The sequence below is a fragment of the Lactuca virosa genome, chromosome 5 (assembly GCF_052849685.1).
Source record: "Lactuca virosa cultivar CGN04683 chromosome 5, Lactuca_virosa_CGN04683_v6, whole genome shotgun sequence".
Taxonomy (NCBI): domain Eukaryota; kingdom Viridiplantae; phylum Streptophyta; class Magnoliopsida; order Asterales; family Asteraceae; genus Lactuca; species Lactuca virosa.
Genome location: NC_136430.1, coordinates 39,235,798 through 39,307,886, shown reverse-complemented (window position 1 = coordinate 39,307,886; position 72,089 = coordinate 39,235,798).

Genomic DNA, 72,089 nt, shown 5'->3' with positions numbered 1-72,089 from the left:
ATGACTCTTGAGGGTAACTAACTGTTGCGTTTGTTTTCATTTGGTCCCTTTCCTTTTTTTATACTCAATATACCATCGAACTTGTTGTTTGTGTTCACGATAACCCTTTTGACCGGCTTTTGACCTGTGATAGTCGGTGAAAGGGTTATGGTGAACACAAACAACAAGTTCGATGGTATATTGAGTAAAAAAAAGGAAATGGACCAAATGAGAACAAACTCAACAGTTGGTTACCCTCAATAGTTATTTTCCCTGAAAAGTTAAATGAAATTAAAGTTGAAAAATTATCAAAGACTGCATCTTCTTTGGCCATAACGTATATGAAGAGCGTTTCGGAGGGGTAAATTCGTTAAAACATGGTATATGTTATGCTTACTGTGGTTAGCTGTCAACACCTCTCTGCAAAATGATATGATTGTATATGAGAGGTATATTTATCAGTTTAAACGTTTACCTCAAGGTATATTATGGTGATGTGTTTGCAAAAGCTGCATGATATTGTATATATTGATGTTGTATCTTATCCTATGAATTCGATCTTAAAGCTAAGTAAACTAAAAAATCACAGCACTTGTGATTCCACTTGTTTGTAGACTTGTCTAGAATCCATGATACGATAAATCATTTGATTGGAAATGTAAATGTAGTCATGAAATGCACCTGCTTAGTCAAGATTCCCCTAATAAATATTCAAGTACATTACAAAGTTGCACATGTATGAATAATGTTCTTTTGTGGGTTATGTTTTGAAGAAAAGTAAGAATGAATCTCATAAAGTCATTAATATCAGTAGGAGATGACGTCGCATTTGCTGTAAATGAGTAAAGGGAAAATGAATCAGGAGGGTAACCAACTGTTGCATTTGTTCTCATTTGGTCAATATACCATCGAACTTGTTGTTTGTGTTCACCATAACCCTTTGACCGACTATCATAGGTCAAAAGTCGGTCAAAAGGGTTATGGCGAACACAAACAACAAGTTCGATGGTATATTGAGTACAAAAAAAAGACCAAATGAGAACAAACGCAACAGTTAGTTACCCTCAAGAATCATTTTCCCTAAGAAAAATGACAGCTATTATTTTGTACAGAAATTTCCATCATATTTTTCTTGCCCTCTCTTATTATTATTATTATTATTATTATTATTATTATTATTGTTGTTGTTGTTGTTGTTGTTGTTTTTGTAATCATTAGATTTAATTTTAATATATATTATTATTACATACTAAACCTATTAGATAATCGGTATCAGGTGGTGTCCTCCCTCTTTGAGGTCGAGGGTTCAAGTCCGTTCGTTGACATAGGTGGAATAGGTGTTGTTAGCTTAGGAGTAGATTAGATTTGCCGGTTAAAAAAAATTGATAACATCAATACGATTTATTAATATATACATTAATATACATTGTAAAACAGTTTTTTTTGGCTATTTAATATTTCGTTAAAGCTTAAATTATTGAAAATGAAATATAAAAGTGTAAATGTGTATTCCTAAATTAGTTAAAGGTGATGTCATTTATTTCTAAGTGCATTCTGAAAATCCACTAAATCAGTAATGCAAAAAAAACAACAAAGAAAAAAAAAACATATTTATTCTTAAAATACGTTAAAATGGTTTTTATTGAATTAGTTTCACAATTTAAATATATATAAAAAACCTTAATAGACAATGTTTTTATATATATTTTATTTTAAATTATTATTTTAAAATTTTCTATTAAATGTAAATGTCAAAATTGTTGTACATTTATTAATTTAAGCCAAAATGATGTGACTAAATATATTAAAATGCTTCCTATTTATAAATTTGTTAATTCTTTTTTAACATACTAACAATTCTAACATTGAAAATAATGTTAATATTGACGAGTAACCCAAAAACCGTAAAACAAATTTTTCATAGAAATTGACACATCGTAAATCTTATTGTTTTCCAAAACATATTATTTTTCGAGATAAAATCATGACACCAGATATGAAACTATTTTGCCTCTGGATCTACTTACCTAGCTAGAAACTATTCATCGAAATGAAGTATCTGAGACAAAACAATTAGCCAAAAGAATGAAATGAACTATCTGACACGAAAAAGAAACTAATCGACGCATGAAAACTATATGCCGAAAGGCACTAACTGGCGCCGCCGCATCGCGCGGGTACGCTATATATATATATATATATATATATATATATATATATATATATATATATATATATATATATATATATGAAGTTAAAAGTTAGGAATAGTAAACTTGCATGTTTTTTATCAAACTTTGTCTCTCATTCTTTAGCCATTTTGACACTTTTGGTCATTGCAATCAAAATTTTTACATTTTTTAAGAATCTTTTAATATTCAAAGTTTGGCCACGAAACTTTAAGGAATTGACAACTTTGATCCCTTTCTAAAAACTTGCTAATTCCAATCCCTTTAATCCTTTAGTCATTTTAACACTTTTTTTCCTTGCATTCAAAACTTTTACATTTTTTTGTAATAAACACAAAAAATTGCCCGTTGCAAAGCCCGGGTTTTTCCGCTAAAAGAGTCAACAACGAGTTAGGAATAGTGAAACTCACGTTTTTTTTACTGTTTCCATCTTTGCACTTTTTGTGTCTGTCATTTTGTTCTTTTGGTATATTGTTTCTATATCGGTCATCATATTTAACTTTTTTGTTTTTTTCCTGCCCTCTATATATCCGTCTCCGACTGTTTATCCGTATGAAAATAATCCAAAGTCAACTAAAAGAGTCAACAACGACCGCTATTAATCGATAAACAAAAACGATACTCAAATCAGACGCACACGACCCATGCGGAGCATGAGCAACATATCTAGTTAATACTAATAGAAATATATAAATGCAATGCACGTTCATATCAGAATCACCAAACTTGATATATATATATATATATATATATATATATATATATATATATATATATATATATATATAGGGTTAGAATATTGTGTGTTTGATAAGTACTGTGTGCATGTATGGTTGAGTGTGTACAAATCATTTTACTTATTTTAAGTAAGTGATTAATAAATATTATTAAATTAAACACAAATTAATACATATTCTTTTAAATCAAATTAATACATATAATCTTACAGAATAACAGCCTTATACATTTTAATATAATTACACATATTCTAACAAAATGCTATAAAAAATGAATAAATTCTTACAAAATTGCATTCTTAAATATACAATTATTGAATAAATGCACTTGATCTTCTTTAGTGGTCCAAATAATCGACTTGATTCCAACTCCATTCTAAGTCTTTGTCTTGTATGAACAATATTTGATTTCTTCTTGGAGGCATTCTAAAAGAATAACATGCATTACATGTTAGTATTACCAGTTAACCAAGTATATTTGTTGTTAACAAAGATTTTCAAAGACATTCTTATTGAATGAATTTATATAAATAAATTCTAGCAGAATACAAGCATTACTTATTTAATGGAAACGATATAATGGAGAATGATAACATATTCTACCATAATGTTTTTTAATTTTTATATCTTACAATGTTTTTTACTTTTCCTATCTTGACAAGTAAGAAGATTGAAATCGAATTCTGATAGAATAATATGCATTCTGAGAGTTTTGACATAATACATACAACATAGTCAAATTCTCTTTCAGGCATTTCCACAAACACCTTTTGTGCAACATATATAAATAATATAGAATCAAAAGCTCAAAGCATATAAAAACAAATATCCTCATTTTTCTTCGTTGAGCAACAATCTAATGCGAATTTAAGAAAATTTATGCAAATCAAGAGAAAAAGGGGTTTGGAAATTCTAACCGTGATCTCGATTACAACACGAGGGTCAACGTGATGGATATAATAAAGATTGATGTAATCAATATCAAGGCGTTTTCAAACTATCCTCACAACAAGCCCTTATATATACCAGATCTCCAAAGATTTCACCTTCTCCAACCAACGATTTGATCCCAAATTCTATTTCCATTTCAACACTTCCTCTTTCCAATCCCTTCAACGCCTGAATCAGAAACTAAATCGAAGCGGTGATGATAAAATAGTGGTGATAATTTTCGGCTTTATTTTAGTGGTTCAGATGCTTGTGGGGAAATATTCTAGTGTTGCAAGTTGTGGTGGAGAAGGATGGAGCTACACTGGTGAATGAAGATGGGGATCGTCGACAATATGGAGATGATGGCAGGTCGTTCTTCCTCCTTTTATTTTGGTGATTTTAAAATAAAATCCCCAATTTATCTCAATTACCATAATTTTAGAGTCATGATTTACTAATTTACCCTAATTACTTTATTTAATAATTAAATTATTGCTAAATTCTCATTGGTCCATACATGCATACAATACTTGTATGAAATATTTGAACCTACCGTGAAAACTGTTCCCCACCAATCATTTCGTCAAAGGCACAAACGTCAGACCTATTTACTTGGTCGTGACGTGTTCGCATGCGACACACGTCTATGGAACGTAATATGGCTCCGAGGAAATAATCATGTGCGACGAACGTCCATGAAACATCATTGAAACGGGTTTTATTATTTATTTTCTTTATTTTGACTTTTTTCTATTATTTTTATTTTTTTATTTTTAGTTAAAAATTAAAAAAAAAAAAAACAATTAAACAGATATATGTTCGGTTTTAACATTTTCAATTTTTTTTGTTTTTTTATTGTTTTGTTTTTTTTCATTTTTTTAAATGTTTTTTTTTCTTTTTTTGTTTTTTTAACATTTTTTCTATATACTTGAAGATACTACTGCTTTTCTTTATTTTTGTTTTTATTTTTTGAGTTTTTTTTCTTCTGTTTTGATTTTTTTGATTTTAATTTTTTTTAGAATTTTTTGATCAATATATACCCCGTCTTTCAGTTTTTCTATTTTTTTCGTTTCTTTTTTCTTTTTTTCTTTTGTTTTTAAATTTTTTGTTTCTTTTTATTTTTTGAATTAAATATCGGTTTAAGTTTGTGACGTTTAACCATTATAAAAAGTTTCGAATCATAATTATATTATACATCATATATTTTTGAATCATAATAATTTGGATCATCAAAATTTGGATAATATCATTTTGAATTATAAAATTTTGGATCATATCATTTTGAATCATAGTAATTTAGATCATATCATTTAGGAATCATATGCTTTTGGATCATAATATATTGAATTAAATTTTTTTTTGTTCAATACAAAATTTGGATCATTATATTTTTTGAATCTTTTAATTTTGAATCATAAAGAAATATAATAATTAAGAATCTTTAAATATTTGAATCAAAATATTATAAGATCATAACAAGTTAAGGATCATAAACATATTGAATCATAAATATTTTTGAATAACAAATATTTTGAAACATCTCTATTTGGACCATATTATGTTTAATATATTTTTTTAAAAACTTTTAATCTTTTAAAATCATGTTTGTTATCTAAAACACCTTATTTTTCAAAAATTCTTTTTAAAAGGTCATTAGAGTAGTGGGTAGAAGTATTCCTTCAATTTTATAATTTTTGGAGAATTTTTTTGTAGTGTTTTATTATATATATAAAAAAATTAAAATTTTTTTTTCAAATTTTCATGATTATGCTCATTTTATAGAAATTTAAATTTGAAGAACTTCGGTTTTTCATAATTTCTTTTTCAAGGAAAAAAAGATATTAGTTAAAAACAATGGTAAAAAAAAAAAGTCACTAGCCAACAGGCTGGTGACACATGGTAGTGGGAAAAAGATTGTGCGTGCATGCGCGTTCATGCCTCTGATGTTTGTGCTTGTCCACGTGAGGCTTAAATGCAATTACACAGATGTTCTTCAGATTTTTCCATTTCAGCGCAAAGTTTCAGATATCTATGTAAATACCCTTAATCTTTTATTATATAATCAATTATTTATGTTAAATCTAGACCATCCATTTTCACCTATTAACGATCAAGATCTGTCCTTACGGTTCTTACCAAATTTTAAGTTCTTACGTGATCATATATATATATATATATATATATATATATATATATATATATATATATATATATATATATATATATATGTTTGATATAACTTGTGACTAATAGAAATATATATACATACATACATACATATGTGTCTCTGTGTGTGTGTGTATATATATATATATATATATATATATATATATATATATATATATATATATATATATGACTATGTTTCAAATGTGGATGAACATCTATTGTGCGGACGTGTGAACCATGTTACTCTGTGAGAATGACTAAGATAATATATTGGTTGGTAATGTGAATACGTTCAACCTCACATAACTATTCTCATTATCATGCATTCCCATTAATTAAAATTGTCTATAAGGGTATTATAATTTTTTTTTTATGATTCTCATTCTGTTATAATGTGTTATTAATAATCATATTTGCAATAATGAAAATGAATGAAAAACGGTAAGTGAGAACAAAAATGAATAAAAATTAGTGAAAATGTACGATAATGACAATAATTGTATGAAGTTGAACGTATTAACATTACCAAATTACTTATTCTCTTTGTTATTCTTATAGAATAACATTGACCACACAATAGATGTCATCCACATTTTAATCTACCATATATATATATATATATATATATATATATATATATATATATATATATATATATATATATATATATATATATATTGTTATAAAAGCCATTAAATTATTGAGTTAGACATAGCATGTAGATGAACATTTTTCACCCTTTCAAATAGTTTCCTTTAACTATTTAGTTACTATTTTGATGATGTAAAAATAGGGTGATATGTAGTATAAAATACCCATCAAATGTGAAAGAAATACAGACGCCATCTTGAATATAATCTTATAAGTGTTCAAGAATCCTCTCAAATTTTCTTCTTTTATTTTATAATGTTCTATTTTAATTTTGCTAGTTTTAGTTTTAATTACATCAAATTTACAACACGTTATCAACACGAAAGCTCTAATCAAGGTTATTAAACAAGTGGAAATCACATCTATCTTAATCAAGGTATGTAGTACTTTGTAAAAACATTATTAATTATAAAAACATGTATCATATTAAAAAAAATACTAATGAATTAATAAAACTTATTCATTATGGACATTATGGACTACTAACGATTTTATTTCTTATACTAACATTTACTTTATGCAACTAACTTTTATTTATACATACTAACATTTACTTTATACAACTAGCCTTTATTTATGCATACTAACATTTACTTTATGAAACTAACTTTTATTTATGCATACTAACATTTAAATTATGCAACTGATTTTTATTTATGTATACTAACATTTATTTAGACATGTCAATGTTTATTTATTTATATTTCAAATATATTCTTCATAATTTTATTTAAACATTTACTAATATTTACTTATGTTTCTAATTAGTAAAACTATACCAAGTAAAATTATATACTAATTAAAGGTCTTATTAAATGATTTATAATATATATATATATATATATATATATATATATATATATATATATATATATATATATATATATACACACACAACGGCGATATATATGCAACGGTTATAAACAGCAAAAACAACGACTATTTTTCTACTATAAATAACATCACTACCATCTTTCTTTCTATCACAAAAGGAGTAAATTCTCTCAGTCTTCAAGGCTAGCAAGATCAAAATGATTCATCCGGTTGTGATTCTCGCAGCTATAATGACTATAGCACTTAGCTTCCTATTTTTTCAATCTCACACCGAATGTATTTTATCCTTTCTTAGTCTTATATGGGATGATTCTTCTCCCACTTCTATTTTGTGCAATATTGTAACGCCCGCAGATTCGGGCTAGTCAATTTAGAGACAATAAACGCGAAAATATGACTTTTTGATGGAAGATTGTTTAGAATGAATAATCTTAACCAAGTTATATTATATGTTACAAGGGTTCCATACATATAAATAACGCCGAAATCCGAGTTATAACGAAGAAGTTATGGCACGTCGAAGTTTTACGGCTAAACCGGCATGACACCGCGTAACGTAAAAAGTGAATTTTTGATAAATTATTTTTTAGCCTTAGAGATCTAAATGAAAGTTCTAGTATACGTTAAACCGAGAGTGTGCATAAAAAGAACGCCCAGATCTGACTTCGTATGAGGAAGTTATGATTTTTCTAAGATTTGGCATAACATTGCACAACCCGGTATTCGAATTTTAGATCGATCAATTTTTGGCCAACTCAACCTAAATGAGAATTGAATATCTCATTAATAGGAGTTCAACGATAAAAAGACAGACGAAAACGGAGTCTGTATGTAAAAGTTATGAATTTTACACGGTCGTTTAACAGTATAATCTTCTCACACTATTAAATTTAAAATCGGTCGAGAATTAGCCAACGGAGTCAAAAGGAGAGTTGTAGATATTGTTAATACCTACGTGTGGATATAAAGAACGTTGAAAACGGAGCTCGTATGCGAAAGTTACGGGGTTTAGAAGTCGGCAGGGTGCTGATGCGAATAGGGTGACGTGGCTGAATCTAGGTCATTGCTTTCTCCCTAAACCTTGCCCCCAGAGGGTGACATGTGGCACCAACGCGACGAGTTGGAGGCCCCAACTCGACGAGTTGAGCAGTATTTCAGCCTATAAATACCTTGCGAAGGTGCCTTCATTTCTCACACCTTCCACTCTTTCTTTCTCACTCTAAACTCTCTCAAAACCTCCCAAACCCCCCCCCCCCCTCAAGCCCTAGGAAACTCCCCTAGCTCTAGAAGAAAGCTCCAGAGCGCCTGACAGCTCCGAGAAAAAGATCTTTTCGGCTCAGAAGCTCTGCTCCAGCGCAGCCCGGTTTTTAGCAAAACCCGCTGTAAGTGAGATACGCCTACCCTACTTTAAATATAGCTTATGTTTAAATATAATATCGTTATTATGAACCTATGAATAAGATTTATCAATGATTCAAAGTCGTTATACAGATTGATCTACTTACGGGAATGATGTCTAGGCTGTGATTTAGTGAGGTGTTTAAAGTGAGATTTCCAAACAGTATACTTCGTATACCAAACGGACCCTACCTCCGATATGATCCTACCTGGTTGTTCCTTACTTGATAGATCATGAAAGTAGACTTTGAGTTAATGACGAATCTAGACTGATAATTAGTCGCAATAAATATTAGACTAAAATTTAGCAATAATAATGCTAGGTTTCGTCGAAGGAAATTAGAATCGTTAGAAGCGAAGCGCTGCCCGAGTTTGGAATCATCACTTTAACAAGTGAGTGCATAGTTACTTTCATCTTACACATAGATATGAAGTATTTTATATAAATTACGTGCTATGTGTGCATATAACCTGTATACTTGCTATCTATGCTGGATGAACGATTTTATACATGTTTTAAATAATTTAAACTTTATATGTATTTTATATCTACAAATATGTTGGGTAAAACATGGGTAGATGAATGATGAGAGATGAAAGATGATATGAGTGAACATTGGCAGCTATACACTTAGTGCCTAATAAATAACGTCGGCATCTATGGACTTAGTGTCTGTTAGATAAACGATGGTAGCTATGGACTTAGTACCTATTAGATAAACGTTGGTAGCTATGCACTTAGTACCCAATGAATGCAGCTATGGAATTAGTGCTTCACGAACGAGAATTGGCAGCTATGGATTTAGTGCCTGTTGTAAACCCTGGTTAGTTCCCAATGAATGCAGCTATGGAATTAGTGCTTTACGAACGAGGATTGGCAGCTATGGATTTAGTGTCTGCTGTATAAACCCTGGTGACTATGGACTTAGTGCCTATTGTGTAAACCCTGGCGACGATGGAATTCGGAATGAATGAACGAGGAATAGATGATGCTTAGGGTAGATCCATAAGAGTAAAGGAGATAATGGGGATGGGTAAATGGGTTGATTATTTGATGTTCAAACATAATAATTATATTATTATGGGTTGAAAACCCTGTGTACTCACCAGGTTTCCCAACCTGATCCACTCAAGCTTATTTGTATAACAGGTGTCGATATGAAGCTACTTTACACTGAGATATTTAAAAGAGATGTAGATCACTAGTGTAAATGAATGTAAGTTCTGTTTATGCTTATGTTTCTGTATTGACGACGACATCCCAAATGTTTTAAATGAATAAAATACATTTCTTCGGAAATGCTTTGATAAAGTATTTATCATGTATTTTATGGGAACAAATTCCACAACATTTTTAGTAAAAGGGTACTCTGATTTTTGTAAAGCATAAACAAAATCGGTCTTTTTTGGCCGTGAAAATGGGGATGTCACAGTTGGTATCATAGCATTAGTTTAAGCGAACTAGGAATAAGGATTTATTTCTAGACTTAAACTAAGAATTCTAAGCGATGATTGTGAGGAGTGTGTCTAATATATTTTAGGAAGTACACCTGAATAGACACAAGCAGTAGCTTAATTAGGGAAGATGCCTAAAATGCTTGTATGTGCTAAATGATTTGTGATGCTTTACGCTATCGTTTGATCGGATCTATGGTCTATTGCCGACCGGATCTTGAAATTTTATGTGTTCAGATTTCTAAACATTTAATTACGGTATTAGAACTGACATATAACTTTTCGTAGTAATTAGGAGGATTACACATCTAAACCTTCTCTATCTATATTCTTGTTTCGATACACAAACGCCTGCTTTGGTGTATGGAATGTCATGATAAGGACTCATAACAGACTGAGCAAATGGAGGAAATGAGAAGGCTTACGATAGTGAATGATACCTATCAGAAGATATTGTAAGTGTGACATCTTGCCTTTAGAATGCATCTAAATAGGTAATACCTCTAGTACCGGAGAAGTACACTTTCGATTGGCGGAAAGAATTTTTTTTGGGTACAATCCATGAAGTTATCCCATCGTCTGACATTTCCATCACCAACCGAGTTGAAGCAGAATTGATGATTGAAGAAACGCATGGAAGACGTCCTAGTAGAGTCTAGGGAAAATTATATGATTGTTTGGACACATTTGTATGTGTTAAAATTATTTTTGTGATAATAACTCGAAGAACTGCGAGATAATCCTTTGGACGAGTATGAGTAGGTGTGAATGGTAGTAGAGGCCTATACTACCGGAAGCACATGACTCTCACTTGGATCAGGGAAAGTCACAAGGTTACCAAGTAGCTAGTAATTAATTCCGTTTTGTTCAAGTATGTCATTACCATCGTTTCGGTAATGTCTAAGAAGCTGATTGTTATTCCGACCCTAGTGGTCATATCAAATTGAGTCTGACTAAAATGAGTATGTTACATGGTTCAGAGAACCAAGTTCGATGTAACATCCATAAAATTGAAGTGAAAGATAATCAAAGCAATCAATAGAAGTAGTGCGATCGTTATTAAAGTAAGAAGCTGATAGCAAGAGATGCTACATGCTAAAATGTGATTATATCACATTAGAACACGAAGTAAGGTATATTCCTTCCTGGAATTTGACTCTAAAAGACTTGAGTGTAAGCGTTGCATCATACGACGAGAGGTCATTAAAACATGACCCATCGGTCTGTTACGATAATCGAAGTAAAGTCTGTTTACGAAGGATCAGGAGTTTCCAATAAGGGTCAAGATTGTAACTCGAAGGTTACAATTATAAGTCCAGCAAAGTATGAAGAGCGAGTGCAAGATTGAGCACCGCCAGTAGTCAAGAAGTCCAAGAGTTAGATACTCGTTTGAAAGGATGTAATAATTATGATTATTACCTGGGATGAAAAGATAACGTATGGAGTCATTATACAAGCCCTGTTTCATTGATGATTCCGGGACGTAATCATCCTAAGGGGGAGATAATTGTAACGCCCGCAGATTCGTGCTAGTCAATTTAGAGATAATAAACGTGAAAATATGACTTTTTGATGGAAGATTATTTAGAATGAATAATCTTAACCAAGTTATAGTATATGTTACAATGGTTCCGTACATATAAAGAACGCCGAAATCCGAGTAATAACGAAGAAGTTATGGTCCGTCGAATATTTACGGCTAAACCGACACGATAAAGCGTAACGTAAAAAGTGAATTTTTGATAAATTACTTTTTAGCCTTAGATATCTAAATTAAAGTTGTAGTATACGTTAAACTGAGAGCGTGCATCAAAAGAACGCCCAGATCTGACTTCGTATGAGGAAGTTATGATTTTTCTAAGATTTGGCATAACAATGCACAGCCCGGAATTCGAATCTTAGATCGATCAATTTTTGGCCAACGCAACCTAAAAGAGAATTGGAGATCTCATTAATAGGAGCTCAACTATAAAAAGACAGACGAAAACGGAGTCCGTATGTAAAAGTTATGAATTTTACACGGTCGTTTAATAGTATAATCTTCTCATATTGTTAAATCTAAAATCGGTCGAGAATTAGCCGACGGAGTCAAAAGAAGAGTTGTACATCTTGTTAATACCTATGCGTGGATATAAAGAACGTCAAAAGTGGAGCTCGTATGCGAAAGTTAGGGGGTTTAGAAGTCGGCAGAGTGCTGCTGCGAACAGGGTGATGTGGCTGAATCTGAGTCATTGCTTTCTCCCCAAGCCTTGCCACCAGAGGGTGACATGTGGCACCAACTCGACGAGTTGGAGGACCCAACTCGACGATTTGAGCAGTATTTCAGCCTATAAATACCTTGCGAAGGTGCCTTCATTTCTCACACCTTCCACTCTTTCTTTCTCACTCTAAACTCTCTCTAAACCTCCCAAAACCCCCCCTAAAGCCCTAAGAAACTCCCCTAGCGCTAGAAGAAAGCTCCGGAGCGCCCGACGGCTCCGAGAAAAATATCTTTTCGGCTCAGGAGCTCTGCTCCAGCGGAGCCCGGTTTTTAGCAAAACCCGTTGTAAGTGAGATACGCCTACCCTGCTTTAAATATAGCTTATGTTTAAATATAATATCGTTATTATGAACCTATGAATAAGATTTATCAATGATTCAAAGTCATTATACTGATTGATCTACTTCCGGGATTGATGGCTAGGCAGTGATTTAGTGTTTCACATCCCAATTTTCAAGTCCAAAAATTTCTTTTTAATTAACTGTCTCATAAAAACATTCATAAGAAAATACTGTGAAAACACATCATCTCATAAAACAATGTACCATGTCTAAAAACCCAAGTCATAAAATAGTAACATATCAGAGTACAATCCCAGAAGACTCCATGCGAAAATCATGTGTGTGTGTGATGCGCTGCTACACTGCCGGCTCCTTCCCCTTAGACGAAGAGGTACCTGAAACCCAAAACTAAAACTGTAAGCACAAAGCTTAGTGAGATCCCCCATCATACCACATACCATACAGACATATCGCATTCATACTGCCGGGCAATTTCTGGGGTGCCCGACCTACCCAGTACGGCCATTTTGGGGTGCCGACCTACCCGTGTCAAGCCATTCTAGGGTGCTGACCTACCCATGTCAAGCCATTCTAGGGTGCTGACCTACCCGTCGGTCCTATTAACCGAACCTCGGGGACTATTCCACCCCCTACTGCTACTATCACATATATCATAACGTAAACATACTGTCAGACGTTTCTGGGGTGTCCGACTTACCCTTCGATCCTAACAACCGAACTTGAGGACTATTCCCTCCCTACTACCACTATCACAAATAACATAACATGCCAGCATACAATCATATCATCACATACTGTCAGACATATCTGGGGTGTCTCGCCTACCCTCCGGTCCTAACAACCGGACTCTGCTACTGTCACATATATATATCGTGCTAGTATATAACATATCAGGTGGTAGCAAACCTAGATGAATATCACAAAGACAATCATCCAATCATACAACTCCTACTAGTGGGCCGACATTGTGGCCGTAGACCCACCGCTACTGGAAGGTAACTCACCTCGAACGAGTAGCTGCTGATAATCTGTGCGGAAATTCTCTGTCTGCTGCTGCTCCGGAAATCCTCCGGCTATAATCCCCACAAAACACTTAATCAGAGTCTGATATCTATTCTTATGGTAAACTGACCATTTTACCCCTGACCAAGTCCAAGTCAAAGTCAAAGTCAACTTCCAGTTGACCCGACTCGCTGAGTTGGGCCGCCAACTCGTCGAGTCTCTATCTCTTCAACTGTCCTCATCCACGACCCTACTCGTCGAGTTTAGCGACGACTCGACGAGTTCCTCTTCGATATGAACATCAAATGAACCTTCATCCGACTCGCCGAGTTGTATGAACAACTCGTCGAGTTCACCTTCATCTGATGAACAAGTTCTGACCTTGACTCGCCGAGTTGTATGAACAACTCGTCGAGTTCATCTTCAATCATAAGGAGATTGCCTTGGACTCGCCGAGTCTGTTCTAGCACTCGTCAAGTCCCATGAACTCCAGGTCTAAGGCTAAGTCCAATACATTGGGTCACTCCTTCGGACCTTCTACAACCTTTCTAACACCCAACTGAGTTCTTTTGACCCTCAACAGACATGCGACTTTATGCCTTGGACTCGTCTAGTCCCAAGAACGGACTCGCCGAGTCGATAACGTCCACACCTTAAATCCTCGATTTCTGATGTACAACTTTTGACCAAAAGATAGATCCAAGCCCCTAAGCTCGATCTAGCATGTAAAGTTTCGAACTTTACGTGCATGCATGGGACTTTTGAGCCTAAAAGGCTCTAAAATGGCTCTTATGTTGCATGGGGCCTTCCTTGAGTGCAAAAGCAACCCAAAGCTACCTTGTGACCCCTCCCAAGACTTAGATCCGAAGTCTTGACCCCCAACCATGTTTGCAATCATGGTTGGCTACCTCATATGGCTTAAAAAGCCCTAATTCTTCCCCAAAAAGGGATCTAACAAACAAGCAAGCAAGGTACATACTTTATACCTTTCAAAGACTGCAAATGATGAACCAAACTCGAATCCTTCAGTCTCCTCTTGATCCTTCTATGTTCTTCATCCTTCCTTGAGGTCAAAACCCACAAAAATCACTCAAAAGCCTTAGATCTTGCACCAAAACACTTAGGGTTTGCTATGGAGGGTTTTTGGGAGCATAAAGGGGCGATGGAGGCTGTATAAGGTTGTTTAAATAGGGTGCAAACCCTCAGATTAGGGTTTTGTCCAGTCAGAGCCTACTCGTCGAGTCCGGGACCCAACTCGACGAGTCCATCACTTAAATCCCGCGTCTCATCCCGCTTCTACTCGGCGAGTTGGGCCTTCAACTCGCCGAGTCCCAGGCCAAAAATGCGAAATTACTTAAATAAAATACATACCAGGAACCAGGTGCTACAAATCTCCCCCACTTATTTTAGACTTCGTCCTCGAAGTCTGCTGCTCGTTCCTGGAAAAGCTCTGGGTAATGCTCCATCATCTCATCCACCGGCTCCCAGGTCCATTCCGAGCCCTTCCGGTGCTGCCATTGCACCTTCACTAGCTCCACCCTCTTGTTCCTCAGATCCTTCCGGTCGAGAATCGCTACAGGCCGCTCAATGTAATTCAGGCTGTCATCGACCTGAATATCCTCTAATGGTATCACTGCCGAGTCGTCCACCAAACATTTCCGTAACTGGGAGACGTGAAAAGTGCTATGAATCTGACTGAGTTCGGCTGGCAGATCCAACCTATACGCTACCTTGCCCACCCGGGCTATAACCCTGAAGGGTCCAATATACCTGGGACCCAACTTGCCCCGTTTCCTGAATCGGATGACGCCCTTCCATGACGACACCTTCAGGAGAACCATATCCCCGACCTGAAACTCCAGGTCCGATCGGCGCTTGTCGGCATAACTTTTCTGCCGACTCTGAGCAGTCTGAAGTCTGCTCCGAACCTGCTGAATCCTCTCTGTCGTCTTGAGCACCACTTCAGTGCTCCCCATTACCCTCTGGCCAACCTCACCCCAACATATCGGGGTTCTGCACTTCCTCCCGTATAACATCTCGAAGGGAGAATGGTCGATACTCGCATGATAGCTATTATTATACGAGAACTCCGCCAACGGAAGGTAGGTATCCCAGCTACCTCCGAAGTCTAAAACACATGCCCGCAACATATCCTCTAGCGTCTGGATGGTCCGCTCGCTCTCACCATCCGTCTGCGGGTGAAAGGCAAGGCTAAAATGCAGACGAGTACCCAGATCGTCATGGAACTTCTTCCAAAACCTGGAAGTGAACCGCACATCCCTGTCGGAAATCACTGAAACTGGCACTCCGTGCCGAGCTACCACCTCTCGGATATAGATGTCGGCCAACTTTTCGGCCGAAATGCTCTCCTAGATCGGTATAAAATGGGCACTCTTGGTCAACCGATCCACGATTACCCAAATCGAATCCACTCTCTGTGCAGTCTTGGGAAGCTTGGTAATGAAATCCATGGTAATATCTTCCCATTTCCACAAGGGAATATCTAACAGCTGCATCTTGTCGTGCGGCCTCTGGTGCTCGGCCTTGACCTTCCTGCAGGTCAAGCACCGCTCCACATACCATGCTACATCCCGCTTCATGCAGGGCCACCAATAATCAAGACGAAGATCTCTATACATCTTCGTCGCTCCGGGATGGATAGAAAATCTGGATTTGTGTGCCTCCTCCATCAGGATCTGGCGCACGCCTCCATGATAAACAAAATCGGTCTTTTCTGCCCGTGAAAATGGGGATGTCACAGTTGGTATCATAGCATTAGTTTAAGCGAACTAGGAATAAGGATTTATTTCTAGACTTAAACTTAGAATTCTAAGCGATGATTGTGAGGAGTGTGTCTAATATATTTTAGGAAGTACACCTGAATAGATGTAACAACATAATTTTCCAAAACAATTTTTCATTTTTAAAGCGTACTCTTATTCATAAGATAATGTCAAACATAATGTGTCCATTGTTATCATAACAAGAACATATCCCAGAATCTCAAAACATAAACTCCATGAGTGTGTACGGATCATGCCGGCGCCTTCCCGCGATCATCGCTAGTACCTGAAACACATAACACAACAACTGTAAGCATAAATGCTTAGTGAGTTCCCCAAAATACCACATACAACACATACGCCACTCGAGGCTACAGTACGAACCTCCGGTCGATGTGTCTCAGCGGGACCCTCCAGTCCCGTAGCTCGTTGGACCCTTCGGTCCGGTCTGTATCGTTGGACCCTTCGATCCGGTCTATATCGTCGGACCCTTCGGTCCGGTCTATATCTTTGCATGGCTGATAAGGTCTCAACACATAAAAACTCTTACTTTCTTAACTCAAAATGCTCATAGCTCATGCATGGGTCGATTCACACGATCAAGACCCCAGTTTTATGGTTCCTCACCATAAGAAACACTTAAAAGGACAGGTTATTAAGCTCTGGAGTGCATCAACTCATAAAGCCTCAATCTTTGGGACCAAAAATCCAAAATGGACCCTAACATGCACAAAACAAAAAGAATGGGAAAGCTTGGAGCTTTATACCTTCAAATGGTGCTCTAGCCCCAGGAAAGCTCAGATCCAAAGCCTGGACTTCAACTCCCTTCTCTTCCATGCTCCTTCTTAACTCCCAAGAGCCCAAAAGAATACATATAAGCTCAACATGGCCACACACAAGCTCAAGAACGGATATTAGGGTTTGGGAGGGTTCATTGACTGAGGAAGCTGGCTAGAAATGAGACCATCTCATTCTTTAAATAGGGGCACTACCCAAATTAGGGTTTTCCTTCTGTGCCTAGTACGCCCAGCGTACCCTTTGGTACGCCCAGCGTACTAGGTGGTCCTCGCGTCCAAACCACGCTCATAGGTACGCTAAATGTACCCGTACTTACACCCAACGTACCCGATTGTCACACATTTCTCAATAAGGACCAAACTTGCCATAACTTCCAAACCATCATAGTTTCTATGATATAACTTTGATTCCAAAGATCCTCACATCTATGGAAAGGTGATGAGATGCCCTATGCCTCTATCAACTCGCCATATCCCGAGACCTCCTCATGCATGGGTCATGGCCCACGAACCCTAATCATGGACAGTCCGAAACAGGATGTTACAATTCTCCCCCACTTAATTAGATTTCGCCCTCGAAATTGCTTCTTACCAACACTTAGATTGAAACCAAAAACCCAAGAAACATCACTAAAAGGACCTCATACCATGCAACCATCCTTTCCAAATTCACTTGATCCCAATCAGGGATTTTCAACCTCGAGGAAGGACAGGCCCAACTGCCATTGCGATACCTGATCTGACTCTCCAGAATGTTTGAAACCCAAGTGGGCTATCTCCTTGCCAGACCACCCTCGAAAAACATCATCCTGCTAATCGCCCGCCGACTAATAGACTCTACGAACACTCATCCAACTCTGATATCGAACACAAGAAAATGATCATGCTCGTCTAGAAATATCCTCTGACCTCTATAGACCCAATAGATGAACCCCAAGTTCACTCATTCCATAACCAGAAAATCTCGCTGACTTCCCCCTTACGGTAACCATCTCGACTCATAGTGACCCACCAGTCACGAAATCCGCTTTTCCTCAAGCGAGCATTATAATCCCGACTGAAAATCAACCCACCCCCGAGCTCTGTCGTTTACTGCTCATTAGATCCGTGCGTCTCGCGGTACCTCTCGAACCAAAGCACTGACCTACCCAGGTCTAAGACATCAGGTGACAACAATACTCCTCAACATGGAACCCATCTCAGAATCCAGAATCTCATCTTGCCAACCCAATGCACCATCAGTACCAAACTCAAACTCGAGAGTTTGGTCCAACCCAGAGTCGGAACCACTCATCCCAATGAGACACTCGACTCGTGACTCATGACACGCAACCCACGCGCATAGCACTACTCCAATTCCCTTATTGTTGCGACGACCACAACTCAATTCAGAATATAAAGATTCCCAACAAATATGGAGACCCCAATCTCGCCCCATGGTTCGACCACCAGGCTCCCATAACTCATAAATTAGGGCTACCCAAGCCTAACACTCTTCTGCGTCATGCTCTGATCAAAGAGTACTTTATCACAACACCCTCTAGCTGACTAGTGAGTACTACGGCTCCCCGTAGTATCACAACAACCTCTCACTTACTGGTGAGTACTACGGCTCCCCGCAGTATCACCACACCTTCTCACCACCTAGTGAGTACTACGACTTCCCACAGCATCACCAGAACCCCTCACTGACTGGTGAGTACTACGGCTCCCCGCAGTATCACCACACCTCCTCACTCACTAGTGAGTACTACGGCTCCCCGTAGCATCACAACAACCCTTCACTGACTGGTGAGTACTACGGCTCCCCGCAGTATCACCACACCTTCTCGCTTCCTCACAATCTCATTTTCACGTCGATACCACACTACCTTCACTACTCATACTCCGCGGACCAATCATGGATGGGTGCATGCACTTACCCAAATTATGCATCACTATATCTGACGACAATCGTCATAACAAAACACCTTTCCTTGTTGCAATCCATAATCTTAGACAATCCCCCCTTGCTGTCATTAACCGAAAGGGCTCCCACTGAAATCATAGATACTTGACACACCACTTGCCGTCTCTACTCAAGACTCAAAATTATCCGAAATCCAAGGCATTAAACTCGGATACCTCGATACACCACCATAGAACCTCACGATGTCCCGCCTCAGCCACTGATCTTCCTGTCCCATAACCTGAAATTGGTTGACTAATCAACTTCTGCCCTTTCCAAATTGCATAACAGCCCAATCATTGAACAGGAGTTCCTCAACCGTCGAAATCTTCCTACGAGCCAACCATCTCAAATTCACCATTATAACCTCGAAGAATTCCTATCCACCACAAGGTCTCCGACCAACGGCCACTTGCCGTGGAGGCACTCATCCTTTTTCAAACACATCACATGCATTATCTCACTCTGGACCTCGTCTCAATCACCAATAACCCTGGACTCATGAATCTGTACCGCAGGTCTCTATATCCAGATCTCTAACCGTTCTCAATCGAATCTCTGATCCCCTTAATAAAATACCCGGTTCTCCCCCACTTGGGGTTCGAACCATCACCAAATTGGCACACCAACAATCTATCCCACAGACTGTTTCCACCAGTAACATCGCACCTACTCTTGGAAGGTGTTACGAAACACTCGATGATCTCCCCGACCGAGATCAAGCAACTCCAAATACTCCGAAACTCAGATGAAATCCTCAGAACTTCCCATCATGACCGCCTCTAGTCATTCAGAATCTCATCCCATTCCATCACCGGACCTCCCAACTGTCCAGTATTAATCCTGACTCTTAGTCTAGAAGTAATGAACTGTCATCCCCTCATTATCGACTCCTCAACCAACGTTCCATCACATCACTTATCATAAGAGCAGAAACCACATTTTCACTCTTGATACCCATCATGAACAATAAGGGCCACCGCCCTGATATACTCCTCTTGATCGTCCGACGCTGCGGCTAACACATGCCCTACTATACTCAGATAGAGTGTATCATGGTCCTTGACCACCTCCGTCCCCCACTGACGACCTGCTCAAGCTATAACATAACCTCGCGGCAGACCTACTGCCGATTACTCTGACTGAAAACCACCATCAGTGCAATCCCACAGGGCTCACCCCCAATCTCAGAAACCGCAGTCTCAATACCTCTTACGCCTCCCACAGGAAACGGAAATATCGCCGCTCGGGTTACAAAATATAACATCTCTACTAGTGGCTGATTTCTCAACTCAGGTCGTAATCCTCCATAAACGCCATCTCTACTCATCTTTGAGTCTTGCGACTCCATCTGACTTTTCACCAAGATCCCTTCGAATTAGGTCGACTTCCCTCTCAAGGGATGCTTCGTTGAAACTCGTTCAACATGGCCCTCTGGCCCCATACTCTATCGCATCCGATCTCAGCCCCATCAATCGCTGAGAAACGCAAACATTATCTGTGACAACCGTCAAATTTCGGTCAAGGCAAAGTCAAACTAAGTCAACAAGTCAAACCGGTCAACTCCCTTAACCCTTGTATGTTAGGGTTTACGTTATGTAATAACTGTACAATTCGCTACTTTAATGAGAAAACATCATTTGGAAAATTCGTGTGTTTGATTTTCCTTAGCCTTTACAGTGCTAAACAACATTGGAAATTTAATAAACCCTACTCAAGATTACTTGACGCTAATAGGATCAAAACCCATACACTACGATATAAATTGACGTTAATAGCAACATAGTATAGTACAACGTTATAACTATAATCCAATTAAATTATGATACCATATTAAAATCAAATCAAAGTATAATGCTCTAATTAAATTAAAAGAATCAAACTTGAATGCTATAATTAAACTTCAAATCAAAGTAGATTGTTATAATCAAATAATAACCTATCTTTTATAAAACTCTATTTTTATAAACTTTACATTAAATTTTATAAAACTCTTATATTAATTATGTAAAAGATGCTTGTGTTAGTGGGAAATTATAAAGACCACCAAAAGCAAAAAGATTATTCCCATGGTCTCCCACTCACACCTCCCATCCACTTTCCTTTCCTTTTTCTCCCAACACATTATTCTCTTCACCACTTAAACCTTCTCTATTCTTTCTCTCACTCTCAATCTCGAAATTCATCCAAGAAATACTCATATTCCAGCCAAGAACAATCTATTATACTCCAATCTTCATCCCTCTTGAAGCATTCAACAAGGTATGTTGTTAAAAGTTTCAAATTCATACAAGAAACAAATTAAATCCACCAAACTATCTAAAACTCATTTTATGCATAAACCTGATTTTTCTCAGAATCCCATCAATAAAATAAGAAGTTCTGGAAATTTTCAGAAAATAACTTATTTTTATTGAAATACTATAATTATTTCAATAAAGTAGGGCAATAATTCACATAAAATACCTTTTGCATTCAATAAATTCTGAGAAAATTCTGGGATGACCAATATATTTATTAAACATAATTTATGAAGTTTCATGCATTTATATTACTGTTTACTATTATTTATGATTTTATTGATTAATTAATAATGAAATATATAAAAAATACTTCCCATAGTCACAAATATCCGAAACCTATACAATGGGCTCTATATCATGTTATAAAACTATGGTTAATTTTACAGAATTTTTGGGAATAATTTATTATTTTTCCCGGATTTTGTTGTTGTTTAATCATTAAAGTATTAAATAAATACTAAAACAGTTCAGAAAAATATAAAATTTTTACAGTAATTAATATTGTATGAAATCATGATTTCCTAATAATTTCATAATTTTTCAATACTGTTTACTATTTAAAACCATTTTCCTAAGTATTTAAGCATGTAAAAATGCATTTTAATGATTATTTCATATAAATAATTGTTAAAATCTGTAAATAATTATAATTGGGCAAGTTATTATTTTAATAAGAAATTATTAAAATCTGGCCTAAATTGAAAATATGAATTAATTATGCAAAGTAATTAATTCAATTTAAAATTCATTTAACAAATGAATATCTTAATATTCTAATCAAAATGAATTATTGTTAATTCATCTAATATAAGAATATGTGTCTAATTATTTGTATTAATACTCCATTCTCGTTTAGCAGTTCCTAAACCAAAACTATTAAGTATATTAGGTTCTACGCCATTTTGACCCGAACCGTCTATCGTACGACACACGCATTTCGTTTTGGGAATAATGTGAGTAATCTACCCCATATTTTATAATTTTCAATACTTTTGGGGTGTATCATGTGGTTCTAATATGTTCCAACTTCATTTTATTGTTTTATCACAATTGAGACATTGTTGAGACATTTATACGTGAGTCATTAATTGTATAACTATTGTTTGTTTACGCTACATGTACTTGTAGTGCATTATCATTTTTAGTCTAATCTCCATGACTATGCCCGTATTCTTGAGGTACGTTATGGACAATAATAGCGCTATTGGGTTGACCACCCCGCCTTGGGACGCTAAGGTAATTGATCGCACGTGGTTGAGTGTGTATGATGATTAGATGCTCCATCCTATATATATATATATATATATATATATATATATATATATATATATATATATATATATATATATATATATATATATATATATATATACACATATGTATATATAGGGTGAGGACTTGTTGTTGTCGTTATCATTTGTTAATCAATTTTTGATTTATAAACCGTTATCTCAAATACAATTGTTTGCCGACTTCAAAAGAAAACAAATTTCAAATTATAAATGTTTCAACTTCACAATTTTCTCTACTAAAATTAGATTACTCACCAACTCTCGTAGTTGACCTGTTTTTACCCATGATGCAGATTTGAAGAATGAAATTGATGAAAAATAGGTTGTGTCTTAGAAATCCACAAGACTATTTAAATTTGATGTAATAAATGTTGTTCGTATTTGGATTTGTATTTGTATGTTGTGGATCTTGTTTGCATACTTAGTACTTAATTGAATCTAATCATATTATAACATAGTTGTCATGAGACTTTGAACAATATATCACGCCTTGATCGATTCCGACAAGGATCGGGGTGTGACAGATTGGTATCAGAGCCCTTGACTATAGGGAATTAGGTTAATTGCCTTGACCTAGTCTATAGCCTCTAGGGTCCTCTCGTATGCTAGTTTATAAAATGCACACACAACTGCATGCAATTCACACTTAGAAAAGCCTAGGAATACCTTTGTGTGTTAATTGCTCCCTTAAGTGCATACGTATTACTCCTGACACTTATATGTGTGCATACACTGGTGAATATTCTCCTCTTTATCTGAAAAATCACACACATATTCAAGTGGTAAAAAAAATGTATATACATATATATTCCTTAAAGCTCATAGGAAATTCAAAGTCATCCACTCTAGTTGGGTAGGATCATAGTAATGGACGCGTAGTAACTGGAAGGGGGAGGTGCCGGTAGCCCGAAAGTCCTGACTAGGCAAGCATTCGTATACATCCCAATCAACCGAGGGACCAGTTTGCTTACCTGGGGACCAAAGGCGAGAGTTCCCAAACCTATAGGCCAAAGCGCGTCATTCACATTACTTTTGAGCCATCAAAATACCCGACCTTATCAAACGTATCCGAAAGGATACACTCCAAAATGGCCAACTCATTGGACTATTAAGTTCCCTAATGGGCCTAGAAGTGGGAAAGACATGTGAAAACTTAGTTTTGTGGGGGCCCACGCAAGTGCTACATGTTTCACATTTAGTAACCATGGAAAGCCCAAAAGGTGCCCAACACTCCTAACCATGGCCCAACAAGTGTTTTACAATTATTTTACCCAACAATGTCTAAAAACTTTATTTCCATAATCAATTTACAAATAACTCACAAGTCCATATGCGTGTTTCTCGTAGATGGCATTACGACCCCCATACGCTGCTCGCAACAACCGAAGGCTAGCTGCCCTTATCGCCAAGGAGGTAGCAAACGTCATCCCAACAATTGCAACCCAACTTCATTCTCTTCAGCCACAAGCTCCAGCAACCACTCCTCGTTGCTCGTTCAAGCACTTTCGTAACTGCAATCCGCCTTACTTCAAAGGCATCGATGGTGCCACTGCACTCCTCACATGGATTGAAGAAATGGAGAGTACTTTCATCCATAGCGAGTGTCCTGAGGACCTGATGGTCCGTCATACTACAGGGTGCCTCCAAGGTCATGCTCTCACATGGTGGAACCTAGAAAAACAGGCAAAGGGAGAGGCTGTTGCCTTGGGAATGACCTGGTCAAAACTAAAGGAACGCATGATGGAAAAGTTCTGCCCTGACAGCGAATTGCAAACTCTCGAGGATGAATTCTGGAATCTGAAACAGGTGGGAGGCGACAACGCGACCTACACCAATAGATTCCATGATCTCTCGAGACTCCTACCTCACATGGTTCAACCTATGAAAACTGCAATACGCCGCTACATCAAAGGGTTACCACGCCAGATCCGTGATTCGGTGACCAGCAGCAGGCCATCTACCCTAGAATCCGCCATTGAAATAGCAGGTCAACTCAACGAGGACAATATGAACGATGGTGTCCTCCCACGCAAAGGTTCAAAGATGTCAACTGAAAAGCCGACCCCTGAGACCCCCCTAATTGTCAAGTCCGAGTCCTCCCACCGACATGACAAAAAGAAGCGGAAAAGTCATCACCACAACCATGCTGTTATTACCCCTGCTACTCCTATCACCCAAGTCACCCCACAAGCCCAACCGAATAAAAAGTCGTATACCGGACCTCACCCCCTCTGTAACCACTGTAACTATCACCATATGACCACCAGCCCGTGTCTTCTCTATACGAATTGTGGTCGCTATGGCCACTTGGCGGACACCTGCCGTGCACCAAAAACTCAGCGACCACTCTATCTACCCTCAAATCAGCTAACACAAACCCGGTATCCAACTGGAACATGCTTCAACTGTGGTGACCCCACCCATTTCAGAAACGCATGTCCTAGGCTAGTCAATATCATCAACACCCAAGCCCAGGCAAATCCAACAATGCAGGTTCCAGCTCCCAAAGGCCGAGCCTTTTTCATTACCGCAACCCAAGAAAAGACCGATAATAAGGTCGTAAATGGTACGTTTCTCATAAATGACTGCTACACGTCAGTACTTTTTGATTCAGGTGCCGATAAAAGTTTTGTGTCTTTGGAAATTGAGCCCATACTTCACACATCTCGCACGATTCTTGATGAGTACTTTACCGTAGAAGTCGCCGATGGAAAATACGTTTCACTCAATGCAGTCATCCAAGATTGCACTTTCGATTTTTGCGGTCATAAATTTTCTGTCAATTTAGTTCCTATGGAACTTGGTAGCTTCGACATCATCGTATGAATGGATTGGCTATCCCAAAACCATACTGAAATAGTATGTTACGATAAGTTCATTCGTATTCCTCTCGCCGACGGTCAAAGTCTTCGTATTTATGGCGAGACTCATTCGAAAAAGCTTAGTCTTATGTCATGTACTCAAGCTCGATCATATCTACGAAAAGAATATGGCTAAATACATAATACAAACTATAATACCCAAATTATACAAAATTTTCTGCATTAAAAATCAATAGACTAACACAATGAAACTGAAAAGGGTATCAAACTATCAAGAGAAAAACACATACAATGTAGATTAAAATCCACTGATCATAACAAAATGACTAAAAAAAAACCCCTTGATTACATCCAAAAATACGTTAAAGAGAAAAGGTAAGGACTAAGGATTGTTAAGTCCTCTCTTCTTATAAATAGCTTTGAAGCAAGCTTGCCTAAGCTTCTTTGTTCTTTCTGTCAATTCCATACCTGGCAATTTCTCCATCATCTTCTTGTGCCCTTCTAACGTCTCTATCTCCTCCTTTAATCCCAACTCCTAGTTTTTTTTAAAAAAAAGGTAGATGCAATATATTTTTCGTGTGAGTTCACAAAATTTACAATGAGTTAAGTTTATATAAATATAAATCAGGAAATCGTAGTAAATCAATTGATTTGATGTGGAATATGCCTAGGGCCATTGTTTATGTTATAAAGAAACTAATACTTAAAATTTTAGAAAATACCAAAACTACTTTGGTTACCAAGTGCAGGCATGCATGCATGAGTAATGTATAGAAGGTTATTATCGTAATTTACCTTGGCATTTTGAATGAGGGATTGTAGGCTCGTAAGTATTCTATGAGGCCATCTGTTTATGTTTAGCTCTCTGCATCTTTTCTTCAACAGTGTTAACCATATCCCTAGTTCATTTGCTGCCATGATTATCGGCATCTCAAAGTACTTCGCTATCTCTTCAAACTCCAATGGTCTCAATATCTTTGCCACCTTCCGGCCACCGTGATCAGTGGTGGCAGCACTAGAACTACATGTAGCCTCACCACCGGATTTACAGTCTTCACTGAAACTAACCAATGGTAAATTACCATCCTCCCAACAATCCCATAAGCTTATGTCTTTAAGGGGATCTAAATCGTGAAACTCATTTCTAGAAATGATGTTTTGATCTTTGTTAAGTACTGTGGAAACGTTCTGATCGAGCACTTCATGCAATTTTTCCGACAACTCGTAATCATGATGGTCGAGCATGTCACCACTGCAAAAATCCAAAAAAAAAAAAAACTCAAGATAATCAAATCCAACACGATGAAAGACTCTTTTTGATCACTACAAATCCAAACCATGTTTTGATCAATGTCGACAAAATCACTTTTCTGTGCGAAAGATGGTGTAATGAGTAACGTTTATATATATACCTGAAAAGATCTTGATGATCAAAGTATTGAAACCAATCGAGGTCATCTATGGGGTTTTGGTGATCTGCAGGTGGATCCATTTGTGAGGGAGAAGTTAAAAGTCGCGATAAGAATGTGATGATTTATATAAGTGAAGTGGGAGAAGTAATTAATAGCAAGTTGTGGGAATGCAACAAAACAAGTTAAGCACTTCTGAAAAATTGATAAATGATTTCGGTAACACTCGCGGAATATAAACTAGTGAAAATTACAAACGAAATTGAATATATATAGTCTATGATGTTATGGTTATTGTGTATCTAACAAATGAAGAAGAAAATGAATATATATATATTCTTTGAGCCGTAACCTTCTTCTTCAATTCACACACATATACATATATGGTGCTGAAAATTATGACTTGTGTGCCTCATGCATTTAATACATCACATGCCTACTGCATATTCTTGACTTTGAAGCTACGTACCAGTTTCCAATTTCCCCAGTAGCACACTTTTCATTAGAAAGTACTCTAAGTCTTCACGCATGCAAATTATGACTTGTGTGTCGCTATAGGTATGTCGTTGGCCCTTGTTAAAAACCTATAGCGACAACAAGTCATCGTAATAGATTAAACCTGTGGTGACAACGAGTCGTCGCTATAGGTAACTAATAAAACTATATTTTAACCCCGAAGATATGATTGACAAAATCTATCCGACGAGACCCTCGTGATACCTCGTGACGAAATTGAAATCAACGAGAGTCTCCACTTCGTGGAAGAACTGGTAGAAATCATGGATCGAGAGATCAAAAGAACAAAGCAAAGTCGTATTCCCATTGTGAAGGTCCGCTGGAACGCTAAACGAGGACCCGAATTCACCTGGGAACGCGAGGATCAGATGAAACAAAAGTATCCACATCTCTTCCCAAACTCTCGAAATCCCAGTCAAAATGAAAATTTCGGGACGAAATTCCTTCTAACGGGGGGATGATGTGACAACCGTCAAATTTCGGTCAAGGCAAAGTCAAACTAAGTCAACAAGTCAAACCGGTCAACTCCCTTAACCCTTGTATGTTAGGGTTTACGTTATGTAATAACTGTACAATTCGCTACTTTAATGAGAAAACATCATTTGGAAAATTCGTGTGTTTGATTTTCCTTAGCCTTTACAGTGCTAAACAACATTGGAAATTTAATAAACCCTACTCAAGATTACTTGACGCTAATAGGATCAAAACCCATACACTACGATATAAATTGACGTTAATAGCAACATAGTATAGTACAACGTTATAACTATAATCCAATTAAATTATGATACCATATTAAAATCAAATCAAAGTATAATGCTCTAATTAAATTAAAAGAATCAAACTTGAATGCTATAATTAAACTTCAAATCAAAGTAGATTGTTATAATCAAATAATAACCTATCTTTTATAAAACTCTATTTTTATAAACTTTACATTAAATTTTATAAAACTCTTATATTAATTATGTAAAAGATGCTTGTGTTAGTGGGAAATTATGAAGACCACCAAAAGCAAAAAGATTATTCCCATGGTCTCCCACTCACACCTCCCATCCACTTTCCTTTCCTTTTTCTCCCAACACATTATTCTCTTCACCACTTAAACCTTCTCTATTCTTTCTCTCACTCTCAATCTCGAAATTCATCCAAGAAATACTCATATTCCAGCCAAGAACAATCTATTATACTCTAATCTTCATCCCTCTTGAAGCATTCAACAAGGTATGTTGTTAAAAGTTTCAAATTCATACAAGAAACAAATTAAATCCACCAAACTATCTAAAACTCATTTTATGCATAAACCTGATTTTGCTCAGAATCCCATCAATAAAATAAGAAGTTCTGGAAATTTTCAGAAAATAACTTATTTTTATTGAATTACTATAATTATTTCAATAAAGTAGGGCAATAATTCACATAAAATACTTTTTGCATTCAATAAATTCTGAGAAAATTCTGGGATGACCAATATATTGATTAAACATAATTTATGAAGTTTCATGCATTTATATTACTGTTTACTATTATTTATGATTTTATTGATTAATTAATAATGAAATATATAAAAAATACTTCCCATAGTCACAAATATCCGAAACCTATACAATGGGCTCTATATCATGTTATAAAACTATGGTTAATTTTACAGAATTTTTGGGAATAATTTCATAATTTTTCAATACTGTTTACTATTTAAAACCATTTTCCTAAGTATTTAAGCATGTAAAAATGCATTTTAATGATTATTTCATATAAATAATTGTTAAAATCTGTAAATAATTATAATTGGGCAAGTTATTATTTTAATAAGAAATTATTAAAATCTGGCCTAAATTGAAAATATAAATTAATTATGCAAAGTAATTAATTCAATTTAAAATTCATTTAACAAATGAATATCTTAATATTCTAATCAAAATGAATTATTGTTAATTCATCTAATATAAGAATATGTGTCTAATTATTTGTATTAATACTCCATTCTCGTTTAGCAGTTCCTAAACCAAAACTATTAATTATATTAGGTTCTACGCCATTTTGACCCGAACCGTCTATCGTACGACACACACATTTCGTTTTGGGAATAATGTGAGTAATCTACCCCATATTTTATAATTTTTAATACTTTTGGGGTGTATCATGTGGTTCTAATATGTTCCAACTTCATTTTATTGTTTTATCACAATTGAGACATTGTTGGGACATTTATACGTGAGTCATTAATTGTATAACTATTGTTTGTTTACGCTACATGTACTTGTAGTGCATTATCATTTTTAGTCTAATCTCCATGACTATGCCCGTATTCTTGAGGTATGTTATGGACAATAATAGCGCTATTGGGTTGACCACCCCGCCTTGGGACGCTAAGGTGATTGATCGCACGTGGTTGAGTGTGTATGATGATTAGATGCTCCATCATATATATATTTATATATATATACATATGTATATATAGGGTGAGGACTTATTGTTGTCGTTATCATTTGTTAATCAATTTTTGATTTATAAACCGTTATCTCAAATACAATTGTTTGCCGACTTCAAAAGAAAACAAATTTCAAATTATAAATGTTTCAACTTCACAATTTTCTCTACTAAAATTAGATTACTCACCAACTCTCGTAGTTGACCTGTTTTTACCCATGATGCAGATTTGAAGAATGAAGTTGATGAAAGATAGGTTGTGCCTTAGAAATCCACAAGACTATTTAAATTTGATGTAATAAATGTTGTTCGTATTTGGATTTGTATTTGTATGTTGTGGATCTTGTTTGCATACTTAGTACTTAATTGAATCTAATCATATTATAACATAGTTGTCATGAGACTTTGAACAATATATCACGCCTTGATCGATTCCGACAAGGATCGGGGTGTGACATTATCTGCTTCGAATCATGGTACCCGAACCATAACGTCACCTCTCAATCTGCCACCAATCATGGTACTCGAACCATGACATCACTTCTCAATCTGCCACCAATCATGGTACTCGAACCATGACATCACTTCTCAATCTGCTACCAATCATGGTACTCGAACCATGACATCACTTCTCAATCTGCTCCCAATCATGGTACTCGAACCATGACATCACTTCTCAATCTGCTACCAATCATGGTACTCGAACCATGACATCACTTCTCAATCTGCTACCAATTATGGTAATCGAACCATGACATCACTTCTCAATCTATTACCAATCATGGTACCCGAACCATGACATCACTTCTCAATCTGCTACTAATCATGGTACTCGAACCATGACATCACTTCTCAATCTGCTACCAATCATGGTACTCGAACCATGACATCACTTCTCAATCTGCTACCAATCATGGTACTCGAACCATGACATCACTTCTCAATCTGCTACCAATCATGGTAATCGAACCATGACATCACTTCTCAATCTGCTACCCATCATGGTACTCGAACCATGACATCACTTCTCAATCTGCTACCAATCATGGTACTCGAACCATGACATCACTTCTTAATCTGCTACTTAGAATCCTCCGGAATGCCCCCTGCATCGAGTATGGGTCCTATGCTTTCAGTAGTACGGGCCCATACTACCTGCCACATCTACCCATACTTTCCACACAAACCATCCCAGAGTTCCTAAGTAGCTGCTCAACCTTCTTGATTATCAATCTCTTTACGTGTGTTCGATTCCCAGCGAAATGCTCTACTCTGTCAGCGCACTCATCCGACCATGGTCACCCCATAAGCTCTTCTTAGGTCCTCACACTTCTCCGCCATCAGCTGCTGAAAAACTCCTAATGATGCCAGCTATCTACCTCCTGAATATCGTCATATTCACTTAGTAGCTGACTCCCATCATCGAGAGTTCCACAAAGCACAAAGCAAGCAGCATTCGGGCATCGAAAAGTCTCCACTAGCACAAAAAACCTCTCCAGGTTATGATCCCACTTGCTCTCCTCATACTCAGAGGATATCACCGAACTCATGCAACTCCGCCCCATGCGGCCATCTGTCTACTCTCTCTGTAGACTCCACACCTGCTCATCTAGGTATCCCTCCTAGATTACTCCTCCACTAAAATTCTTCTCTAAAAAGGATTCCTGCTGGATACTCTTACTCAGCACATAATCGAAAGCACATTACAGATAACAAAAACCCCTAGGCTAAGGCATCACAAATCAGGCGACTCTAGTCCTAAAATATAAAATATCTATCACATCTCTAGCATGCATAACATATCATAACTCATATCACATAATGTAAGGGTATTTTGGGAAATCACCGTTCGGGCGCTGGCTGATCGTACACACTGCTTCCTTCTGCATTCCTCAAATTCTTTTACTTCCTTAGAAAAATTGTTTATTTTGTGAAAAACTTCCTCAAACCCTCAGTTTGAGTTCAGATACGCCCGAAGGTGCATCCGAATCCCTCAAACCAAGGCTCTGATACCAACTTGTAACAACGTAATTTTCCAAAACAATTTTTCATTTTTAAAGCATACTCTTATTCATAAGATAATGTCAAACATAATGTGTCCATTTTTATCATAACAAAAACATATCCCAGAATCTCAAAACATAAACTCCATGAGTGTGTACGGATCATGCCGACGCCTTCCCGCGATCATCGCTCGTACCTGAAACACATAACAGAACAACTGTAAGCATAAATGCTTAGTGAGTTCCCCAAAATACCACATACAACACATACGCCACTCGAGGCTACAGTACGACCCTACGGTCGATGTGTCTCAGCGGGACCCTCCAGTCCCGTAGCTCGTTGGACCCTTCGGTCCGGTCTGTATCGTTGGACCCTTCGGTCCGGTCTATATCGTTGGACCCTTCTGTCCGGTCTATATTGTTAGACTCTCTGGTCCGGTCTATACAGCACATAACATGCACATATTACATAACACAAAATCTCATACATAAACATAGCACACAAGACCCTCCGGTCTACACATAGATACCACTCTAAGTAATGTATAGTGAGAAGACTCACCTCGGGTGATGATCAGCCCTTATAACCGTTGCTGCTCCGCCACGGCCACTAACTCTGTGCCAACCCATAATTATCTCAATTAGAAACTCATCCCAAACTCTCACTCATTGGTCTAAAGGTAGACCACCTACCGGTCCATCAATGCCTTAAACCCATTGGGCCGACCAAGACCCAATAATAAATGGGTTTCCCAAGGCCCAACCTCAACCTTCAAGACAAGCCCAACACAAGGGCCCAAGGAATAATTATATACTTTCTCTGCTCATGGAATCAAATACGCAGGCCCAAGGATTCAGGCCCAACACTTAAGGCCCAACAATGAAGTCTAGTCCAAAAGTCCACAGAGAGGTTACGCGGGGCGTACCTCCTTGTTACGCTCAGCGTACCCAAGCACGCCTGAAACTGATCGGGGCGTACTGGAATTACGCAGCGCGTACTCTCAGTTTGGCTTAATCCATTTTCTGGGTTTTAACCCGCTAAGACCTTAACTCCTCTCTTGGATCTGGACTTCGTAACGCCTCATACTCCATAAAGTTAACGACTTTAGGCCTTTGCATGGCTGATAAGGTCTCAACACATAAAAACTCTTACTTTCTTAACTCAAAATGCTCATAGCTCATGCATGGGTCGATTCACACGATCAAGACCCCAGTTTTATGGTTCCTCACCATAAGAAACACTTAAAAGGACAGGTTATTAAGCTCTGGAGTGCATCAACTCATAAAGCCTCAATCTTTGGGACCAAAAATCCAAAATGGACCCTAACATGCACAAAACAAAAAGAATGGGAAAGCTTGGAGCTTTATACCTTCAAATGGTGCTCTAGCCGCAGGAAAGCTCAGATCCAAAGCCTGGACTTCAACTCCCTTCTCTTCCATGCTCCTTCTTAACTCCCAAGAGCCCAAAAGAACACATATAAGCTCAACATGGCCACACACAAGCTCAAGAACGGATATTAGGGTTTGGGAGGGTTCATTGACTGAGGAAGCTGGCTAGAAATGAGACCATCTCATTCTTTAAATAGGGGCACTACCCAAATTAGGGTTTTCCTTCTGTGCCTAGTACGCCCAACGTACCCTTTGGTACGCCCAGCGTACTAGGTGGTCCTCGCGTCCAAACCACGCTCATAGGTACGCTAAGCGTACCCGTACTTACGCCCAGCGTACCCGATTGTCACACATTTCTCAATAAGGACCAAACTTGCCATAACTTCCAAACCATCATAGCTTCTATGATATAACTTTGATTCCAAAGATCCTCACATCTACGGAAAGGTGATGAGATGCCCTATGCCTCTATCAACTCGCCATATCCTGAGACCTCCTCATGCACGGGTCGTGGCCCACGAACCCTAATCATGGACAGTCCGAAACAGGATGTTACAATAGACACAAGCAATAGCTTAATTAGGGAAGATGCCTAAAATTCTTGTATGTGCTAAATGATTTGTGATGCTTTACGCTATCGTTTGATCGGATCTATGGTCTATTGCCGACCGGATCTTGAAATTTTATGTGTGCAGATTTCTAAACATTTAATTACGGTATTAGAACTGGCATATAACTTTTCGTAGTAATTAGGAGGATTACACATCTAAACCTTCTCTATCTATATTCTTGTTTCGATACACAAACGCCTGCTTTGGTGTATGGAATGTCATGATAAGGACTCATAACAGACTGAGCAAATGGAGGAAATGAGAAGGCTTACGATAGTGAATGATACCTATCGGAAGATATCGTAAGTGTGACATCTTGCCTTTAGAATGCATCTAAATAGGTAATACCTCTAGTACCGGAGAAGTACACTTTCGATTGGCAGAAAGAAAGAATTTTTGGTATAATCCATGAAGTTATCCCATCGTCTGACATTTCCATCACCAACCGAGTTGAACCAGAATTGATGATTGAAGAAACGCATGGAAGAAGTCCTAGTAGAGTCTAGGGAAAATTATATGATTGTTTGGACACATTTGTATGTGTTAAAATTATGTTTGTGATAATAACTCGAAGAACTGGGAGATAATACTTTCGACGAGTATGAGTAGGTGTGAATGGTAGTAGAGGCCTATACTACCGGAAGCACATGACTCTCACTTGGATCAGGGAAAGTCACAAGGTTACCAAGTAGCTAGTAATTAATTCCGTTTTGTTCAAGTATGTCATTACCATCGTTTCGGTAATGTCTAAGAAGGTGATTGTTATTCCGACCCTAGTGGTCATATCAAATTGAGTCTGACTAAAATGAGTATGTTACATGGTTCAGAGAACCAAGTTCGATGTAACATCAAGAAAATTGAAGTGAAAGATAATCAAAGCAATCAATAGAAGTAGCGCGATCGTTATTAAAGTAAGAAGCTGATAGCAAGAGATGCTACATGCTAAAATGTGATTATATCATATTAGAACACGAAGTAAGGTATATTCCTTCCTGGAATTTGACTATAAAAGACCTGAGTGTAAGCGTTGCATCGTACGACGAAAGGTCATTAAAACATGACCGATCGGTCTGTTATGATAATCGAAGTAAAGTCTGTTTACGAAGGATCAGGAGTTTCCAATAAGGGTCAAGATTGTAACCCGAAGGTTACAATTGTAAGTCCAACATAGTATGAAGAGCGAGTACAAGATTGAGCACCGCCAGTAGTCAAGAAGTCCAAGAGTTAGATACTCGTTTGAAAGGATGTAATAGTTATGATTATTACCTGGGATGAAAAGATAACGTATGGAGTCATTATACAAGCCCTGTTTCATTGATGATTCCGGGACGTAATCATCCTAAGGGGGAGATAATTGTAACGCCCGCAGAATCGGGCTTGTCAATTTAGAGATAATAAACGTGAAAATATGACTTTTCGATGGAAGATTATTTAGAATGAATAATCTTAACCAAGTTATAGTATATGTTACAATGGTTCCGTACATATAAAGAACGCCGAAATCCGAGTTATAACGAAGAAGTTATGGCCCGTCGAATATTTACGGCTAAACCGGCACGACAAAGTGTAACATAAAAAGTGAATTTTTGATAAATTACTTTTTAGCCTTAGAGATCTAAATTAAAGTTTTAGTATACGTTAAACCGAGAGCGTGCATAAAAAGAACGCCCAGATCTGACTTCGTATGAGGAAGTTATGATTTTTCTAAGATTTGGCATAACAATGCACAGCCCGGAATTCGAATCTTAGATCGATCAATTTTTGGCCAACGCAACCTAAAAGAGAATTGGAGATCTCATTAATAGGAGCTCAACTATAAAAAGACAGACGAAAACGGAGTCCGTATGTAAAAGTTATGAATTTTACACGGTCGTTTAACAGTATAATCTTCTCATATTGTTAAATCTAAAATCGGTCGAGAATTAGCCGACGGAGTCAAAAGGAGAGTTGTAGTTCTTGTTAATACCTATGCGTGGATATAAAGAACGTCCAAAGCGGTGCTCGTATGCGAAAGTTAGGGGGTTTAGAAGTCGGCAGGGTGCTGCTGCGAAGAGGGTGACGTGGTTGAATCTGGGTCATTGCTTTCTCCCCAAGCCTTGCCACCAGAGGGTGACATATGGCACCAACTCGACGAGTTGGAGGACCCAACTCGACGATTTGAGCAGTATTTCAGCCTATAAATACCTTGCGAAGGTGCCTTCATTTCTCACACCTTCCACTCTTTCTTTCTCACTCTAAACTCTCTCTAAACCTCCCAAAACCCCCCTAAAGCCCTAGGAAACTCCCCTAGCGCTAGAAGAAAGCTCCGGAGCGCCCGACGGCTCCGAGAAAAATATCTTTTCGGCTCAGAAGCTCTGCGCCAGCGGAGCCCGGTTTTTAGCAAAACCCGCTGTAAGTGAGATACGCCTACCCTGCTTTAAATATAGCTTATGTTTAAATATAATATCGTTATTATGAACCTATGAATAAGATTTATCAATGATTCAAAGTCGTTATACTGATTGATCTACTTCCGGGAATGATAGCTAGGCAGTGATTTAGTGTTTCACATCCTAATTTTCAAGTCCAAAAATTTCTTTTTAATTAAATGTCTCATAAAAACATTCATAAGAAAATACTGTGAAAACACATCATCTCATAAAACAATGTATCATGTCTAAAAACCCAAGTCATAAAATAGTAACATATCAGAGTACAATCCCAGAAGACTCCATGCGGAAATCATGTGTGTGTGTGATGCGTTGCTACACTGCCGGCTCCTTCCCCTTAGACGAAGAGGTACCTGAAACCCAAAACTAAAACTGTAAGCACAAAGCTTAGTGAGATCCCCCATCATACCACATACCATACAGACATATCGCATTCATACTGCCGGGCAATTTCTGGGGTGCCCGACCTACCCAGTACGGCCATTCTGGGGTGCCGACCTACCCGTGTCAAGCCATTCTGGGGTGCTGATCTACCCATGTCAAGCCATTCTGGGGTGCTGACCTACCCTTCGGTCCTATTAACCGAACCTCGGGGAGTATTCCACCCCTACTGCTACTATCACATATATCATAACGTAAACATAATGTTAGACGTTTCTGGGGTGTCCGACTTACCCTTCGGTCCTAACAACCGAACTTGAGGACTATTCCCTCCCTACTACCACTATCACATATAACATAACATGCCAGCATACAATCATATCATCACATACTGTCAGACATATCTGGGGTGTCTGGCCTACCCTCCGGTCCTAACAACCAGACTCTGCTACTGTCACATATACATATTATGCTAGCATATAACATATCAGGTGGTAGCAAACCTAGATGAATATCACAAAGACAATCATCCAATCATACAACTCCTACTGGTGGGCCGACATTGTGGCCGTCGACCCACCACTACTGGAAGGTAACTCACCTCGAACGAGTAGCTGCTGATAATCTGTGCAGAAATTCTCTATCTGCTGCTGCTCCGGAAATCCTCCGGCTATAATCCCCACAAAACACTTAATCAGAGTCTGATATCTATTCTTAGGGTAAAATGACCATTTTACCCCTGACCAAGTCCAAGTCAAAGTCAAAGTCAACTTCCAGTTGACCCGACTCGCCGAGTTGGGCCGCCAACTCGTCGAGTCTCTATCTCTTCAACTGTCCTCATCCACGACCCTACTCGTCGAGTTTAGCGACGACTCGACGAGTTCCTCTTCGATATGAACATCGACTGAACCTTCATCCGACTCGTCGAGTTGTATGAACAACTCGTCGAGTTCACCTTCATGTGATGAACAAGTTTTGACCTTGACTCGCCGAGTTGTATGAACAACTCGTCGAGTTCATCTTCAATCATAAGGAGATTGCCTTAGACTCGCCGAGTCTGTTCTAGCACTCGTCGAGTCCCATGAACTCCAGGTCTAAGGCTAAGTCCAATACATTGGGTCACTCCTTCGGACCTTCTACAACCTTGCTAACACCCAACTGAGTTCTTTTGACCCTCAACAGACATGGGACTTTATGCCTTGGACTCGTCGAGTCCCAAGAAGGGACTCGCCGACTCGATAACGTCCACACCCTAAATCCTCGATTTCTGATGTACAACCTTTGACCAAAAGATAGATCCAAACCCCTAAGCTCGATCTAGCACGTAAAGTTTTGAACTTTACGTGCATGCATGGGACTTTTGAGCCTAAAAGGCTCTAAAATGGCTCTTATGTTGCATGGGGCCTTCCTTGAGTGCAAAAGCAACCCAAATCTGCCTTGTGACCCCTCCCACGACTTAGATCCGAAGTCTTGACCCCAAACCATGTTTGAAATCATGGTTGGCTACCTCATATGGCTTAAAAAGCCCTAATTCTTCCCCAAAAAGGGATTAAACAAACAAGCAAGCAAGGTACATACATTATACCTTGCAAAGACTGCAAATGATGAACCAAACTCGAATCCTTCAGTCTCCTCTTGATCCTTCTATGTTCTTCATCCTTCCTAGAGGTCAAAACCCACAAAAATCACTCAAAAGCCTTAGATCTTGCACCAAAACACTTAGAGTTTGCTATGGAGGGTTTTTGGGAGCATAAAGGGGCGATGGAGGCTGTATAAGGTTGTTTAAATAGGGTGCAAACCCTCAGATTAGGGTTTTGTCCTGTCAGAGCCTACTCGTCGAGGCCGGGACCCGACTCGACGAGTCCATTACTTAAATCCCGCGTCTCATCCCGCTTCTACTCGGCGAGTTGGGCCTTCAACTCGCCGAGTCCCATGCCAAAAATGTGAAATTACTTAAATAAAATACATACCAGGAACCAGGTGCTACATAGTGAGGTGTTTAAAGTGGGATTTTCAAACAGTATACTTCGTATACCAAACGGACCCTACCTCCGATATGATCCTACCTGGTTGTTCCTTACTTGATAGATCATGAAAGTAGACTTTGAGTTAATGATGAATCTAGACTAATAATTAGTCGCAATAAATATTAGACTAAAATTTAGCAATAATAATGCTAGGTTTCGTCGAAGGAAATTAGAATCGTTAGAAGCGAAGTGCTGCCCGAGTTTGGAATCATCACTTTAACAAGTGAGTGCATAGTTACTTTCATCTTACACATAGATATGAAGTATTTTATATAAATTACGTGCTATGTGTGCATATAACCTGTATACTTGCTATCTATGCTGGATGAACGATTTTATACATGTTTTATTTAATTTAAACTTTATATGTATTTTATATCTACGAATATCTTGGGTAAAACATGGGTAGATGAATGATGAGAGATGAAAGATGATATGAGTGAACATTGGATGCTATAGACTTAGTGCCTAATAAATAACATCGGCAGCTGTGGACTTAGTATCTGTTAGATAAACGATGGTAGATATGGACTTAGTACCTATTAGATAAACGTTGGTAGTTATGGACTTAGTACCCAATGAATGCAGCTATGGAATTAGTGCTTTACGAACGAGGATTGGCAGCTATGGATTTAGTGCCTGCTGTATAAACCCTGGTTAGTACCCAATGAATGCAGCTATGGAATTAGTGCTTTACGAATGAGGATTGGCAGCTATGGATTTAGTGTCTGCTGTATAAACCTTGGCGACTATGGACTTAGTGCCTATTGTGTAAACCCTGGCGACGATGGACTTCGGAATGAATGAAGGAGGAATAGATGAGGCTTAGGTAGATTCATAAGAGTAAAGGAGATAATGGGGATGGGTAAATGGGTTGATTATTTGATGTTCAAACATAATAATTATATTATTATGGGTTGAAAACCCTGTGTACTCACCAGGTTTCCCAACCTGGCCCACTCAAGCTTATTTGTATCACAGGTGTCGATTTGAAGCTACTTTACACTGAGAGATTTAAAAGAGATGTCGATCACTAGTGTAAATGAATGTAAGTTCTGTTTATGCTTATGTTTCTGTATTGACGACGACATCCCAAATGTTTTAAATGAATAAAATACATTTCTTCGGAAATGCTTTGATAAAGTATTTATCATGTATTTTCTGGGAACAAATTCCACAACATTTTTATTAAAAGGGTACTCTGATTTTTATAAAGCATAAACAAAATCGGTCTTTTCTGGCTGTGAAAATGAGCATGTCACAAATACATATTAAAATAAATGGATTTTAATTTTCATCTTCTTATTTTGTTTAAATTTATAGTTACAATATGTCCAACATTGCAAAGCTCGAGTTTGCAGCACTTGAAGTTAGTGGGTAAAACTATGTTCCATGGATGATAGATGTAAAAATACATCTTGAGTCAATGGGAATCTCAAATGCTATATATGAATTTAATAATTGCTTGGCACAAGACAAGGCGAAAGCACAATTTTTTCCCTCTCAAGCATATTGATGAAATATTGAGATATGAATATCTTGATATTACTGATCCAAGTATTCTCTGGAATCTCGTGAAAGAAATATTTGATCATCAAAAGGAAGTTATACTTCCAAATGCAAGAAATGAATGGAGAACACTGAGGTTTCAAGACTTCAATAAAGTAAATGAATACAACTCAGCTTTGTTTAGAATATGTTCACAACTCAAGTATTGTGGACAAGAAGTTAATGATGAAGATATATTGGAGAAAACTTAATCCAAATTTCATGAAACAAACATTACCTTGATGCAGCAAAATCGGTTGCAAAAGTTCACAAAATATTCTGAACTGAATGCATGCATGCTTGTTGCAGAGCAAAACAATCAGCTCTTGATGAAAAACCATGAATCCCGTCCAACAGGATCAGTAGCACTTCCTGAAGCAAATGCTACAAGTACTGATGGTTATCGAAACAATACACGTGGACGAGGGCGTGGCCGTGGTCGAGAATGAGGCCGTGGCTATTTTAATCGAAAAAAAATCCATAATCAGAACCATAATTTTGGTCGTGCACAAGGTAATAATTGTGGTCGTGGCCAAGAAAGGAATAATTACCAATATTTATAAAGAAACAATACCCATATACAAGAAAAGGCCAAAGTGGTAAGGCATGATGTTGGGACATCACAAAAATCTGATGGTTCATGTTATAGATGTGGTAGCATGGGCCATTGGTCAAGGACATGTCGCACACCTGCACATCTTCTTCAACTTTATGAAGAGTCTATTAAAGGAAAAGGAAAAGAAGCAAACCTCATTGATAATGTTGAATTCACTCTGCTAACTGTTGTTCATTTCTGCAATGACATGGAAGACATAGACTAAAAATTTATGTTATTGTTCTTGTAAACCTGTTTTTCATTCCTTTGTTTTTCATGTAATGTCTTTCCTACAATAAATGAACTTTCTTTATAATAATTATTGTGATTATGTTTATTGGGTTATTATTTCTTTCATATGTGAAGTTTAATATAAGTCCAACTGGAGCACAACACTAAGAAAAGGTTGGAGATCTTTGTATAGCAGATAGTGTAAGTACACATACTATTTTGAAATCAAAGAAATATTTTTCAAAATTAGTACCAACAAAAACAGTCATACATACAATATCAGGTTCTGCACACTTGATAGAGGGAACTGGGAAAGCCCAATTTATATTACCAAATGGTACAAGCTTTTGTATAGAAAATGCCCTATTTTCTCTAAAGTCTAATATAAACTTACTAAGTTTCAATGACATATATTTTGAAGGATATGACACAAAAAACTGTGACCGTTGAAAATAAGACATATATGTATATTATAGAAAAAAACCATGTTCTTGAAAACTACCAACACTTGATTCTGGTTTGCATTATACATATATACATATGATTGAATCAAATATGGTAGTCAAAGAAAAACATTGTGATCCTGGGACATTCAGTTTATGTCATGATAGGTTGGGCCACTAAGGATCAACAATGATGTGAAGGATAATTGAGAATACGCATGGGCACCCATTGAAGGACCAGAAGTTCCCTCAATCCAGTAGCATAAGACCATGTACATCTTGTTCCCTTGGAAAGTTAATTATAAAATATTCTCCAATGAAAGTTGAAAGGGAGTCACCTAGATTTCTAGAAAGAATTCAAGGTGATATATGTGGACCAATTCATCCACCATCTGGACCATTTAGATACTTTATGGTCCTAACAGAAGCATCCAACAAATGGTCTCATGTTTTTCTATTATCAACTCGTAATGTGGCATTTGCAAAGTTTCTTGCTCAAATTATTAAACTAAGGGCACATTTCCTTGATTATACTATCAAGAGAGTGAGACTTGATAATGCTGGTGAATTTACTTCACAAGCATTTAATGATTGTTGTATGTCTGTAGGAATTGTTGTTGAGCATCCAGTTGGTCATGTACACACACAAAATGGTTTAGTTGAATCACTGATTAAACGTCTCCATCTAATAGCTAGACCACTGATAATGAGAACCAAAATTCCTGTTTCTGTTTGGGGCCATGCAATCTTACATGCTGGATCATTAATACGCATGAGACCAAGTTCATATCATGTATATTCTCTCCTACAACTTACTTTTGGTCAAGAGCCAAATATATGTCCCCATTGCACCACCACAAAGGACAAAAATGGGTCCTCAAAGAAGGTTGGGTATATATGTTGGTTATGAGTCAGTCTCTATTATAAGATATCCTGAACCTTTAACAAGTGATGTTTTTACAACACGCCTAGCTGATTGCCAATTTGATGAGGCAAATTTCCCATCATTAGGGGGAGAAAAGAAGATTATAGAAAAGGATGTTTCATGGCATGAGCCTTCTTTATCATATCTTGGCCCTCGCACAAAGCAATGTGACATGGAAGTTCAAAAGATAATGCATTTCCAAGAAATGGCAAATCAATGGCCTGATGCATTTACTGACATGAAAAGGGTGACTAAATCATATATACCAGCTGTCAATGTTCCAGCTGGAAATGAAATTTCATATGGACAATATGATGATAAAGTCACTCAAGAGTCTAAAACACGCCTGAAGCATGGAAGACCATTGGTTTCTAAGGATAAGAACCCACAAAAAAGAAGAGGAGTAGAAAATGCACTATATCATGAGGAAAATGTTCCTGAAGAAACACGAAATATCAAAATTCCCCCAGGAAAGGAAGACGTTCCACTAAATTATGGTCAAACAAATAGAATATGTGTCCAAAATGAAACTAATAATATAAGTGCAATATTTTCTTATTCAGTTGCATCTGATATTATGAATGATGATCACGAACCACAATCTGTCATTGAATGTCAAAGAAGAAATGATTGGGCTAAATGGAAGGAGGCTATGCAACTTAAATTAAATTCTCTTAACAAGAGAAAGGTTTTTGGGGCTATTATCCTCACACCTGGATTTGTGAAACCATTAGGTTATATATGGATCTTTGTACGAAAAAGAAATGAAAAAGACAAAATTGTAAGATACAAGGCTAGGCTTGTGGCTCAAGGTTTCTCTCAAAGACCTGGAATTGATTATGAGGAAACTTATTCACTGGTAATGGATGCAAGCACTTTTAGGTATTTAATCAGCTTGACAGTCTCTGAAAATTTAGAGATGTGCCTTATGGATGTTGTTACAGCTTACTTGTATGGATCACTTGATAGTGATATCTATATGAAAATCCTTGAAGGATTTAAAATTCCTGAAGCATTAAGTGCAAAACCCAAAAGAAATGTATTCTACAAAATTGAAAATATCTTTGTATGGGTTAAAGCAATCTGGACGCATGTGGTATAATCGTTTAATCGATTATTTGACAAGTAAAGGTTATAAAAATAACACTATTTGTCCATACGTAATTTATTAAGAAAACAACATATGCGTATGCGATTATAGTGGTCTACGTTGATGATCTAAACATCATTAGAACGAATAAAGAAATACTTGAAGAGATTGAACTTTTAAAGAAAGAATTTGAAATGAAAGATCTTAGTAAAACCAAATATTGTCTTGGTTTGCAGATTGAGCATATGCCTAACAGAATACTTGTGCATCAATCAAATTATACAGAAAGAGTCTTGAAACATTTCAATATGGCCAATGTTAATCCGTTAAGCACCACATGGGTTATTAGATCATTAAATATTGACAAAGATCCATTTCGTCCTTGTGAAGAAAATGAAGAAGTTCTTGGTCCAAAAGTATCATATCTAAATGCAATTGGGGTTCTTATATATCTTACCAATTGTACTAGACCTGACATTTCTTTTGCTGTACACTTGCTAGCAAGGTTCAGTTCATCCCCAACATAAAGACATTGGAATGGGATTAAGCATATTTTGCGATATCTTCGAGGAACTACTGATTTAGGGCTATTTTATACTAATGACTCAAATAAAGGTTTGATTGGTTATGCAGATGTAGGCTATTTATCTAATCCTCATAAAGCTAGATCGTAAATTGGATACGTATTCATGAACGAAGGCATCGTAATTTCCTGGCACTCTCGAAAGCAAACACTTGTCGCCACATCCTCAAATCATGCTGAAGTAATTGCACTAAATGAAGCTAGTTAAGAATGCACATGGTTGAGATCGATGAGACAACTCATTTTGTCTTCATGTAGACTAGATAAAGATAAAGGTCCAACTTTAATTTATGAAGATAACTTCGGATGTGTCACTCAAATGAAAGAATGATATATCAAGAGAGACAAGACAAAACATATACCTCCAAAGTTTTTTGAGTACATTCAAGACCTTATAAAAGATCAAAAGGTTGAGATAGAATATGTTCAATCCAGCAACAATGTAGCAGACCTCTTCACTAAAGCACTTCCTACTCAATCTTCAGAAAACAGGTACACGGCATCGGAATGCGACATGTGCATAACACATAACGTAACAGATGTCTAAATGAGGGGGAGTCAACTATATACTACACTCTTTTTCCCTTCGTTAAAGTTTTTTCCCAATAAGTTTTCTTTAGCAAGGTTTTTAATAAGGCAGTACAATAAGGTTGAACTCAGATTTGAAAAATTATCATCCAAGGGGGAGTGTTATAAAAGCCATAAAATTGTTGAGTTAGACATAGCATATGGATGAACATTTTTTACCCATTCAAATAGTTTCCTTTAACTATTTAGTTACTATTTTGATGATGTAAGAATAGGATGATATGTAGTATAAATACCCATCAAATGTGAAAGAAATAAAGTCACCATCCTGAATACAATCTTCTAAGTGTTCAAGAATCCTCTCAAATCTTCTTCTTTTATTTTATAATGTTCTATTTTAATTTTGCTATTTTTAGTTTTAATTACATCAAATTTACAACATATATATATATATATATATATATATATATATATATATATATATATATATATATATATATAATCATTAGAAAATGCTTACAATAATTGTTCTAAAGAACTCTAATATATTATTTAAAGCTTAAGAATTCATTTTGATTTTAATAACAAATTCTTATAAAGGATTTAGATAGATTTGGACTTTGATTTCTATAATAAAAATTAAAAAAAATGAGATAAACTAATATGTTATTAAGTTTTATTATATGTAATGGTGATGAGGTGTGATGATGATAGGTCCTAGAAAATGTTAATGTTGATGAAACCATATGAAGAAGATGGTATTTGTAATGGTAAGAATGTGTGCAAGTATCACATTGAGGACCCATTCAAATTAAATGTTAAGAAAATGATAGATTGCAGAATGATAAGGGACATGTGTGAGGAAGATAACTTCAGGAAAAGATGACCACAATTTTTAGATTGGAAGAAAAGATGAACATAATTTATAGATTGGAATGAAAGAAGAACAAGATTTCTAGATTAAAAAAAACATTATTTTTGGATTGGAAAAAAATAATGAAAAATATATGGAAAACTCAAATTACCATAATCATAGGGGTATTGCGTTTATTACTATTATAACTAGTCAACCTAAATAATGAATTTCCATTATGTATATATTATTTAGGTCATGTTTTGGAAAAACTAGTTGGTAACAAAAGGTGGTTGCATCAGAAGTATCAGACAAATAGATGGAATCTTTTGTATTGTATAAAATTATATAAATTGAAAAGTAAAAAACTCTAAAAAAACTAAAAGGTACCAAAAACAATTTGAACAATTTTTTTTTAATTCGAGCTTTTTTCTTAAAAAGTAGAAGCTAAAAACACCTAAAATCTATCAAAAATTTGTTTTCGAACAAACCCTATATGTTGATTATTGTGATAATATTTATTTGATCAATAGTTTAAATGGTTTTCATGCTCTCTCTTAGTTTAAGGTTCCAATTTAAATTTAAAGCATTTATGGTTAAGTGAAAACCAACATAAACCTCAGATGAAAAAGATAGATACCTCATGTTGAAAATGGAGATTTTTAATAATTAACTACTTTTAACCCTTAAAATCATTTTATGATGTTTACAGGGTTTGAGATTTTGCAACAGACTCTTGATAAAGTGAAGATCATACGAGAATGCATGCTAGTTGCCCAGAGCCGTCACAAGAGCTGTGTAGACCGGAAACGACGAACTACGATTTTTGAGGTTGGGGATCTAGTGTTACTTAAAGTCTCTCCGTGGAATGGACTTACCATATTTGGTAAACATGGAAAGTTGAGTCCCCGTTTTATCGGTCCACTCAAAGTACTTTAGAGAAATGGAAATCAAGCTTACAAGCCGGAGTTGCCATCAAAACTTAAAGGTATTGATAAAACCTTTCACGTTTGTTACTTATGTAAGTGCTTAGGAGGAGAACCCAACATGATCCTACTTTCTGAGTTGAGAATTAACGAGAGCGAAAGGTTGATTTAGGAACCTGAGGCGATTATCGAACGAAAAACAAAGAAATTATGTAATAAAGAGACCGCATTGGTGCTAGTACGATGGAAACATATGGAAGGCTCTAACCTTACTTTGGAAACAAAGAGCGATATGATAAGTCGTTATCCATGTCTGTTTTCTAGGGAGTGATTTCGGGGCGGAATCATCCTATGTGGGGGAGAATTGTGACACCCGCATAATTCAGTACGAGTTAAGTATTAATTTATATGTTGTTTTATTGACTAAATAATAATAGTCTATAAAATAAATATTATTGGTGTAGAAATACTATTTACGTCCATATTATAAGAGTATAAGTAAAGTTAGTAAATAATATGAATTTTATTATGGAAATTAAAAGATTTATAAAACGCCAGTATCGGGTTATAAAAATGAAAATGAAAATATATTACTTTTTAGTCAAAGTAAAGCAAAGTAAAGTTGTAGTACACGAAATTACGAAATTGTGGGTATAAAGAACGTCGAAAACGAATCCTATATGAAGAAGTTATGACTTTTTGAAGATACATGTTACAACATATTGCGCCAGTATTTGATACAATGTACAAAATGAAAATATATTACTTTTAGCCAAATTAATGTAAAGGAAAGTTGTAGTACACAAAATCTCAAAACCATGAATATAAATATCTTCGAAAATGGAGGTCATGTGCGAAAGTTACGATTATCCAAAAAAACAAATAATTAGTTGGCAGCTAGCATCACTTGGCTGCCAAGCCGCCACGTGGCAGCAGGAGAACCAAACATTGCAACAACCACCAATGATGTGGTATCACCGGAGCCAGCCACGTAGGACGTGGCATGTCCGTGGGCATGACGCGGTTTTCAAAAAATGGCTATAAATAGTAAGATAAACCCTCCTTTGTTCTTTGCTAATTTCCAATCGAACTTCTCTCTCAACCCTCGATATTTCAGTCCCTCGTGATTTCGTTTCTTCATTTTTTAGAACCACTTAGCGAAATGGTGGAGCATTTTAGAATAAGTATTAAGCATCAAAGTCATGCTCACGAAATGCCAAGTTTTCGCTAGACGGTCCAGTAAGGTGAGTTGCACTTACAATGCTTGTTAAGTGTAACTTATATTGTGTTCATTATCATTTTCATAAACCTATAAATAAGATTTATCAATAATACAAGTTATAACACTGGTTGATCTACTTATGTGTTTGGTGTCTAGGCAAGATCTTAGTGAGGTGTCTAAAGTGGATTTTCCAAACAGTATGTTATATACCAAAGGGATCCTACCTCCAATATCATCTTACCTGGCCATTCCTTATTTGATAAAATTTGGTATTCTTTGGGATTAATGAAGAATCTGGGAAATAGCTAATATAATTATGAATAATATAAATATAAATGAAAACTAAAACTTAGTAATAATTGTATCATGTCATTTAAAAAGGAAAGCAAAAGTGTTCAACAAAGAGCTAACTTACCCGCAAATCTTCCACCTATAATAAGGTAAGTGTGTAGTTACTTTCATGTCACACATTTATATAAAATTATTTTATTCCAAATGAATGCTTATATGTGTACTGAATGCTTATTATTTGGAATATGTGTTAATTTTATATTTATAGAAAGATGATAATATTGCATGCTAGATACTATACCATATATGGTTGAATATTGTCTGGTTAACATGCTAGATTTATTTATCTTATTATCACGCTTGGATTGCATTTAAGTTGGATAATGATTAGTCTTATATTGAGGATGTGTGTAAGATTGGAACAGAGAGGAAAATTATATTTATGTGACACTATTATGTGCCAGAGGACAGGTTACGTACTAATTCATTTAACAGAGTAATTTGACGACCACTAACTATTATAGACAGTCTTGTGGAACATTATCGGGTTATCAACCCGTAGGTGTTGGTGAACCATTCTACCTTCAAGTAGGTATGATATTTATTTGTGTAACACCCGGATTCAGGTAGGATTTCAATATTAATATTTTGTGAATTGTTAATGGCCATGCCATGGCGAAAGTATCGCGACGACGTGGCAATCCTGCATGCAACACGCCTTTCATTTAAGGCACCACGACGTGGGCGTGCAATGGCCACGACGTGGTGGAGAAACAATGCTCAACCGTAATTTTCGGTCTTGAGTCCCTATTTAAAGAAAGTGTTGGCTAGGGTTTCCTCCACCCTCAGCCTCCATCACCTCCAAAGAACACTTGATCAAACCCTAGCCTCTTAGCAAGTTTTTAGCTCATCTTTGGTGTTTTTGTGATCTTGGAAGGAAGAAGAAGGAGCCACTAGTGCAAAAATCCAGCAAGCAAGCCACTTCCATGTAACACCCCAATTTTTATATATAGGTTATATAACAAATAATCGTTTCATTGTCTCCAAGATCAAATATAACACTTAACTAATGACTAAACAACAGTGGAAGCGATAAAAATAAAATTAGGTCTTTAACCGAAGAGCTTCAGGTGTTATGTCTTTTTGAAACTCCTACGTCGTCTTGTTGATCAATCCTTCTCCTTGGCCTTTTCACTGTCACTGACTAAATAATTTCCTGGGATGCGCACATTTAAAGTTTCTAAATTGGTAAGTCTAGGACCTAATGAGTTCGTATTGCACATACATGTCCATCACTTAAAAAAAACAAATAGTTTTATCATAATTGTTCAATAAATCATACATCGAAACATATCACTTGATGATAATATTTACGGGAAAGATTAATTATCCAGAGAAAGAACCAAATGCTTGTTTCCATTTCCTTGGCACACCGCATCCATTGTGCTCAAGAATTTTAAATATCCAAGGAAGTGAATATGATTCTCAGTTCTCATCCCTGCCGATCACACACATCTGTCATGCTCACGGCGATTAAACACCACACTTGTTCCCACTAAATATGTCATCCCAGTAAATCACCCAATAGATAAATAAGTCAAAATAACATTTGCATGCAACCATACTTAAACATTCTATCAATAAATAATTTAAAAGTATATATAAATCACATGATAAATATTTATGTGCGAGCAACCACTGCACATGAAAAACTCACCTAGTTGTCGTTAGGACTTAACTGAATCTTGTTACGCTACACGCACCCTACATTCCACCAATAAGTTCTTCTAAAGCCACAATTCTAAAAGTATCCCATGCGTTCATTTTTGTTTAACCATCCATATGTCTCATCCGATGACTCATAATTATCAATTTAAATTAATTATGATATTCATAATAACCATTTTGAAAACATCCTTTAGATATTATAATATTTCCCTTTAGAAAAAAATACTATAGAATAATTAATAAATTAATAAATAATCGATGTTAAGATCTTTGAAGGCATCCTTCGTAATATCCAAAATTATTTTGAATCATAAAATACCAAAGTGTTGGGGCTAAAACTGAAATATATTAAACTTTATAACTTCAAAAGAATCAGGAAGTTTATAAAAATTAGGGGCTAATCTTAAGATTTTCGATTTCCTTTGTTATAGCTTAAAATAAAAAAGTTGAAAGTTGAAGGGTTGAAATTGAATTTATTGAACATTTGGAACAAATAAAACGTATATAAAAAGTATCACTGAAAAATATGAACATTAGGCCTCAAAATTGTCACAATATCAATCATACTCCTATTTTTTTAGTAGTTGATTAAGTATAGTAAAACCTCTATAAATTCTATAAATTAATAATGTTGGAACTGGAATATTTTTATTAATTTATCAAGATATTATTATATCGATAAATTAATAAATTATTAATTTAAAGAGTTGGTTTATATTCGTGAGCAACTCTCAAATTAATGCATTGACCTTCAATATTTTCATGTCCGTTCACTTTACCTATTTGAATAAAACATAAACAAGGACCTTCAAAATTTCCATGTACATTCACATATTAATAAACTTGTCAAGTTCAATGTACTTACAGTAGATCTAGATTAATCACTATAAAATTTCTAATAATAAGTTTTAAAATCACATCAACTATGACTTCTAAACTAAAAGGTGTTAAAAAATCAACGATTTAAACGATGGTTATGAGTTTTATCATAAAATTTTGGAAGGTTATGAGTTGGACATTTCTTCCCCAGAAAATATTAATATTTATCAACTTGGCCGTCTCAGCTTGGTGAAATATGACACAAGAGTCCATAGCAAATCGTTTTCGACACTGTAAAATTTTTTCGGCTAATACAACAGGCTCAAATGATTTAAACAATGTAAATTCTGGAGAAGACATTCGTGAGCTTGAGAACTTGATTACGGGAATGCATTATCGGCACAAAATGGATGTGAATGAGTTGTTGTATTATCCAGGTGAAAATAATGAATGTTACGAGGTTCAAAGCATTAAAGAAATTATCGTGGATACCGTTCAACATTCGGTTGATGATGATTCAGTAACTTTGGAACCGGTCACTCGGAAAGAAGCATTGCAAGAGGCAACAACTCTTCACACTTTTTGTTGCAATACGAGAATATAGTGTCTCAACTCTTAAGTGCAATTAGGAGATTTAAAGATGAACTCAATATAGATTTGAAGTTCACAAAAAAATAAGTGACTATAGATTAATTTTTTACTAGACAATTCGAGAATTTTGGAATATTTTAGTAATTATTAATTTATAGTTTCGCTGGGACCAATATATTTACATTGGGATTTCAAAAAAATTATTATTTTATTATTTTATCGACTGGGGTCTAAGTTTGTACTAGTCCCAAGTTGGAACCGGACAAATTATTAATTTTATCGAGGTTATTAATTTATTGATTATTCTATTATAGAGGTTCTACTGTAAATGGATAATTGACCTTCTAAAACATCCGAAAATTCAAGACCAAAAATTTCATTTTTAATATAACTAAAACACTATTGTAACTTTGTTCACACATAGAAAAGCATTTTAAATGAAACATTTATCAGAGTTCATTCCCAGAAATCACACATTGCGGAAAAACACAGGTGTATGCGTTGCGATTGTCCCGAACTCCTTTACTTGAAAAGTGGAGGTACCTGAAACCAAAACTGAAAACTGTAAGCACGAAGCTTAGTGAGTTCCCCAAATACCACATACCATACATATCAACATACTGCCTAGCATATCTGGGTGCTGGCCTACCCCTTCGGTCTCTTTCAACCGGATACTGTCTAGCATATAAGCACATAAATCACATACTGTTATACATAACCATGAGCCATACATATATCATAATCAATAAAGATGCTATGTGCCGAACATAGTCTTGCCATTATGCCACGGGCCGCCACGTGGTCTTTCTTGCCAAGCCGGGGGCCACCCCCTGGGTCTTACAGACAAGTGCAAAGAGCCACCTCCTGGTCTTCCATGCAAGCATCACAAAGACAACTAGCATACATACTACTCTACTTAGCTAATTAGCATACAGTGTGCCAGGAGCCACCTCCTGGTCTTTCATACATAATGCCTAGGGCTAACCCCTGGGTCTTCCTATCCTACATAATATCATACAGTGTGCCAGGAATCGCCTCCTGGTCTTTCATACATAATGCCTAGGGCTAACTCCCGAGTCTTTGTACAACACATAAACCAAATGGGCCGGCATTGGTGCCTTCGACCCATACAAACAACGAGTAGACTCACCTCACACTGCTGAAGTCCCGCGAATAAAACTCTAGCTGCTGGCTGGAAAATCCCCGAATTGTCAATATCAAAACAACACCCAATTAATAATTGGGTTCCAATGCATAACCATAAATACACACTTGGGGTAAAAGGACCATTTTACCCCTAGCCTAACTTTGTCCAAGACCAAGGCCCAAACTCACACTCTGAAGGCCCAAAAGCCAAATAATCAACTAAGGCCCAACATATGGCCCAATTTTCCAAATTGGGCCCAAACCTCTACATGGTCTTACCTTAAGGCCCAACCGTTTATTCTAGTCAAAACACTTGGCATTCTAATGGCCCAATATCTCAAAATCATCAACGCACAATAATGGCCCACCTATGGCCTAATTTTCCTAATTGGGCCCAAGCCTTTCCACTAGGCCTTATCCTAAAGCCCAATAATTTCCTTAGTCCATAAACTTGTTCCCAATTGGCCCACGAAGTCCCACAACAACTTAGTCCAAGAAGTGGCCCAACAAGAACCCAAACCTAATTAGGGTTTTTCACATAAAATGACGATTAGGGTTAAGTGTTCTTACTTAACCCATTAAGGACTTAATCCATTAAGTCCATCATTCCACTAGACCAAACATGCAAGGGGATCGGCATAAGTCATAACTTCAATCCATTGGTCCAAACGCGGGTCCCGACAATCCAAAACTAACATCTCCAAAATTAGGGTTTTCTAAACCCTAATTAGGGTTTCTAACCCAAGCACATGCCAATTAGTCAAACAGTTAGGCTTTTAGATCAATTAGGGTTTCATTAGGTCAACTAGGGTTTCATTAGGTCGGGCACCGCCCATTACCACCTCGGGTAGTGGTGGTCAATGACGGCTCACGGCGGCGGCCACCACCTTGTGGTGGTGGTTATGATTCTAGTCCAAATCATGTCCAATCATCCTAAAAGTTGTCCAATCACACGCAATGCACACCGCCACCCAACTTGGCGGCTGGTGGCGGCAGAAGAGAGAAAAGGTGGCGGCAGCCACCATGGTTGGCAGTCATGGTGGTTTTCCATGCTTTCCGGCCAACGAGCACACACACACGCATATCCAAGGACCACCACGACACACCTTCATGTGAACACACACCCACTGCTGGTCCCTCCTCACGCTGGTGAATCTCGACGGGAACAACTGAAATGTGGGTTGTATTAGCGGTGGCGGCGGCGGTTAGCTGCTGTGGAACAAGTTCAGAAGCGAGGGGTGGTCGAAACGGCACCGGCAACAGCCGAGTGCAGCTGTGAGCGGCGACAGAAAAAAAGAAGAAGGAGGAGGAGGAAAACGGAAGGGTGGCAACGAACACATTTGACGGTTACGCCGTCTAATCAATTTTGCTAGAGGACAGCTACGACGCTCAGCGGTGGCAGCAACGGTGGAGTTGGCGGCGCTAGAAATGGTTGTTGTGAGGATGGCTGCTGAATAGTGATGTCTAGGGTTAGAGTTTGGGAAGGTGGTGGGTTTATACCCGCTGATATAAGATCTTTGCCCATAATACACTTTCAACCCCTCTATGACAATTCTTTTCAAGTTAAGTACTTAATTTACCATTCAGCCCCCAACATTCCAAAATCCCTTCAAATTAAGTCCAATATTTTACCAAACACCCCCTGACTTCTGAAAATCTTTACAAAATAAATCCCTGAATTACACTTTAACCCCCGAAAACCCAAATTATATCATTTGGCTCTGCTAAATATTATGGATTTTAGGGCTACTATTCATTTATTAATTTTTATCTATTTATTTATTTAATAAACGGGATGTTACACCTTCATCAAAATTACTAATACGATACCCGTAACCTTTTTCTTCTTCGCCCAAAAAGAAGTTCTTATCTTCTACCATTTTAAAATATACGAGAGCTTCAATTTCATTCCAAATAAACTGTGAAAAATCACTGCAACTCTCTCCATTTCTTACTAACATATCCTCATTAACAATTATAGAAACTAAATTGATACCAATATGAATTTCAAGTTTTATTATACCATAATTTCATACATCAATTTTTGTTAAATTGCTACTAGTTAGATCGAATTGAGATAAGGGATTGAACCAAAACATGTAAGGCAATCGTATAAACCTATTTAAACAACTAATTTCATCTTAAATCAGATAGACGTACCTTAATTTCTAAAAACTACTCCGAAATTTTCTAGAGCTTCTAGCACCGATTTCCTCTTCGTTTCTTCACCATTTCTTGCAATTCGAGTGGGCATTCCACTCTATTTCTTGAGCCCTTTATAATGTCCAAGTTTTTAACCTTTCTTGCTCACTCAAAAGTTCGAATTTATGCCTCCAATCAAAGTGACGGTTTATAGAGTTTAATACTCATAAATTATCCCTAATAACTATGATAATAGTTATATTTTATATTTACTTATATTTTATATTTTTATTGGGTTATCACAAACTCCCCCCCCCCTTAGAAAAATTTTGTTCTCGGAATTTGAACTAACTAAACGACTTAGAGTATTTGGTCTTCATATCTCGTTCCATATCCCAGACCGTATTCGATCCCTTGTAGTACTTCCATTTTCACAAGTGGTATCTCTACATTCCTAACTTCATAACTTGTCGATCTATAATTGTGATAGGATGTTACATATAATGTAACTTTTCAATATCTTAACTTCTCAAAATGACACTCCCTGCCATATAAAATTTCATATTTTTCCAAAGAACCCATTTCTTGTTGGAAACTCTTCCAAAATGATCTTATAAAACGAAGGTTTTTATCATAAATAAACAACTAAAGTATCTCATCAATATAAAACTTAACTAACTTTTCCAACAAATATGTTTCACCCAATGACACAGTTTAAGGGAACATTTTAGATATCCAGAGAAAGAACCAATGGTCGTCTTCCCTTCCCTCTTGGCACAACGTGTTCGTTGTGCTCAAGCATTTAAATATCCAAGGAAATGAGTAGTGTCTCAAATCCTATCACTTCCCAGTCACAACATATTCCTCATGATCTCGACTATCACACACTCATGTCCCATTAAATGGGTCATCCTATACTAGGTACACAAATATAAAACCTTTTGCTTCTCCTTTACTGAGGAGTCTTTCTAACTCTTCTTAAGTTCACCCAATAAACCAATGATTACATCAATTCTCATCATTTGAATCTCACCTGGTTCCTTGCTTTACGTATGACTTAGGGGATAAGTGAAAAAGTTTTCTTTCCCTAGGTGATAAAATATCTCATAGTCACAGTCGTTTATAATTTCCACTTTTCTTGTTGTTTCATTATTAAGCCTATCTGATCAACATGTAATTTACACTCTCGTGATCAGTAAAGATCTGAAACCTTGTTTGGCTTTTGGTAACCGATGCACGTCTACAACGTCCCATAATTTTTTTTAACGAACAACACCAGTGCACCCCACAATGATGTAATAAGTCTAATAAAAAACTTATCAAGTAGATCTTACAACTGTTAAATAAATTTTTCCGTCCTTATTAGCGTACTCTCTCACTGTCATGTTCCCTTGTTCCAACCTCAATAATTCTTCCTCCAACTGCTTGATCGTTGTTCAAGGACAAAACATATATCTAAAGATTATTGTAAACTCATCCCATGGCATCTTCTTGGTTGTATCCGACCCCTAACTACTTTTACTATTCCCCACAAGTATAAAGCTTCACTCTTAAACATCATCATCGGTTACTTATCTTCATCAACACACTTACTAGTATCAAAAGTTTTCTCTATCTTCATGATCCACTTTAATGACGTAATGAGATCAACTTCTCCATGAAACGTTGTTAGTTTGCAAGTCATGAACATCTTGTAACTACAACCTTGTTGTTTGTGGCTTACATATTGCCTTGATCATTGTGCAACACTAGGATCATAATTTGAAACTGGAAAACTATATCCATAGACTTCCTCTTAATGAAACATCTTACCATCGTTCACATTCAATATTGCATCTCGGGCCTGAGCAAATACAATCGATAATATAACTTTTATAGCTCAAGTAATCTCGTCAATTAATTCTTATCGACTGACTACGTTTGTTACACGACCTTGTATGCGACCTCAACCTTGACCACGACAGAAATTGGAGTTGGAGCTCATTTGCACTTATTGTGCTTGTAAGGGTGTTGTGATAGCTCCTCGACCTCTTCCCCTACCTACAACTCCACCTCAACCCTGACCGCGCCAAAAACCGGCATTTGGGTTTATGGGAGTATCGGGTACTTCTCCAAGTGCAACAACATCGACTCCAACCAAAATTCCTTCCCCCTCTGGTGTAACCCTAGTAAACCTCTTTGATGTTCTTGAAGACATGATCCCTAAAAGTGATATGGTCTAAATTGGCCGTTTAATTACCTCTCGTTCCTTCCGTCTAAGCTTCAGTGTTTATGCAAACACCTAATTTGCTTAAACAACGCTCTGATACCAAAACACCCCCAATTTTCATATATATATATATATATATATATATATATATATATATATATATATATATATATATATATATATATTATAACAAATAATCATTTCATTATCTCCCAAGATCAAATCTACTGCTTAACTATTTATTCTTCTACAACGGAAGCGATAAAAATAAAATTAGATCTTCAACCGAAGTGCTTCGGGTGTTACGTCTTTGAGGATATCGCCTGTCGTCTTGTTGATTAATCCTTCTGCCACTTGCTAAATAATTTCCTGGTTTGCATACATTTAAAGTTTCTAAATGGGTAAGCCTAGGGCCTACTGAGTTCGTGTTGAGTTGGGCCTTAAGTGAGTAAGCCGCTATTTAGTAGGCTACCCGTGACTTGAGGTAATAATAATTATTTAATTCCTTTATAATTAATTGTTGGACTTGAGATTAAAGACTGGATTATTGAGTTGGGCCTTAAGTGAGTAAGTCGCTACTTAGTGGGCTACCCGAAGACATATGCTGGGTGTAAGCTTGGCGTACGAGGGACGTAATGCAACATTGGATGTGGGGGGATCATGTGCGTACGCGCAGCGTACCAAGGAGTACGTGGAGCGTACGCGGGTAGACTCCAAACCCTAATATTTAGGGTTTAAGCCATATAAATACAACATTATGACTCAAACCCTAGCGTCCTAACCAGCCTCTCAACCTCAGAAACCCTAGATTGCCTTTCATTCCTCATCCTTGTGTGTTTCTGGTCTTGCGAAGCTCATTGTGGTGTTTAGAAGCTTGGAAGGAGAAAAAAGAAGTTGAAGAAGAAGAACTTGAGTAGCTTGAGTAGCTTGAGCTCAAGGATCTGAGATAAAATCACCATTTGGCACTCATTCGAGGTAAAAAGCTCTCAACTTGTCTCATGAATGCTTAGATCTATGTTAATGGAGTTTTGGACCTTTTTAGGTCCCAAGAATGGATTTTCATGGTTCAACTTCGTATCTAGGCCTAGGGTTGCCACCCTTAGTGCTATATGAGTCCCAATAACAGTAAAGTTTCAATCTTCAAGGTCATTTTGTGGTCATGCATGAGTTCTAGCCATTTCCATGGAAGTTAGTTGTCATATTTCAAGTTTGGGTCCATTTGGTGGGTTGCAAGCCACCAAGTAATCGAGTTTATGGATTAAGACACTCTAGTGGACTCAGATATGTGTTTGGGGCTTAAGGTCTTAAGGGATTAAGCCCTTTTGAAGTTTATGGCTTAACAAGGTAGTACGTTGGGCGTACAAGCCCGTACGCACATATTACAAGCGATGCAACCCGTACGCTTAGCGTACAGAGGAGTACGCCCCGCGTACTCACTGGATTCAGATTCTTCATCGTTTGGGCCTCGGTTTGGGCCAATCTTTGGAATTCTTAGCTATTAGGCCTTAGTGGGCCATCAGGAGTCAGTTAATGGGTTGAGGACATGTTTGGGCTTAAGGGAAGGCCCATCTGAGGTGTTGGGAATAATTTAGAAAATTGGGCCATTAGTGGGCCTTTAGTGGGCCATTAGAGGGATTGGAAAGATTAGATGGAATTGGGCCTAGGATATGGTCCAAATTAGATCAACGGGTAAAATAGTCATTTTACCCTAAGAAGGATAATTGGATTTTGACTAAGTGTTATTATGATAATGATAGCCGGGGAGTCGTCAGAGCAGCGGTAGAGATTTCTTACCGTGAGATTCAACATTCAACTTTGCGAGGTGAGTTTCCTCCTGTAGGAACGGGTCGAAGGTACAAATGTCAGCCCGTTTATGTATGTTAGTATATTCCGGACATCGATCCGATGCCGGGTAGTGCCTGATGTAGGTTTATATGTTCCAGACTTCGGTCCGATGTCGGGGAAAGGCCGAGGAATATCTGTATGCTTGATGTATTTGTGATTCTTGCATGTGTTTGTTTTGTATGTTTCCGGACTTTTGTCTGATGCTGGGGAAAGCCTGGGGAATGTTTGTATGCTTCCGGATTTCGGTCCGATGGGGTGCGGGGCCCGATGAATGTTTATATGTTTATGTTATGTGACTATTTACGTGTATTTGTTGATACATTCATATGCATACCGAGCTTTGCTCAATGCCGGGGGGCCCGATGTCGAACTTCGGTTAGATGCCGGGCAGGGCCCGATGTAGCGGGCAAGGCCCATGTTATGTTATTATGTGATTATGTGATTATGTGTATGGTATGTGGTAGTTTCGGAAGACTCACTAAGCTTCATGCCTACAGTTTTCCGTTTTGGTTTCAGGTACTTCCGGTAGCAAGGGGAAGAGCTCGGGATGACTGCAGTGCACAAACCATGATTTTAGCCTGGGATGTTTTACTCTGATACATGACATGTGTTTTGATATGATACTCTGATTTGATACTACGACTTATGATTTTGTGATGGAACGATTTTGATATCTATGGTTTATTTAATAAATAAAAACGAAATTTTTGGACTGTATTTTTGGGATGTTTCAAGTTGGTATCAGAGTCTTGGTTTGAGGGATTCGGACATACTTTCGGGTGTGTATGGACTCAAACTGAGGACTTGGTATGTAAATTTTCAAAAAGAAAAGGAAACCATTTTTATAAAAGGACTTTGAAAAGAGAAAAAGGGTGTGGTGCATGCAATCATCCGAGCTCAAGTAAGTTCTCCCAAAGTACCCATACAAGTTGTTATGTTATGATATGATTATGAGAACTGCATGGTAGATTGGGGCTAAGTATCTAGTAATGATGCCTTGTGTGCCTGTTGTATGTGTATGAGAACTGCATGCTAGATTAGGGTTAAGGATCTAGGAAGGATGCCTTATATGCCTACTGTATGAGCTTATTGAACTGTATGCTAGTACTGATTAGTTAGTAATATGATGACCTGATTAGGATATGCTTGGTTTTGTTTACTCATAGCTCGAATGCTGCTTACTTAGTGCTTTTATGAGTTCTAGTTATCTTTAGCTAACTAGTAAACAAATATGTTAAGTTACTATTACGAGGACTAAATAATTTCAGAAGGTTAGGTTTAGCTCTATTTCACTGCTCTCGTTTAAGTCTAACCGTTGTAGGATAGGACCTCTCATCCGAAGAATTATCTGGTCTTAGTGATATGTAATGGTATTCACGAGCTAGTTAGGGAAAGGTAGTAGGGACTTCTTATGCATTTGATGGTGGAGAGTGGGACAGAGATTACCCTAGAGCAAGCCTGGGATGAGATTAGCGTGAAGAGAAGTAGTAGTAGAAGGGACTTGGTGGAGTCAAGGCAACTCTCGAGAAAGTACGAATAGATGTGGAAGGTAATATGGGCCCATACTACTGAAAGCAGAGGATCTGTACTCGAATCAAGGAGAGCTGAGATGAATCCAGGGAACTTGTAATGTGTATGATCCCCCGAGTTATGATGAGTATTCTGATGTTTGTTATGGTGTATTTTCAGTATGGTGACTCTACGCACTAGACCAGTTGGCAGTTTAGGTGCCGGTGAGGGATCAGGCTCGGGCTCTGAAGCCAGGCAGCTCGACGAGCAGATGAGAGAGTTCATTTCATCTGAGGTCACGCGCAATATTTTGGACCAGACTGCTGTGATCATCGGTACGGTCAAGGAGGGCATCTTCGAGATACTTGATGAGAGGTTGGGTGCATTCCGCACCGAGATGGCGGCCATGATAGGGGAGCGCACGATGACATACATAGGACTAGATAAAAGAATTACTTCTGACACTCTAAATATCCGTGTTTGACAAAAGAGACTAAGTCCTATGACCAGTTAAATCAAACTAAATGACAAATATATTAAGTGCACAAAGACAAAATATTAATTCGGATAGATGAACATTCCGGACACATACTCCATTCCAGAATGCCTTCACTGATCTTCTCATCCGGGGCAGATATTCAAGTCCGGACACAACACTAATTCCGGAGCACAGCTTCAAATCCGGACACCAACTAATCATTTTGGAATTCTGACTGACTTTGGTTTGAGATTGCTAGAGGTTCACTTTCAGGTTCCAACAATCTCCCCTAAGTGAACTTAGCAATCAAGTCAGATTAGTTTGCTTCTTCTTTGATGAACGTGGAAGCTCTGAACAACCAATCTCTGACCTCAACATACTATTGAAGTTGACTTACAAACTTTGCCTTGACCTGTTCCGGAGCTTTGGATTTGATTGCTCTACTGATGAACTTCTTGAGGGCCTTTGTTGGAACTAGGTGCTTGTCAAGGACTCGGAAAAAGTCCTTTTTGTTTGTCTTCTTTGACTTGTATACAAACCCTAGAGCCGGATCATCAATAGGACATTCGACCAGCAGTTCAGCTTCCGGAAGCACATAGTCGATCTTGGCAACAAAGTCTCCAGTTCCGAACAAGTGAGCCAACTCATAGTCGCATCGACAAAATTCTGCGACATAATCCTTGAGAAAGCCTAAGGCGGCATGGTAAGCACCCATGCTTATGTCATCTCTTTGAAGACTCCGGAGATGAGCAGCGATTGTAAGGACATTGTTCGGATTCATTGTAGGAAAGTCAGCATCGGTGATGGTGCGGTATGCATGTTTGTTCCGGATGATGTGATATCGAAACAATGGATAGTTGAGTTCATACTTCATCAATATCTTTCTTCCGAATCTAGAGATCTTTGTTATCCTCTTCCTCGTCCACACTTCCTTTTGAGGTTGTGCGTTCTTGGAGTAGAAAGTTTTTAATCTTTCACGCTCTGTCCGGATGATTAACTCTGGATCATCATTTGGGTGGAGCGGAGCAAATTTGGTGTAGAATTTGTTGTATGGAGAGAGAGGCAGATCAAGTTGTTCCGAATCAGTTGTTGGTATGTCATAGTACATGAAAGGTACTATGTCCGAATCAAGAATAATGCCTTCACGGCAGAGAGGAGAGATACCACGCATCAGATCAGGATTTTCTTTGAGAGCTTGGATCCGGATGCTGTCCTCTAAGGATTTGTTGATTTCCTCCTAAGACCATCCAAACTTTTGCTTTGGTGGAGGTCCGGAGTGAAGGGCTTGATATTCTTTCGTGATTGGTTTCTTGCCTTTAACTTTGCCTTTGTTGAGAACCGAGATCACATGCATCATATTCTCTTCAACAGTGAACTTTGGAGGAGAGGATGGAAGAGGTTCTTCCGGAATGTCGTCTGGAGTCCGGAGGGGAGAACCTTCATCGATCGGAGCAATTTTGGGAGCCGGAATTGGTGGCAGCATGGATGGAGTGGCCCGGAAAGCATCAACTATTAGCTTGGGCTTAGCTTTGGCCATTTGAACACTTCTTTGAAATACATCTAGCAGAGTGGATGGCCATGACACTGCAGACCAAATTCTTTGCTCTTCCTCCATGAGCACTTTAGTAGGAAACGTTTTAGGAGCAGGGAGTCGAATGACAACATTTTCGACAAACTCTTCTTCCTCTTCATCACTTTCATCATCATTAATTCCTAGAAGTCCGGAGAGAACTTGGACTTCATCATCAGAATTGTCATCTTCATCTCGGAGTTGGAAATCCGAGGCATTCTTCCAAGGTTGGCTTGGACCTTCTCCCCCTCTTGCACCGGTAGGCCGGACAACCGGAGCAAGCATAAGCGACTCCTTCACTTCGGAAAATTTCTCAAACATCTTCTGAAAGTTGGTGTTGATTTGAAGGGTGAGGGTGTCATAAGCATCAGTAGTGGGGGCTTGAGCTTTGAGATGATTGAACAAGGAAGAGAGTATAGCGATCATCTCGTCAAACTTTTGGTTCGGAACATCCACAATGTTCCAACATGAACGAAAAAGCTTGAGGAGGACTTGTTGTATAATGAGATTCATCTCATCCTTTTTCCGAATCTCCTTTTCCAGACGTTGGATTTGCTTCTCATGACGAATATGTGTTTGCTTAATGAGTTCATTGGAAGCATTCAACATATCGTCATGAACCTTCAACGTCTTCGTTATAATGTCGAGGTAATGATTGATACTTTCATCATAATTCTTCTCCACTTCCTCAACAGTATGCTTGAGCCTTAGGGAAATAAGCTGATCTAGCTGGGCTTCACGTTCAGCCACAGTGGGTCCGGAATTGTTGGCTTCGGGCATGGCTTTAATGATGGCATCAAGCTTCGAATCCAGTCCGAAGACTTTCTCATCTAACTTGGAGTTAAGCTCTGCTACGAAAGTTTCAATCGAGTTAACCTTCTTCATAGTGTCTGACACATTGGTTTAAATATCCAAAAGAGCAAACGGATCAATGTGGTTTCTTGCTGAGGATCCGTTGTCTGAGCTGCAAGGTTGAGGATTGTATTTCAGAGATTCCGGATTGATTGGAATGTCTGAAGGACCACGTTTGTTGGTAGCTGCATCATCATGAAGTTTTTGAGTTGATTCAGATTCATTTTGAGTGGAGGAGGAGGATCCGAAATCAAAACCAGGCTTGGACGAAGATGGCTTGGAGTGAAGTCGAACAGAGGAAAACACATTAGTATCAGCAATATGCGCATCATATGTGGTTAGCAGCACGTCTTCAGAAATTTCATCATCCGAAGCTAAAGGATTGGAAGCATGAGGAGGAGACTTTGGAGTTTCTCCGTTTGTGAACTCAAGATCAGTAAGCTCATCTGAAGGAGCAACATAAGGAAGGTTGCTCTGAATGGCCCAGTTTCGCAAGGAAATGAGAGTGACTTCAACTTGGGATCTTGTAAGTTTCGGATGCCTCGAGTGTGCCCTGTTCACAAAATCTTCCCACAAAGGATCATTAATTCCTGGTCGTCCTGTACCCTTACTGGGTATCAGACCAGTTGATGCACCTGAGGTAGGAGGGACAACTCCAGCCTCAGAATTCTTGGGGTCGGGAACAGGGGTTCCAGAGTGTGTACGTGTAGAAGAAGTTGGGATAGCATATGTGACACGTGGGTTGGTTCCAGGGGGCAAGAAACTATGTTCAACACTGGCATCACCTTTTTGAGAAGGTGAGGGAGGATTTTGTGCAGACTCCCCATGAGTGTGTGCAAGTGGTTTTGAAACATCGAGGGGTACCTCAGATGAGTGGGTAGGTGGGTTGTTCGGAAGGCCAGAATCAGCCTGAATGTCTTGAGTTCCTTCCTGTTGATAGGAGGAACTGACTTTGGTTTTCTTTTTAGGCTTTGACTTTGAAGGAGAAGTCTTCCTTTTGGCAAACTTTTTAATTTTTCCTCCGGACATTGAAGAATTGGCCTATTCCGGAGTGGGTTCAACAGAGACTGGGGCAAGTTGTGTTGGGTCAAACACAACCGAAGTCTCTAAATGATTTTTCAAGTAAATTGAATTGGAAGGAATTAAGGCCAACATATGGTCCGGAAGACGTCTAACGGGACCAAAAGAAGATTGGTCCAGAATTCTATAATGCTTAACAGTTTTGAAGGTTAGATATACCTCCTTCGGAATGGTGCAGATCGGAAAGGGTTTAGATCATTCCTTGTAGAGTTACTTAATCGTCAGAGCCCAAAACCTAGGGCTTGAAATTTCATTGCTCTTCCTTTTTATTGCGAATTTCCAGAAGTCCTGCCATACCACCTCCGGAAGATCGACTACGTTGCTGCGTCCAAAGTAGATGTTGTATGCCACATACAGCCAGTCTTTGCTCAGGGTGTCCGTACCACCATGCTTTCCGGATAGCCCTCGAATGATGAATTGCATCAATACGGTCCAAAGACCTGAAGCTGTTGACTTCTTGAAGTCCTTGCCCCTATAATCTTGATTGTACCCAATATGATTCAGGAATTGTTGAAGTTATTCTACAGTGGGTTCTTGTACCTTGAAACCCTTGGGGTTTTCTTTTACACTAATAGCCTTGAGGAATGTAGATTTGTGGATAGGCACGATCCTATCACCCATGATCTTGGTTTCGAGAACACCATTGTCGATCTTGATTCTTGTGAAAGCGGTGTGTAAGAGACTGAGTGGTAAGAAGGATCTGGGATTTTTGTGAGTGGGATGGATATGGGATGATTTGCGATGAACTCAATCATCACTCTAATGGGTTCATCGAAATCCAAAGGATTCATCGAGAAACGTTGTGTGGTGTCTCTAAGAAAGGGTTCAAATGAATGGGAGGATGATGATGTTGGGTTTTAGTATACTACAACATCCTATGGTGCACATACAACCCTAAATACCTTGGATCTATGTTTTCACTAATTATACATGCAAATGGTTTCCAAGGTATTAATCTTACAACTAGCATGCATTTAACATAAAATTATAATATACTAGTTAGCATGACATACCTTTTGATGGAGCTTGAATTCTTGGTGTATTTGGCCTTAAAGAGCTTAGCCCCAATAGTGTGGAAGCCTCAAATAGAATCACAACACACCATGGACAAAGGATGAACTTGAGAGAGAATTCCATGCACACAAAAGACACCATGAACTCTAAAAAGATACAAGTGGCGATTTTGGGCAATGAAGTATCTATTTATATGTGGGATTTCTAGGGTCATGGATATAACCCAAATCCATACCCATGGGTTTTATGATCCATGGTTCATGTGGCCCAACTCTTTATGTATCCATACATAAACTTGGTCCAACATGGATCATAAGCCCAACACATATAAATATAACTAATTATCATAATTAGTCCCCATAGATTTAATTAGTCTCTTTCGACCACTAAATTAATTCCAAATTAATTCTTGATCACTACTAATTAAAACATATGATTTCATATTAATATATTATTACTTATAATATATTAATAAACCATAAATAACCTTCTCTCAAAAGTCCATCCTAACAAATTGTCCTGATGATATGCAACCCAAATGGACCATGCTACTCTCGGGTCGAATACATACCAATAATAGTTATGGGCTTAGACACCTAATCCAACAGTCTCCCACTTGGATAACTCTAAAACTATTATTCAAGTATGACTCCAAGATCCCGACTAGCAATCGTAGCTCTTAAAGCCGCTGTCAAAGTCTGAACAAATCAAATGACGTGTCCATTAGATAAGGGATCATATATTCCTCCATTCTAGATATCATATGGACTGAGACATGGATTATAATCATTCTCTCTGTCCATTTGTTGTTTCCCGATTTCCGATTTATGACGACTGACTAATTGAACAAATCAAATCAGTCCAGGCCCGGCCGAGCACTTACGTTTGTCATCACCAAATCATCGAGGGGCCCACAGATATCGCTTTTATCCCGAAGGTAAAAGGAATGGATAAACTTCGACTCATATGGCTTGTTCTACTACTTGTTGAATCATACACAAAGGCACGTTTTATAACATCGAGTTACCAATGCGTTTTCGTGCAATCAATGTATAACCAACTCATAGTAACAACTCATATCTCTAGGTTTGAAGAATATAAGATATTATCGTCTCATGATCACTCGTGATAAAATCCATGAAGTGATTCCAATGAGCGCGGGTTGAATCCAATACTCAGAACTTATGAGCACTCATGAGTGTTGTAGCCCTTTGTCCAACATCTTAGACCTCTACAAGCCAACCCATGACAGTCTTAATTCATATCTACTTCCAACATATGACCGACTGTGGATGGTTTGAATAACTTAGTCATCCAGAACAATGACCTAGTTTATTCTGGAAGTCAAAACATGCAAAATGAAACACAAGAATAATTGAATCGAATATGGTATCAAAACCTATGAACATAAATAAAACACCTTTTATTTATCACCATATGATTACACATTATTCATTGTATACTGTTTCAACTATCAACTTTATTCTTGAATTTAAAACAATAGTTGTCCCATGCTCCAAGCATGTACACTATGTTTTCTAAACACTAGTCATGCCATACACCAAGTATGCATACTATGTTTGTCTATGATCTTTACTTTGTGAAATAGATCAATTGAACATAACTCCAATGATCCTCTTTTCATAGTCCCAAATCCTTACTGCAAATGCAAGAATTCCAAATTCATGCCATTTACTAAAATCTGTTAGATTCTAAACTTATATGCATTGATCCTCTTGTAATGATTATGCACAAAGTCAGATAGACTTGACAACAAACATTACAGAGCATTCCAAAGGAGATCAACTCCTTGGAAACATCCTTCTTGCATTAAGTTTCCTAATCTTACACAGATTGAATAATTTCTAACTTTGAAACATTTCCATATTCCATTTTGACTATCACTTCTGAACAAGAGTTTCCTCCTTACAGATTATGTCAATATGGTCCTTCTAGAATTATCATTATACTTCCAACTGTCCTTGAGCAACCAATCTTTGGTAAACCTTAGATTGTCCTCGACAATTGTTTAATCCTTTTAGTCATATCCAATTCTAGACCTTTTCCCTTCTTAATGCCCCAGGCATTTGGAAAATTTTAGAAAGGATGAATATAACACATGCAATCGATCCTATATCCGAAGCATATGGGACACGATTCATGATGTATCACATAAAAACTAAACCAGTCTTTTGCTATAATATTTCCATTTCAATTTGCCAAGTTCTCATAATTCAGATTATGAAAAGGGATGTCGTAATCATAATCGAATTTTAGAACGCAAATAATGGACCCTATATTAGAATTTTCTTATGTTGAGCCATTCCAACATAACATTCATATATATACTTGACTAAATACGATTAAAACCTCAATCTAAGCTTTTAGATTTGAGATGAAGTATAATTTCCTCTCCCTTAATTATAGCAAAACAACTTTTTCCCAATTGAAACCTTTTGTTTTCTATAATTAACATTGCTAACTTGCAACCTTTATCATAATTATCATGCTCCCACTAACATGATGATTATTAGCATAACACTTATGCTCCCACTAGCTTTGACATGTACTCAGAAATCAGTTGAACTTCTAGAAAAAAACAATACTTTATTGACTTTCTTACCAAAGTTCAGATTTCTGATACTAGATTGCTTTGATAAAACTTTATCAATATCATACACCTTATCTTAGATAGCTCACAGGTGTGTCTAAACAATTTCAGAACTATGAAAAGGGATGCCGTAATCATAGTCTCAATTGTTTAGACCTTTGCCACTTCTCACAAGTCCATGTTAGTGTGCCGGTTAACCACACAGCTCCACTAACGACTTTGAGAATGCAAATATCACAATTGCTATCTACTTCAAATCTACTTGGTGGAAGTGTTTCCTCACCATCATTTTCATGAATCGGAGAGAAACCTTATGACCCTTAGATTTAATGGTGTATGTGTTCTTATCCATGTGAATTGTCAAAACCATAGTCACAAGACAAGGATAATGACAAATCCAAACTCATATGGACTGAACTCAATCTTAATTTCTTGCCACCTGGCAGCTCAAGGGTCTGCCATTGCTTCCAAGTTGTTGTGCAACCAATTGAGAACTCTAAGAACTCATATGCAAAGCCAACTTTAACTGGATTGGGCACAAAATATGTCAACACGATAGGTTATAAACCTCAAGTCGTGTGCTAGTGAAGAACTTCAAGTTTTATTCTTGATTAGTTCTTGAGACTTTCAAGACTTTAAGACTCCCACTGTCCTCTTGACATATAAGACTTTCTTGTCAGATATTCAAGAGATAGTGTGGATTCTAATCAAGACAAACACTTCACACAATTGGCCTTAGTTGGTCTTTGTTTTATCCAAAACATCACAACTTACCAATTTCAAATGTACAAGAGTAGAAAACTTTTACTCTTACATTTGATAAGTGTTTTAAACCTTCTTTAAGACATGTCACTCAAGTTATAATCTTAGAGTATAACTCTAAGAATTGTTTTTGGAACGAAGTATGAATCATCTTCTTGATTTAACCACTTCAATAATTCATAACTCCTCTTCTTAACTATCAGAATGCACTTAGAGGATGAATTGTGATAAGGTCTCAAAATCATTAAGATGGTCTTAAAACATGATACTAAAGTACTCTCCCATCTTTTCAGATTTGAGAAACTTTTATCTTTCTGCCTAAATTGATTCTTCTTATTCGCTCTGCCATACATTGGAACCTTTTCCAATGTCTCAGAATTACACTTAAGCTTGTAAGTATAACCATATTTACTGAGCTATAGTAAATTATGACGAATAGTCTTATCGATCTTTTGTGGTGGACTCTGACCAGTGCACAAGAATGTATACCCGATCCCTTAGTCCTTCACTTGACTCACACACCCATGTGAACAAGTAGTTAGTCTTAATTTTTCCAATGCTCGAAAGTTCTCATTCATCATGCTATACAACTTGCATGATTCCAAGTTTCTATCCAACTGAAACTTGGGTGATGAGAATATATCCTTATTTGGTAAATTTAGACACTACCACAAATGAAAGAATCAAATTCATATTTCCACTCTTGCTCTTAATGGAATCTTATAAGCAACACAGATTTTCACAAATGCCATTGTAAGGATATTTTAAAATAAATAAAATCAAAAGATTTACCTTTTATTTTAAAACTTTGTGGAAAAACTTATCCTTACAATCCATATGAAAACTTGTTGTTATCAATTCCTAAGCAAAATATCATAACTCCTAAGAAGTAGCTCAAGAATCCGATCTTCAAACTATGCGATAGAAATCCATCTACGCGATCAGATTCAGCATATTCTTTCTTTAAGTTTCTTCACTTTTCTTTGATTCTTAAAACATCAACATGTGACCCAGTCACATCATGTATCAAGAATCTCAGAATAGAAACTTAGCAGAGTTAGATAGTGGACTTTACCTGAAGTAGAGTCAAACTTATTGACTTTAACATCCTTAGGCAAATTTGGCAGCTTCGCAACCAATGCCCCTTTCTTTGGCAATATAAACATATGGACCCTTTGGTAATGGGACTATCTCAGACTTAGCTTTTCTCTTTACCATTTGGTCAACCGAGTTGACTATGGCCGATCCATTTCCATTGGGAAGAGAATGCTTTTTTGGATTCCCAATGTCATCATTGTCAATGTCCATAAAGTTTTTAGGAAGTTGATCTTAGCAAATAGATAAGATCATTAAGGGTCTTGTCATAGTCTATTTCATAGGTGTTCCAAAAGAACTCACTATGTGACTTAGAAAGTAGTTGAGCCACCAACTTTCTCAAGACTTTGACACCCAACTCTCCCGGCTTGTCAATATGTGACTACATCTCCAAGATGTGATAACACATAGACCTTTGCTTGCCAATAGGGCTTGAGTGACCTTAAACTTTTCAGGAACTTGTGGGTTAGGGAGAATAATTGGAGGAGGTGAAAGAAGTATGATTTCCATGTGACATCATCTTCATTTAGGAAAGCTTGTTTCAAGAGATTTGGGAAGATCATAAATGTCTAAACCAGACATCTTTTGGGAGATACTCAAGATAGTTGATTTAAAGTCCTTAATATAACACCCAATATGAAATATTAAGGCTAGGACCCAACACAATACTTTTATAACTTGGAAGAGGGATGCCGTAATCCAAGCTATAAAATATTTGAAGGTAGGCGAATGACGATTCACCAATTTCCACCATGAAAACGAAATGTATATTATTAGGTCTTAATTGGTTTTTGAAACTCCTAGATCTTTGAGATTCATTGAACTATTCAATGGCATGTTTCAATCTCGAGTGTGCCCTTCAGGTTTTGTGACTGAGATGCTGAGGATCACAAAACAAGGTGTGAAGTAACCATGCAAATTACTTGGTACCCTTAAGTGTTTACCCCTCAATCGATGTGCCGGTTAACCACACACGCTCCATCGATACTATGATAAACATTAGGTTACCCTTTGCCTACCTTGTTAAATACGAGTTAGTGTGCCGGTTAACCACACATGCTCCACTAACCGACTTAAACAAAGTGCAAAGTGTAATTTCATGGATTAGCACCTTATTCACTTTTTCCTAAGTAACTAAGATTGGGTATTTATAAAAGGTTTAGTTACTTAGTATTTATCATTAATACTTTTAATGAAGGGAGAATTATAGTCCTTGTCCTACCCGTTCGGCTAACGACCCTCCACCGGTCAAGGAAGCGGTGGGTGAGAGTGGACACCCATTAAACTGTCATTTTATAGGCAGTAACCTTATACCCCCCTTATAGACCGGCTTCGTGAATGAGACCTACTAACGGTAAGACTGACATTGTTCTTATACATATATATATAAGTATTAACTATTAATATTATAATAGTATAAGGGTGTATTTTAAACATTTAAAATACTTGGTGGTTTAATCTATTAATTAAACTATACTCTTAATTTAATTAAACTTAAACCATGTCTTTATGGAATTATTAACTCTTTTAATTAGACACTTTAATTAATTTAATGAAGTCCATAAAGTTTGAACTTTAACTTTTAAAATTCTTGGGTTTGGAATTAAAGTGTATATGGGGTTTGACTTTACAAATTCCAAAACTTGAGGACAAGTTTTGAACAATTCAAAAAACTTATGGTTTCCATAACTTATGAATTTTAAAGTGGTTTAATGGAAAAAAACCCTTCAAGTTCCATAACTTGTAGACAAGTTATGGAAGACTTTAAAAGCATTAAAAATGTGACTCTTCATTTTTTCATAACTTATGGAATTTTTATGGGTTTTAAAATTCATAAATGTGACTTTTCATGTAACTTGAGGACAAGTTACAAAAACACATATTATGAACAACTTCAAGATTAATTTGGATTGAAAACAACTATCTCATAATTTTTTCCTATTAATCTAAACAAACTCATAAACATGAACATTCATAATCAACATGTTTCAAGCATCATATAAACATGTATAAAACTTGAAACTTTGATTATTATCCTTTATTTGGATGAGAATAAACATTACCATAGTATCAAAAAACAAATTTTATGAACAAAAATACTTTGCGGTAATGATTCTAATCCAAAACAGGCCAAAAAAACTCGAAGATAAGCTGTCAGGGGGTCCAACTCGTCGAGTGCATGAACCAACTCGACGAGTTGAATGAATTTGTTCATGGACTCGTCGAGTCTGCTGTCGCGACAGCAAAAAATTTGATTTTTTTTAGTTTTTTTTTTCAGCAACTTGCATCAAGTATAATTGAAAACAACCCATGGCTCTGATACCACTGTTGGGTTTTGGTATACTACAACATCCTAT